This window comes from Mesoplodon bidens (assembly GCF_964165515.1).
Source record: "Mesoplodon bidens genome assembly, chromosome: 14".
In the NCBI taxonomy this organism is placed as follows: domain Eukaryota; kingdom Metazoa; phylum Chordata; class Mammalia; order Artiodactyla; family Ziphiidae; genus Mesoplodon; species Mesoplodon bidens.
The window spans coordinates 74726764-74798852 of NC_138170.1; positions in this window are offsets into that span (position 1 = coordinate 74726764).

A 72089-nucleotide genomic window follows, 5' to 3' on the forward strand; every position below is an offset into this window, starting at 1 on the left:
CTTACCTAGCTCTGCAGCAAATAACTCCTTTACAAATGAAATTTTACATAGAACCCCAGTACATGAAAAGAAAATGAAAGAAAACCCACCCTGTTTAAATTAGATGTAAGGACATGGCACTTTGTTCACTCAGCTTCCTTTTAAACCTGCTGAGAAAACGTCAAATTCTAGTCCGCAGTGGAATACTGTTTAAAAACTACTGACCTAGGTGATTTTCACCTTTTTTTTTAAAGCACTTATCTTCTCTGATTCTACGATAAAGTACAGCCATGTAGAGAATTGTATTGCAATGCCTTATTTCTTAAGTTCTAATATGCCATTCATCAAAATTAACATTTTCACTGGGTCCATAACAACTATTTTGAGAAAAATGAAACATTGACATGTTAAACATACAATTTTCATTTATATTTTCTCTGTCTTTTTAAAAAACTTATGTTCTGAAACTTTTCTTGAACTTTCAGCTGTGTGTTAAATAATGTGTTTTTATTTCCAAGAACTCATTCTTGTTGTCTGATGATGTCTTTTTTAAAAAATAATAACTGCTCTTGTTTTATGAATGCTCTCTTTTCTTAAGCCTCTCTGATTCGATTCATTAGAATTCTTTGGGCATCTGTTTCTCTTTTCTAGATTACCTTCTGTTTGTTTCTCAGTTTTTGCTTCCATTCTATTCCTTGTCTTTTGAAGAGCTGGATCTTTGCAAGTTTCCCAGAAGCCTTGACTGCAATTCATATTTAAGAAGGCATAACCGGGCTGGTTAATAAAAGCAGATCTGTGATTTCCTCTGTGGCTTTGGGCCCCCCTCCAGAAGGAGACGGCAATTCAAATTCTGGGGGTGTTGACTGTCAGGCTTCTTACCTCCACCTCTGCTGGACCTAGATGAAGGGAGTCAACTTTGGGGTACCCACTCTCATGTGGGCACACAAAGTCCTCCCAGGCAGATTGCTGAATTCCTTTGGGACCTTTCCTTAGGTCTTCATCCCAGGGGAAGACACTGTTGCCGTGTGGGGCAGGGTGATTGGAGAGGGGGTGGGATCAGACTGACTCAGCAGAATTCCTCAGGTTCTTCATTCACTGCCTTCTTCTCCCTCTTTCATTCCCTCTACACTTGCTCATTCCAGAACACTGCAGTGAAGAATTACCCATGCGGCAGCCTTCCTCTTATACATGCTCTGAGCTGTGGGCTCCTACATCCTAGTTTGTTGGGCAGTATGATCCTGTTGTCTAGGATTTTTTTTTTAATGACTGTTACTCCATTATCAGTGCTTTTAACGACTTTTTCCCTTTTGTAATTTACTGCAGTGGCACACTAAAGATGGGGCAGTTGGAAAGCTCCGTTCAGGGTGTAGGCAATAGTGGGTACATTGCCGTAGAGAATTTATAAACAGTAATAAATCCAACCAAAAGAAAGTCTGGTTTTTATTATCACCAAGATCAATGATAAAATGTTCTCCCTACCCCTGTCCCCCAAAAGTATCTTTTTAAAAAATATAAGTTCTAAACAATTGCTTTGGTTACTGTAGAGTTTTAATAAAATATATGTATGTTTCAAATAAGCACATTTTTACTACTATTGTCTAACAGACATTAGATTCTATGGGGAAGTTAATTTGGAAACCTCCCAATTATACAGTTGGTTCCAACACAAATGGACTTTGCTACACATGTTTGTTTCAAGACTAAGTTTGTAAAGTTTTGGAATCATTCAGGCTTGATTTTGGCGGCATTTGTGTTTCCAATTCCTGTGGTACTACATATTCCTGCATTTAAACAGTAGATTGGAAATAAGCATTGACAGGACAGTATTGTGAAGATAAAGAAACAGAACTTGAGTAACCTCCATTGTCTCATTCTATGTGACCATTCAGAGTTTTACTTGTGCTTAAATATAAAACAATGATACACAAACTGTGAGGCGTAACATCTTTTATGGTAAGTGCAAATTGTAGTTTATGCATGAAATCTTTTATGAAATTACAATAATATCTTGAAATGTTTATAAATTAGTTCTTTGTTTTAAGCTATGGAACAAGCCAAGGAAATAGTGATTGTTGCTGAAAGTAATTTTGTCATAAAGGAAAAGGGAGTATGAAAAGACAACCCATTCCAGGTGTCAAATAACACTATGCATGCCAGTGTTTTATGTCATCTCACGGGGTTAGAGGAAAGAAGGCAGTAAGCCCATGTGTTTAGGCTGCCATTTTGAACCGGAAGCATAGGTACTATGATCAAAAGTTTAAATCAAGAGGTTAAGTGACTTTTCAAAAGCAATGGATGTCAGTAGTGGAACCTGTCTCCCACTTCCATTACTTTTAGCCAAAATGGTCTTTGCACTTTGTGCAAGTACTTAGCCTGTGAAGAATATGCACACACGTCCAGCTCTACCAACTCCTCTGGGCTGAGCATAAGTCCCATTCTTTTTGTTACAACTTCTCAGACAGCTTCAGCACAGACTCATCCTGACTCACATACATCTTATTCTTCATCTAGCACTTTTCATATTGTACCTGGGTTTTGCTTCTACTTGGACTACAAGCTCTTTAAGAGTAGGGACTGTATCCTACAGATCACTACATCCCTGGCAGTGCAGAGCCTATTTACTGTAGGTTCCCAGGGATGGCTGCTGATGGACGTGGTGGTGGTAAGCTTGCTAAGAAGGGCTAGTCGTCAGTGGTGACCTACTCTGAAGATGGATTTAAAAAAAAATGTCCAATTCATTTGGAAACCAGATGAAAAATGAATTCTGAAATCTAAGTGCTTTCTACTTCTTAGTCAAAAGTGAAGTACAATGATGGGACAATGAGATTTCCTGCTAGCTTAATTTACACAATGGCTCTAAAGGGATTTCCAAAAGTGTGATTACAAATGTGTTCTGTACTAAGGCAAGGTCACTTGGCATAAGCATGTAGCCTCCTTCAGAGGGACTACTCTGAAAGGTAATACTCACTGGACCTGCTAGTTTTGTTACCTAAATATCCTGAGGTGATACTACTTTCTTAAAGCACTAGATCACACTGAAGGCATTGGTTCAATCTGAATCTCGTTATTAGAGATTAAAGGAGGATTTCATTTGATAAGAGAGTAACAGTCTTTCTCCCTCTCAGTTTAGGAGAAAGTCATTGTTGTAATCAGATACCTTCTGTTCTGAAGGTGAGCACAATTCAATTCCAGAGAGAAATAGAAAAGGGTTGGGTAGCTGTGGCTGTCAAGAGAATATTAGCTTATGCCATTAAAATCTACCCCCCCTCCTCTTTTTTTTTTTTATCCAGACAGACAGTTTAACAGGTCGAGGAAGTGGTGGGAGAAGAGATAGCTGTAAAAACTCAGTCTCAAACAAAAAGACCTTTCATTTGGAAAGGTAAGGCTGTGTTTGGATAAAATCACAGTTAAGTCGTGATGGGATAGAGAGGATAAGCTGAGGCTTGTTTAACAAACACAAACACTAGATATTCAAAAGTGGTACATTTAGAATAAATAAAAGGGAATTATAATTTCAACAGAGGGAAGTGAATACACTTCTGGAACCCATTAGCCTAAGAGGTGGTACTGGCAAAAATACAAGTAAGCTGCCAAGAGGTTCGGTTCATTCATGAATGACAGGTATAGTACAGTTATTCAGGGCGGCCAGGGTGACTGGTCCCTTCCCTGACCAACCAGGCTGTTGTCGAAAGTGACTCCCCAGCCCTCCAGGACTCACTCTTGGAGTCGTCATTACAGACACTCTCCCAGACTGCAGGAACCAAGGGACTGGCCCAGAGGCTCATTTCTGATGTTCTCAAGTTTCATCTTCCTGGGCTGAATATTAACTTTCGGCCTGAAGTGTCTGTCACCAAGTCATCTGTCTTGGTAAATGCTATTGGGGTCCCAGCATCGTGAGGAGGCAATGAATCTTCCCTGCTGACAGTGAGAATGTCCACACCCAGCTGCCATTGCGATTCCTGCTTCCCACAATGTTTATGACAGTAAATTAGGCTATGGAATGCACCAAAGATTGTTTACATAACCCCTGATACCTGGTATATTTGTCAGCCCCACGGCATGGTCTGTGACTTTTGTAGAGCCGGAGAGTGTTTAAAATATAAGGCTACAGATAATACATAAAATTATCAGTGCCTTGCAAGAACTCACACTAGTTTATTTGAACCTTTCCCTCAGATCTCATGTATTTCCTTTCTTCGTTTTTTCTTTTTAGTCTTCTCATTATCTTTCCATTTTCCTCCCCTTCTTTGTTAGTTTTGACTCCATACACAAACAGAGTAGTTGGGGCTCTCCCTTTAAGCTTTTCATTGGATCCTCTGCTTGCTTCCCTAAGCAGCCATTTTCTTAGGGAGGTCAGCTACACTGATTGGTTCTGGGTACAGGTGATTTCTGAATCTGTAGATCCCACCCTAACTTTTATCCTAACTCTTTGCCTTGTGTCCGGTTGCTTTCTTCTTAGCTTTATGGTTACAGTTACTTTGTAAGTTTAGTCTTTAGCAGAAATTCCTGTGTTATGAGACCTGGTTGCAAAATAGATTGTTCCATAAAACAGTCTCTGTAAAGTGTCATTCCAATCAAAATAGGAACTTTGGGGAAATACTCATTTTGCATGTATTTCTCAAAACACTTTTGGAACTTCTGTGTGTAGTCCTCATTGGTGGTAAATTTTTCCTTTGACTTTGGAATCTGATTTTTTAAAAGAGTCAAAGTTATCTGGTTTAGATTCAGTAAATCTGGTGGTAAATTAGCCCTTACAGATTTAGATAGTTCTAGCCCTTATACAAATCTTACTTCTGTCCAGCTAAAATTTATTTTCTTATGCAATTTGTTCCTTTGTATAATTGAGTGGCTACTTGGTTTTCAGAACTACAGAAGAGTTGCTGTTGAGATGAATGATACACAGATAATGTTATTGAAATAAATGCTTGGTGTGGAGGAAAGTTTTGATTCCTTGGTTCTAACAATCCATTATATCCATTTTTATGGTTTTTGTCAGGTCAGGACTAATTCATGGATTGTGAAATTTTAAATTTGGTGATCACTTTCTGTGATTGTTTGTTTTTAATGGCGTGGAATAAAATAGAAGAGAATGTATATAATATTTTTTCCAGCATTACTGAGACATAATTGAAATAGAAGAGAGTAGAATAGTATTGAATACAGTAGGATTCTGCTTCTGCTTAGGATGATGAAAGCTACAAGATAACATTGCTCCTACTCTATTAGTACTGAATAATCAACAAAGTAATAATTTTCTTAGATCCATAACAGAATTGAGGTAACAAAGGAACTAGGTAACCTGAATTTCAGAAGTGCTGGTCTCTCCAAGGAGAAGAAGAAGCACATGGACTGTTTAATCTGTGGCATAACATGGGAAGAAGTGGCTGCTGTAAAAGGCGAGAAGATGAAGGCAGCTAACATTTCAATGAATTCTTATAGGCTGAGCATGGACTCCTATGATAGCTTAGAATAGCTGGGAGCCCCGTACACAAGAGAATTTGCGCTCATTCACAAGCTCTTTTCTGCTGGTCTCCAGTGCGTCCCCAAAAGAAAGACTGGGGACAGGGCAGGAGCCAGGGGATGGGTGCTAAGTGGTAGGGATCAGCTGCTGCTGGTACACAGAAATAAAGCACCGCTAACTTCCCTAGATCTTTTTAAAATAAATTTATTTATTTTATTTATTTATTATTTTTGGCTGTGTTGGGTGTTTGTTGCTGCTCGTGGACTTTCTCTAGTTGCGCGAGCGGGGGCTACTCTTCCTTGCGGTGTGCGGGCTTCTCATTGCAGTGGCTTCTCTTGTGGCAGAGCACGAGCGCGGGCTTCAGTAGTTGTGGCTCGCGGGCTGTAGAGTGCAGGCTCAGTAGTTGTGGCACACGGGATTAGTTGCTCCGCGGCATGTGGGATCTTCCCAAACCAGGGCTTGAACCCGTGTCCCCTTCATTGGCAGGCGGATTCTTAACCACTGTGCCACCAGGGAAGCCCCCTAGATCTTCCTCATACCTAAGCAAAGGCCTCAAGACGTTGGACAAAGGGCTTGAAACCTTCTTGGATCCAGGATTCGGCACTGATACAAAGCAGATGTCTTCTATCACTGAGAGGGAGACAAGAAACTCTCTACCACCAATGCCCTGCCTCTCACCACCACTACATGGATACAAGGCAGAGTTTGGCTACCATGGTGAGGAGAAGGGAAGGAGCGCCAAAAATGCTCAATCCCCAAGGCTCTGGTGCACAGGACCTGTCTAAGACCGAGTCTGGATCAGGAGAACCAGGAACCCCCACTATGAGTCTAGCCCCAAATAAGAAGCAATAGCTGTCTTCTGCTGGAGTTGGTCAGGAGCATGAAGACAGATGCTTCTGTGGTGTAGAGTGGCAGGGGCTGCTGAAAGCTGAGAGTGGAGCAAGAACATTGAAGAAAACTCCTCAGTACTCCATACCCACACTAAGCACAAGGTAACAGCAGCCCATTGCCAGAGGAATTTGAGCCTGTGGTACACCAAAGGTAACTATGCAGTAAGATAACCCAAATCAATTAGATTGAATCAACTCCCCATCCTAACAGTCTGATGGAAGAAGAAACATGCCCACTTCTGCATGCAAATATTTTAAAACTCCACCTATACTGTTCTTCTAAATGATAAAAAATTTTGAAAACCCCAAAAAGCAGGGAAAAAAATAACTTGTGAGGAGATGGAACAATCAGTAGAGATGATTTAGATGTTGGAACCATCAAACGTGTATGTTAAAATAGCTGTGGTTAATATTTATTAATTATATTAGCCACTGGAGAATGTAGACAATGTGCAAGAATAGATTGAGACTTTGAGTAAAGTGTTGAAAACTATATACAAAAAAGGAGTTTATAAGCAGACTGGCTACAGCTAAAGAAATAAAATGAGTGAACTTGAGATTTGGACAATAGAAATCATCCAAACTGAAACACAAAGAAGGAAAACAAGCAGGGGCAGAAGTGGGAGGAGAACAGAGCATCTGAGAATCGTGGGATAGTATCAAAAATCTGACATATGTATAACTGGAGACCCAGATGGTGAAGAAATGAACAGAGCGGATGAAATATTTGAGGAGATCATGGCCCAAACTTTTAAAGATTAATGAAAATGTAATAAACCAAAGATCCCAATAGCTTAATTAGCAAATCCCTAAGCAGGATTAATCCCTCCCTAACACACCTAGACACATCATATTCAAATTGCCGAAAACAAAAGATGAAGAGCATATCGTGAAGGCAGGTAGAGAAAGAATACACTTTTATAAGTTGAAGATGTCATAAGCCATAAAACAACCACTAAAAGTAAAATTAAAACAGAGGTATAACTAATGACTCAGTAGTGGAGATAAAATGAGCACAAAAATAATTAATCAAAAAGGAACCAAGAAAAGAGCGGGAAAAGCGAATAAGAACAGAGGAGACTGGGAATTCCCTGGTGGTCCAGTGGTTAGGACTCCACGCTTTCACTGCCAAGGGCCTGGGTTCAATCCCTGGTTGGGGAACTAGTATCCCACAAGCTGTGCAGCACAGGCCCCCCTCCCCGCACACAAAAAAAAGAACAGAGGAGACAAATAGGAAACAACTAGCATGATGATAGATTTGTGTCCAACCATGAGAATAATTAGATCAAATGTAAATGGTCTTCACACTCCAAGGGAAAAGCAATGGTTCAATATATATGTATGCCAAATCATCATGTTGTATACCGTAAACTTACACAATGTTCTATATCAATTATATTTCAGTAACGCTGGGGGAATAAAAAGAAAAGCAGCGATTGTCAGTTTGGATAAAAAGCAAGATAAATCTATATACCGTTTATAAGAAATCTACTTTAAATAGAGATATAGTTAGGTAAGAGTGTAAGGGTGGAAAAAGATATACTACTCAAACTTTAATCAAAAGAAAGACAGAGTAGCTTTATTTATATCAGATAAAATTGACTTCAGAGGGACATTACATTATTATAAGGTAGTCAATTTATCAAAAAGATGTAATAGTTCATAATGTGTATACACTTAGCAGAATTTTGAAGTACGTGAAGCAAGAACTTATGGAACTTAATGGAGAAATAAACAAGTCCACAATTATAGGTGGAGAACTTAATACTCTCAATTAGTGAGGATATAGAAGACCTGAACTATATCATCAACCAGCTTCAGCAGACTGATGCTTACAACACTTCACCCACCAGTAACAGAATACACATTCTTTTCAAGTGCACGTGGAACATTCACTAAGATGCACTACCTTCTGGGCCATAAAACAAAACTCAACAAATTTCAAAGAATTGAAATTATTCAGGATATGTTCTTTTGATAAGAATGGATTTAAACTAGAATCAATAACAGAAAGTTATTGGAGAGAGTATTGTAAAATACTCAAATATTCTAAAATTAAATAACATACCTCCAAGCAATCAGTGTGTCAAGGTATCACAAGGGAAATTAGAAAATATTTTGAATTAAATGAAAATGAAAACAGTATATAAAAATGTGTCTGATGCAGGTATGGCAGTACTTACAGGGAAATGTATAACCGAAAAGAATAAGATAGAAAATATGAGTGCACTGCAAGGATTCTAAGTAGGAACTGCACATATAGCAAAGAATATTAAGCCAGCTACTATGAGCCGTGTGGGAGACACATTTGTTTGAAGGAGACATGACAAATATACACATTGGGTAGAAATGAGTTTTAAATTTATTGCTTACTGTTTTCTCATTTGATTTTGTAATATAAGACAGCCAGTTTGATTATCAATGTAACAGGAAGGTTAAGGTGTATTGTTTAATCTTTTTATTACTATAGTCCATAGTTTTGAAGCAAAATGAGAAATTTTTTTCTCTGCTCTTAGCAAGAGTGTGGGACTTACTGCCAAATTTCAGTTATGAACTTTCAGTGCATTTTTCAGAAAGGAAGTTTAGAATATGACAGTTTCTGAGTTTGCAACAATTGTGGTATTTAATTCCAACTAGTGTAGATTGCTCAATAAAATATATTGGTTTATCATCAGGAGAAAAAAATAATATGCATGTGCAGTTTTAACTCCTGGTTGTAAATTGTAATGATTTTGAGAAAATCATTCACCCTATTCTAAAGAAATACCTTATAGTGAAGTTTATTGAAAATATAGTTTTATCAAATGCTGAAAATACCATGAGAATAACAGAATCTGGTGGGGGTTTTTTGTTGTTGTTGTTGTTTTGGGTTTTTTTTTTGAGGTATGCGGGCCTCTCACTGTTGTGGCCCCTCCTGTTGCGGAGCACAGGCTCCGGATGCGCAGGCTCAGCGGCCATGGCTCACGGGCCCAGCCGCTCCACGGCATGTGGGATCTTCGCGGACCAGGGCACAAACCTGCATCCCCTGCATCGGCAGGTGGACTCTCAACCACTGCGCCACCAGGGAAGCCCCGGTGTATTTTTTAAATGAAATTTCAAACCTTCAAAATTAAGAGATAAAAGTCTACTTGGCAACATAGTATGCCTGCCAAATTTGTTGATAAAAATTCTCGAATATTTTCATTGGAAAAAGAAAAAGAAACAAAGTTATTGCAACATTTTCTACAACATTCTGCAACCATTGAGTAAGCCTTGTTATTATTACATTTAATAGTCTATAGTATTGATATATACTGTGGCAAAGAGAAAATTGCTCATATAGTTGCTAGAAAAATAGTTTTTTCCATTATATATTGATAATGTGTGTACCTTTATTTTATCTTATATAAACTTTATTGTTGACAAATATTCTACAGCAATGTTTATTACATTATTATACTCAAGTTTGGATTCTGCAATCCAATCTGATGAATGTCCTGATATTTGGAACACTTACAATTTATGTGAGATAATTGTGGCAAGACAATTTTACAGAGGATTTGTTCAGTTGTATTCATTTTACCTAGATTAGATTAATTTAACCTAGATTTTAATTTCTTTCTAGACTCTCAGGAAGAAAAGTTGTTAGTCAACGTAAATTAATATGAAAAAGTTATAAAAAATAATTGCAGGTGATAAAGCTGAAAATGTATTGGAAAGTATATAGGAGTTAATAAAATGGTTACAGTCTATTAATAATGGTTCCATTTCAAAACACTTAAAATGCATAAGTCTTGGGAATCTCAATAATTTCTGCTAACTATCATGAATATATTTTAAAATACTTTGAATTATTTTTAATTTATTGAAATAATTTTACTAGGCAACTGGTTTTGGGAAATATTTTGTTCAGAGATTGTAGTTAACCATTGACATTTATATCATTCTGAAATTCCTAGATTTTGTAATAGAAAGTACTTAGCAGGGCAGAGAAACTCACAAATGAGATTCACATTTTCAGTTATAAAAGAATCTCTCTTGGAAAATATTTCTACAGATGTCATATGGGTAACAAGTTTGGCTACTTAACTGATATTTTTAGCATTCTTAACAAATTTAATTTAAAACTGCATGGAAAACCAATGCTGTATTTCAACATGTCAAATGTATCTGAGACATTCCAAAAGATGTTGTTATGGCAAGCAAAACTCAAAAATAGTCACTGTAGTTGCTATGTTTTCCCAACATTGCTGTAACATATTGAAAAGAAGCCAATATGAATGAAATAAAGTTAGAGGTATTGTTACTTTTCACTTCTGTGTCTCAAACTTTTAATCATTACTTTCCAGAAGAGGAATTTAAAACATTAAAGAAAAATGTTTTCTTTGCAAATCTTGAATTGATGATTTATTTAAACTTGGTCAACCAAAAACTTTTATTGTACCTCAACTCTTCATTTATACCAAAGACTATTTATAACATAGAATTTACCATTATTGTTGGTTACAATTACAGGAGAATTTCTATTGCTTAATAGAAAAAGTATATATTTATAATTATCATTCACAATTGCAGTGACATACAGTGTATAAACTAGGATTTTCAATGCTGAATTGATCCAAAACAAAGGAAAGGAATAGACTTAAACATCTACCAAATGTCATCTGTTTCTGGGTAAGGTGCAAAAACAAGGAGCGGATTTGCCATTCCACTTGAACAACCAAAAAATTTTTTAAAAAATTTAAAAAGCAGACAAAATAAAGGAACCAACAATTTTCAAGAAATTAGGTACCAGGTAATGAAAGGCAGTGATCTCTTAGATATGGGAAACAAGTGGGGTAAGCCTTATGATTAGCCACAGTGAAGGGAGGCAGGACCCAGGCAGAGTTTGTTGGTCTCCCCGAGTTGAAGAGACAGAGGTGAGACACCAGTGCAGTTAGAGATCACAGAGCAGAGTACCAAGGAAAGGAGAACTGCGTGGAGAGAGAACCGACCGATTTGCAGAGGGTCCTCCTTGAATATTAAGCAGAGTACTCAGCCTGTTCTCATCAGCAAGACTGGAAAAACCTCATAATTCATAGGAGATTAACTAAAATTCACAGAAGAGTCTTGCCTCAGAAGTGGGGATTAATTAGCCTTAAGTTAGATGCAGCTGTGGTCCCACCTAACAACCTCAAAAGCAGACCTAGAAGACTCATGGTGTTTACAAATAATCAACTGAATCTCAGAACAATGAACAAAATATTTATAGGAGTAATCCAGCACCTAACAAAGTAAAAGTCACAATGTGTGTCATCTAATAAAAAACACAGTGAGACAAACAGAAAAAACCAAAACCATATAAATAACACTCATAATGAGGAGAAAAATAAATCAATTGAAATTGACCCAGACTGACACAGATGTTAGAATCACCAAACACATTAAAAAGTTATTATAGTTGTATTTCATGTGCTCAAAAAAGCTAGAGGATAGAGTACTCATGTTATTTGGACATGAAAATTATTTAAAAAAATTAGACTTTTAGAAATTAAAACTGTAATATCTGTGATAAAAATACACTGTATTTAGTTAATGTCAGATTAGAATTGCAGAAAAATAGATTGATGAACTCAAAGACATAGTAATAGATATGATCCAAAATCAAACACACAGGAAACAAACAGCAAAAAAAAGGATTATCAGTGAGCTGTGAGACAACTTAAAGCAACTTAACGTAATAAATGTAGTAGGAGCTCTGAGGTAGAAGGGAGCATACACATATTTGAAAAAATAATGGCTAAATAATTCCCAAATTTGATGCGAACTTTAAAGCTATAGATCTAAGAAGCTCAAAAAACTCCAAGCATGAGAAGCATAAAGAAAACTATAGGAAGGCACACTCTAATAGTATTTTTCAAAAGCAATGATAAAGAAAAAATTTAAAAGTCATCCAGAGAAAAGGAGAAACATAAGAACAAAGTCAAAGATGGCAGCAGATTTCTCATCAGAAACTATACAAGAAAGAAGTCAATGGAGAGACATACTGAAAGCAATACAGAAGGAAAAAAAGACTCTCAACCTAGAATTTTATATCTAGTAAAAATATCTTTAAAAATAAAGGCAAAAACACCCTTTTTCAAATATACAAAAACCAAAACACTTAATTATCAGAAGATTTGCACTGCAAGAAATGTTGAACAAAATAATTCAGACCTAAGGAAAGTGGTACTGGATAGAAGTAGGAGACTGCACAAAGGAATGAAAAGCCTATAAAAGAATAACTAAAAATGTTCCTATTATTTAAATATCTTTAAATGATAACTAACTGTTAAAAAAATAATAAAAATTTAATGTGGCATTGATAATATGTGTAAAAGTAAAATGCATGACAACAATAGCACAAAGACCAGGAAGGCAGAAATGGAAGAATACTATCATAAGCTTCTTATAGTATATGTGAAATGGTATAATAACTCTTGAAGATAAACTGTGATAAGATGATAGGCATGCTTTAAAACCTAAAGCAACCAACGAAATTAGAAAAAAAAAAGTTATAGCTAAGGAACTAACAAAGGAAATAGAATTGAATAATAAAAATATCTGAAAACTGGAAACATACCAAGTGTCCATCAATAGGTGATATGAGTAAATAAATTGTAGTATATCTATATAATGGAATACTATTTAACAATAATAATGAACCATTGAAACACACAACAATGTAAATGAAGCAGAACATAATTATGCAGAGTGAAATAGCTAAATATATAGTATTTTAAAAAGTATAACATTTACTAGGAGGTTTTTGTCCTATTATTTTTCCTTCAACATTTTCCACATTACATATGGAGAAATATGGTGCTGGACCCAAATATCCCAGGGTAGTGGGATAATCTTGGGCAGTGGTCATTTGAGGAGTGGTGAGGTTAGGAATTCCAATTTTTCCATTAACTAGTTGTGCGGCAGTGGGGAAAGTAATTATTATTTGCTATGCTTATGCAGTTTTAAAGTAAGGTGATTGGATGATAAGATCTTTAAGGCCTCTGTCAGCTGTGAGTCACTGAACCACATCAGGTCTTGAAAATCCAGGCATGGAAATGAACTACAGAAGGGCTGGGACCCCAAAGCAGAAAGACTCTTAGGCATTATAGGAGATGCTGGACTGATTTAAAATATGCAACATCTACCTCAGGTAGCTTTCTCTCTAGTGGACAAGGCAGGCATGAAAATAACCGTAGTGTGTAATAAATGCTGCAGAAGTGATACACGTTTTCTTCCAAGAGTGATTAGAGGCCAGTGCTTTAACATAATTGACAGAACGCCACACCATTTTTATGTTTTCTGCATACATTAATTGGGTTGGCACAATGCATGTCACATAAATGGATTCTGTCTTTCTTTAAGTTATTCCATGGCTCTGTATTCAAAAAGCCTTGTCATCATTCCCAGTCAGATCTCTCTCCTGGGCTTGTTTACTTTCTGTCTCCACTTGGAGACCTCAAATGCATCTCAAACTCAACATGCTCCAGACTAATGAAGTCTTCCTTCAGTGTTCTCTGCCTCGGGGATTGTCTTCAACAGCCATCTAGTTACACTCACTTTACTGAGTGAATGTAATAAGAGTTGTAGTTAGTGACCTGTATAAAGTGATCTATATATAGTGAGCTTTTGATGGAAACTTATCAAAAGCTCACTGTATATATAGTGAGTGAGTGAATATAAAAAAAACCATCCTTAATGGCACCCTCACCTCACCCCCCGGATATATTGTAAAACTCTGTTGAGCATACACCCTAAATCTCTCCAATTCATCCACCTGTTTTCCTATCTCCCTCCACCACTCCAGTCTAGTTTCCTATTAACTCTTGACTAGATTATGCAATAAACTCCAAACTGTACTCCCCACATCCACACCTGCCTCTTTCTAATCTGTTCTACATATTTTAGCCACTGTGGGGTCTAATCTGGGGACAATTCTAGGTCTACTCTTGCCACTCTGCCCACCCTTTTAAAACCCCTCATACTGATCTGCACAAGTCTATCAGCCTCTTCTCTCATACATTGCCTTGCACTTGCTGCCTTGTTTTCTCTGCCTCTAATGTCTTCCCATATCCTTCCCTTCCCTTCACCTGATTTAATTTAATTCAACTCAACATGCAGGTCACAACTTCATATTACCCTGAACCCATGACTAGTTTGAATATCCCTGTTTTACTTTTTTATAGCAATAAGCACCCCTCCTTTACAGACTTTATTATAATTGTGATTTGGTGTTTACTGGGAAGAAGCTATTTAGGTCACATCTATCTCTTTCACCAGACTGTAAGCTTCATGTAGGTACCTGATTGTGTCGTTTTTTGTTCATTACTAGATTCCTATCACTTAACCCCATGACTGACACATATTGAGCAATCAATTAAATATTTGAGAAGTGAATGAATGAATGAATGAGTGGCTGTAAAATGTATAGTATAAGAGGAAATTCAGGAATACTAAGACATTCTTATACAACCACAGTTGAATCTGGTCTTGAACCTCTCTAGGTAATGAAGTCAGCCACATCAGTAAAGGACCAGTGTGATTCCTCCTCCTAGATGAAGTCATCTCTGTTGATAACCAGAGTGTAAGGCTCTTATTCTCCTCTAAGCTCCTAGGACCTTCACTGATGGTCAGCTCTCTGGTCTTGCCTTGGTAATCCCTGCTCCAGTTTACTACACATGCCGTGAGTGCATGAACTGTATCTTAGCTGACTAGTGCCTTGAAGGCAAGCCAAGTGGTGGCAATGAACTGTCAGCTTTAGAGCCCTTGTCCTCTGAAAGCGTTTCATACTCTGCTGGAAGAATGTAATCTCCCTTTGCTCTGTGCTCCCTAAGGCTTTGACTTCTACCTATACTTTATCCATATGTCCATTTATTTATACAAACACACACACACGACATTCAGGTGTTTTTATGGCTCTTGCATCATTTTTCCCTTCCTTGTAGCTAATTGTATGCCTGCCTCTTACTAGACAGGTGTTTCTGAGAGGTTGGGTGGTCTTGCTCTTGCCCTCTTCCGGCACCCAGCACAGTGCCTTGTGGTGGCCCAGTCTAATGTAATGTTTGCTGACTTCAACTGACTCATGAAAAGTAGGGGCAAAGTAAGGGCTGGAGTTTTCCTCTTCTTCTGGTCTGTACACGTGTCCTGCAGTGCAGTGTATTTGCCAGAGCAATACTTGCCAGGGTATTTGCTGGACCATGGGTCAGCAAACTTGGGTTTTAGTCTGAGTCACCTAGTTTCAGTTTGCTCATTTATAAAACATAGAAAATAATCCCTGTTTATCCATTGCAATGAGTTGTAGCTAAAATCAAACAGGCGTGGAAGTATTTGGTATAATGTAAGGTATTCTACAGATGTCTAAATATGAATATGCAAAGAAACACGGGCTGAAGTAGCTAAGATTTTAACTTGCAGCTCCTCTGAGCTGGACCTGTAACTCACAGTGGGTGCCAGAGGCAACTTTGGCTTTGCTCTTTGTGTAGCCAAATGGAATGATTCATGAGTTGTAGCTATGAGGCCTATATATGTAGCACCACCTGGCTGTGTGGTCAGCGATGCCAAAGTTATTTGGTCACAGGAATTTCAGAGAAATGCCTGGAGCATATCACTAGTGCTTGGTGGATGGTGACAGTAAACTTCCTTCTGAAGGACTAGGAGGGTAGATTTGATGCTAATATCTATCAGAGAACCTACTGAAAGTAATGAGTGAAAATTACAGCATGCATTCAACAGCCGTGGAGAAGAACGACTCACTGCCTGCAGCGAAGGGTCTACTCCACTCCCAAAGCACCCATGCAGGCCTGACTTTGCCATTCTTTATTGTGATGGTTGGCTTCCTTTTCTGCTCCTCCTAATTGGCTGTAAATTCCTTGAGGGCAGGGATGACTTTTAGTCATCTTTTAATTTCCAGCTCTTGAGACCTGCAAGTGCAGAGTATGTGCTCAGAAAAGAAAAAAAAAAAAAAGCTTTTGTGACTATTCGGAGGACTAAAAAGAAAAAGAAAAGAAAATGATGGCTAAGACAAGGTTTGTGGTTTTGCAGAGTGACAGAGCTGTGACCAGATCATTACTAAGTGATGTGCTACATGTGAGAATAGAGGCTTCAGAGAAGGCTTCTTTGGGAAGATGACACTTGAACTGCATCTTGAAGGAGAATGAGGCCAGGGGAAGAGCAGAGGAAATGGTGGTTTGCAAGACTCTGTAGTGTTACATGCTGAAGATGCTTAAATATTTCAAGGTGCTTTGGCATCCATTGTCTCAATTCTCACAGAAATTCAGCTGTGAACAGGGTAATCCTTAGGGCCACATTCATATATCAGGAAACCAAACCCCAAATGACTAAAAGGACTTGACTAAAGTCACACACAGGTTGGAGGGAAAGGCAGAATTAGAATTCTCTTAACTTTTTTTTTTTTTTTTGCTCCTTACACTAGAACACACTGCTTTATGTGCTAGTGGAATAACTTCAACTCTGCATCCCAAATGGTTCCTTTGAGTGCACCTAACAGTGAATCTGAAGGAGTTTCCGGAAGTCATTATAAACTGGGTAGAAAAATGAACTGTTTATCAAAGTTTGGAATGGAGAGATTTATTTGGTAGCTGGTGTTTTATTTACAAACAAAAGGAATCCATTGCTTACAGTGTAGACCTCAAGGGTAGTAAAGACAAAAGAGTCCAGTTCACAGTGACATTAACAAGCTGAATGGGTATAGAGAGCAGATGTGAATCTACCAATTGTTGTCCAATATTTGACACTTAAGAAAAAGAAATCCCTGGGCTTCCCTGGTGGTGCAGTGGTTGAGAGTCCGCCTGCCGATGCAGGGGACACGGGTTCGTGCCCGGTCCGGGAGGATCCCACATGCTGCGGAGCAGGTGGGCCCGTGAGCTATGGCCGCTGGGCCTGCGCGTCCGGAGCCTGTGCTCCACACCGGGAGAGGCCACAACAGTGAGAGGCCCGTGTACCGCAAAAAAAAAAAAAAAAAAAAATTGATGGTTAGTAAGAACCTACTGTATAAAAAAGTAAATAAAATAAAATTCAAAAAAAAAAAAAAGAAATCTTTTTGGATTTCCAAAAACCTCAAACTTCCTTCTGCAGGATTCTTCTCTATTCCTTTCATTTCTAAACTTATGAACATTTAAAGAAAAATCTAATCTATATGCTTTGAGATTAACAACGTTTAAATCAGAAAACAGCATTGCATACGAGTTGCTTGATGTCCAAGTGTCTGCATGCCTTTGGTCTTCTAAATGAAAGTTCACTTGTAAGACACAACTCCAAAATGCTCAAGCACTATGTAAATTCTTAATGATCATGGACTTTCTCAAATTAAATGTGTGATCTGGAAGCAAGTTGTTTTAATTCTCTGGGCCTCAGTGTTCTCATCTATAGACTGGGGTTTACTAGATCATCTCTGTGTTCCTTCCTCACCATGACATTATGTGGTTCTGGCCTTGTGGCTATTTCTGGCACACAAGCACAATGAGACTGCCTGGTTTCCGGCTCTGGCTCTGGCACCTATGAGCTCTAAATGATTTAGTCTCATTAGCCTCAGTTTCTTTACATATAAAAATGCAATAATAGAACCTACCTCATAGAGTTATGAGCTTAAGTAAGTTAACACAGACGAAACACTGAGATCCGGGTGTGGGACGTAGAAAGCATTAAATATGAAAGCTAGTATTGCATATCAGCCTTCTCTTCACTTTGACAACAACAGCTAAAGTTTACTGAGTGCCCCTCCATCTAGGCAGGTACTACATGCTTTACCTGCATCATCTCAGTCAACCCTTACAACCCTGCATGGGAGGTAATATTTTTATCTCTTTTGTAGACAAGGAGACCAAGGCTTAAGAAACTTGCTCCAAAGCATATGGCCAGTAAGTGGCAGATCTGGAAACTAAGGCCACTCTCTGGACATCAGAGTAGGAGTTTTCAACCTCCATCAACTGCTCCCTCCTTCCAACTGCCATATCAAGGTAGAACACAGGGCTATATCCAGGGTTGGAGAAGGAGACTGCTGTAATTTGAAATCTGCCCCCTGAACTAGGGCTGGAAAATGCGATTTAGAAAGTAGCAAACACCAATCTGTAGTACAGACACACATTATTCATAAATCCTTAATTGTTCTAATTCGTTCATCTCATAAGGTACTTTCCCCCTTTACCATCAGCTTATTGTTTATTTCTATGTTATGCTGATTTCTTTACCCCAGTGATTTGCTACCCTCCAGTTAAATTCAGCCAACAACTCAAGGATATACCACAGTTGATAAAGAAGAGCATTACAGCATTTTAAAAAAATAATAGCAAAACCAAAACCAACCAAACAAAACCCATTACCTAATCTTAAATAAATAAAAGTATATGCACATTATGTCTACTATACTCCTGTTGAAAATAAAGACATAGCTTTATGTATCTGTGTATTTCTTAACTAGACATAAAGAAAACCATTCTGTGGGTGTCTTAAAGCAGTGGGGATAGGAGGCCTGAGCATAGAATCCTCAGCACTTCTCCCCAGCCTCATCGCATGCCATTCTCTTCCCCTCTCTTTGGACTTCAGTCACACTGACATTCTTCCAGTCCCTCAAACATGTCACACTCCTTCCTGCCCCAGGGCTCTTGCACATGCTTCTTCCTCCCCTCTCTCCCTAAATTCTCTCTCACCTTTGCTCTTTGTCTTACTAATTTCTATTAATTTTGTAAAGTTCAGCTCTAACTGCCCTTATTCCCCCACTGCACACTCTCATAGCACCTGTGTAATTAATGGTTTAATGTTTGCCAACCTGCTGGAAGGTATGCTCCTTGAAGGCTGGAAGTTTCTTTTCTGTCATTTTCACCATTGTATCCCCTGTGACAAATGCTATGATTTGTATACTCCATAGTGAATGAAAAGCTCATAGGTTTCTTAAATAGTATATTTTACTCCTGGAACCTGGAGCAACTCAAATATTAGTGCTCAGAGAGATGACTGGGAGAGAGTTTGAGTTTGGAGTCTAGGAATCTGCTTTTTTAACATTACATTTTGGACCATGCTGGCAGACAGTACCTTGGGTGCCATGGTAAAGTGGAGAGAACGTGTGTCTTGGAGTCAAGACCTGACTTTAAATCCCATTCATTTATTCATTCAAAAAGTATTTTGAGTGCCAGACACTATACTGGATGCTGAAGAGACAGTAACCAACTGTCTCAAATTGTTTCTGTCTTCAAGAACTTGATATTCTGGTGAGGGAGGAACAGGTGAGCTGGCAGTTGTGAAACACTGGACATGTGCTGAGAAGGGTAAGCAAGGGGTGTTCCGGGGATACAGTGTTGGGAGGATACCTAACCTCATCTGGGTGGTCCGGAAGGCTTCCTGGGGAAGTGAGGGTTAAACTGAGACCCAGTGAAGCTGGTCAGTTGAAGAGCAGTTCAGTGGGGCTGGGGTGCATCGGGAGGCATGGCTGATGGTGCCAGTTGGGGGGATAGAACGGGCAGGGCAGGGGAGCTCACTGTGGCGCCAAGACTAGGGAGAGGACATTTGGGAGGGGCATCTCTGAAGGTAGGGAACCTCCTTCATGGTGGGCATTCTAGATGGTTCACAAAATTCCCAAACAATTCTATATTCTCTCTCTCTTCACTGCATGGAGAGTGGGTGATGGTGCCCTCTTTCCTGCCTCCTTAAGACTCATCCTGAAGTTTGAAGCACATATTCCCACCGCCACCTGCCACCGCCTCATGTTATTTTAATGAAATTGCAAAGATCAAAGATTAGTCCCTCCTGATATGGAAAGGGCTCAGCAAACACCAAAGCAATAAAGTTGAGAAAGTGGGTGACAGCACAGAATTTCATAAGTATTAAGAGTTAATTTAGGACTTTTATATGAAACCCCCCAAAGGTCCTGATAATAAATTCTCATTCTCTTTTCCACGGTCATCCCCTTTCCCCATCCCAAACTCCTCTGGACTTCAAAGTCTCCCTCGGCCCCCAGAGGAGTTCTCTGGCCGTGAGCAGGGAAGTGAGTCTGGGAACTGGCCGACTCAGGGTCCTGTCCTCTCCCCTTTCAGAATGAGACCGCCTGTCAACTTGGGTCACTGTCCTCTGGATGAAGGTGCATTTTAGAAACACTCCGAGCCAATGACTCTAGAGGATTTGGTCTCTTGTTCATATAGGTTAATAAATTTCTAAATTCAGCAATGACAAATAACCCTGTGCAAGTTATTAATACTTCATAAAACAAATATTCCAACTTTTGTTTAAGTTCCTGGCTCTCTCTTACTCTCTTCCCTTCTCTTTTTCTTTCTCCTAATTTTTCTTTCTCCTCTTCTTGGAGCTGTCTTTTCTCAAACTCCCTGCATAGTTCTAAGTTTGGTTTTGATTTTTAAAATGTTGTTCCAAGTATACAGTTTGCTAATTTCTACTTTGATAACCTCTTTGAATTTCCAAATGGGATTTTTAAAAAAAATGATTTGTCTTGGTTGCAACTGTTGTGGCTTTGCTTCAGGATTTCTTTTATCATCGAGTTAAAGGGGATTTTATACTTAATAATTTCTTTCTTTAAGGCTGTTTTTAAAATCCATTTGCTCCTTCTTATTCATCCTTTTTTCCTTTCCTAAGCTGTCTTATCACTTCTCTCACCCCTTTCTCTGTACTACATCTCATTTATCCAGCAGCTTCCCCTGCCCTCCCCTTTCTCTTCTGTTTCTCTCCAATTTCCCTTCCTCTCTCTCTGGTGTTGATTTCTCATTGGTGAGTTTTAATATTATGGGAGGAAAAAAAGGTTCTGATATTTCATTGGAACCTCCATTAGACCAGCTATTTCTAGAAGCAATAAGGGTTTCTATGAAGCTTCTTTTAAAATTCATTTAATATGACTTAAAAAAAACCCTTTACAATAAAAGAGTCTGAAATTCTTAACAGAAGCATGTAAAAATTGCTTATGCAAATGAAAGTTTCCATTACACAACTAATTTCAGTGTAATACATGTTACTTCTCTCTGTTGTCGATTCAAGTTCTGTGTAAATGTGAATTCAAGCACATGTGCTAAATTTAAACACCAGTCTCCCCTTTGCAAACTATGTATCCCAACACTTGCTCTTGTAAGCAGGCGTCACTAGCACTTTCCCGCCACTTCTCAGCTCTCCATGTTTTATAGCCTTCCAGGGAGAAAGGAGCCTGACTGCTTAAGTATCCCTCAAGGCAGGATGGACAGCGTCTCCAAATATCTAACAGATGTCGTGCTGTATCTCAGGACGAATCCATTATTGATTCGGAACTCTCGCTATGGTAACTTTTGCCAGGTTTCCTTTCACACTTGCGATGAGGAAATGGATTGAGCATCAGTAATGGGACAAGACAATAACAATAAACAGACATGGGTTGAAAGCGAGGCAGTAATAACAAAAACAATCCCGGCCCCCTTGACAGTTGCTCTCCTTCCAGAGCCAGGTTGCAAATCACTTTCTGTTTCCTTCTCCCTGAGCTCACACACATTCAGAGACACAGGATCTGAAAACGTGCCCATGTGAGTTCTTGTTCAAGGAAATAGTTGGATAAGAGAGACAGGAGTGAAGAAATTCAGATCATCTTGGAGGAAGTTATCAAAAGAGATGGTAGTGTTAGGCTTGGGAAGTGAACAGAATGACTTAATTCTCTGTTCCTGTCTAATCAGGATCACTCGCTGCCTCAAAAGCAGGTCCTGATTGCGGCGGATGCCAAAGGCATATTTTCCATGTTCAAAGAAGAATCCATCATCTTCTCCCCGTCCTTCCAAACCTGTAGTCTCTCATCCAATTTACCTAATCCATCACCGTCATAGTCATTCTTCTAAAGCTCTTTACTCTTGACTGCCTTAGATATTTTTAGGAAGTTGGTGTGATAAAAATATATGAATTGAATGCCTGCCTTAAGGCTGCAGAGAGCAATAAGAAATGGTGGTGCCCGGTGTAGCGGAAAGATGGTCATGTAAGTGAATACAGTGAAATGTGAGAAGTGGAGTCACAGAGCTCTTACGTGGTGCTATGGAGAAGAAGAAAAGAAGGGGTGAGGCTGGGGATTATCAGGGAAGGCTTCTTGGAGGAGGTAACATCTGAGCTGAATTTCCAAGGATCAGTAGTATTTTCCCAGACAGACAGGGAGTTTACTCACACAGAGGTATGGAGGTGTGAGAAGTCATGGTGTTTAATGGAACAGTGACAAATTCCAGGCCAAAGCATGGGGGGCATAGAACATGTGTGTTTGAGGGGGTTACTAGATAGACAGGTAGGTGAAGGTTAGAGGACGACAGGCCTTGTATACCATGCTGAAGGTTTGGATGTCATCCTCCAGGAAAGAGGAGCCTACTGATAGATTGTAAGCTGGGGGATGATGCAGTCATACTTCTACTTAGGATGGATGACTTGAGGGTAGGAGAGGAGATGGGGAGCATGATGGGGGCTGTCCTGGAATGGATAGACAGTAACATGGACTCTGGGAAGAGAGTGCTGCAGTGAGACTACAAGGTAGAGCTGATGGGGATTGGGGAGCCATGGATGTGAGAGGATGAATAACGATAAACAATAAATTAATGTAGGCCATTAACTTGCTTTAAAAAAAACAACACTACAGTGGTCTCTCATGACTTACCAAATTAAGCTGAACATTTTCAGTCTGATATTCAATACCCTCAAGAATTTGGGTCCAATCTGTCTTTCTGACTTGATTTCCCAGTATTCCTCTGCTGGGAGAAAAAGTAGAGGAATGCTAATTGCTTTCCCTCTGTCTTCTTGATTCCCTGTCATTGCTCAAGCTTTTCTCTCTGTGCTGACAACCCTTTGAACTCTCCTGGTCCAAAGCCAATGGGCCAACGAATCCATGCTCCTTTGTCATCTCCCCGATTGAATCGAGTCTCTCCCCTCTCAGAGATTTCAAAGGACCCTCAGTTTATTTATTTCATTTCCCTTATTTCTATAGTCCTTTGTATTTGTTTGGTAGTCTTCCCTCCCTTCCACTTCCTTTATCGACTAAGATATAATCTGAGATTCTCTTATTCATGTTTTTTTTTTTTTTTTTAAACAAAGGCCCAGTGAGATGTGGGCATATTTTTTTTTTTTAGATGTTGGGGGTAGGAGTTTATTAATTAATTAATTTATTTTTGCTGTGTTGGGTCTTCGTTTCTGTGCGAGGGCTTTCTCTAGTTGTGGCAAGCGGGGGCCACTCTTCATCGCGGTGCGCGGGCCTCTCACTATCGCGGCCTCTCTTGTTGTGGAGCACAGGCTCCAGACACGCAGGCTCAGTAGTTGTGGCTCACGGGCCCAGTTGCTCTGCAGCATGTGGGATCCTCCCAGACCAGGGCTCGAACCTGTGTCCCCTGCATTAGCAGGCAGACTCTCCACCACTGCGCCACCGGGGAAGCCCCTTATTCATGTTTTTAATCCCCTTTCATACCTCACATATCATTGTCTGTTGTAGTTACAAAGTAAATTTTTTCAAGTTAAAGATTTTTACTTTGGCTGAATTTCCCTAATTACATGAAGTAAAGTGAAGAATTAGAACATTTAGGCAGATAATCCAAATGAAAATATCTACTTTGAGCATGATATTTGGCCATGGCTCAGTGAAATCTCATGACAATATTAACTTAGACGAGATTTACTAATTGAGCAAAGGAAAACACATATAAAGTTTTGTGCCCTCAAACATCGATTCCATCAATAAACCTTGGTTATGTTTGGCACATCTCAAAGAGACCAACAGATTGTAAAGATATTATTGATAAGATCCTATAAGCTTATATCCTGTTATTAATTTTTATAACAAATTCCTATTGGCTTTAATGAGAACTCTGATTTTTTTTTTAAGGACTATGATTCCATAAAAGTTCTAAGTGAATTTGTTTTTAGTTCTATAGTGACGTATATGTGGATACAAGTAGAAAAAAGTGCTTTTGGACATCTTTATGGACCATATGTATTTATTCATTTAGGGATATTTGAGTAAAAACTCCCCTCAAAGACCACAGACATGAAACATTACATGAATATTTGCATCATTACTATTTTACTTCTCAGTATGATTATCATTATAATATTTATATGGTGTTTGTCTTTGAGGAGCAATGAGTATATTTATTAGAAAAATAAAAAAGAAGCCTTTCATCTCTGCATGGTTCTTGAGGATGGATGTTATTGCCACTTAACTTATATGATACCAAAGGATGAAGAGGTGAAGCTAATTGCTTCAGGTAGTCTGGGGACTGTCTTTGTAAAGATTGTAACACAGCCTTCAAAGCCTACTTCAGCCTCCCAATGTGTTAGTCTGGCCATTCTGAGCCACGCTGATCCTCTAAACTGTATTGCATCTATGGCTCTGTGTCACTGTCTGTTCTGTGGGTGTTCGTCTTGCCTATCTATCTAGACTGCAAGTTCTTTAGGGGTATGAAAACTCACGTTTATTGAGCACTTAGTATGTGCCAGGTACCAGGGATAGAGAAAGGAATAACCCAGTACAGTACCTTCTCAAAGTCTGTGGCCAACACAGGAAGGTAAATCCATACCTGCAGTCTGGGGGTGGGGTGGGAAGAGTGCTTTTATGGAAAAAAGCATAGCATGTCTTTGGCTTGCAGAAAGGAGGCCGCTAAAACAGGCTGACTGTTTATAGTTGGTGGAACAGAGCCTCACAGAGTAACTTGCCCCATGTAATGGCACAGTAAATGGCCATTGCAGGAATTGAACCCCAATTCTAAAACCTCAGGTCCCAGGCTTCTTTCTTTATATCAGCTTACCCCCTTTACACATCTGTGTCTTACATGTTTGTGTACTGTGCCCATACTGTGCCCATATAAGATAGTCATCAGCACATAGGAAATGGTTGTTCTGTGGTGTTACTGAATAGGAGGTGATGTTGTTTCTCACTGTATTTCATGCCAAATATTAAATTAATGCTAAATGACTCACTAAAGCATTTGCATGTTTTCAAAAGGTAAAAATCACCCCGGAGGCATGCTTTTCTGGGAGGAGGGAGGTTGGGAGAAGGTCAAGACAGACTATTGCTCTATTTTTCTTGTGCCAGTGAAATTGAAAGGGGAAAAAAAAAAACCCAAAAGCAAGGCCACTGTTTAACCCATAAGGATGGAAAGGGGTCAGAACTGGTGTCTTGCCATGAGCGACAGGGAGAAGGCCGTTGCCCAATTAGTGAGAAGACTTTGAAAGCGATGGGGTTGGCTCCTTATACCTTCTGTCAGTTTCAGCTCTGTTTTTGTGGGTATTGGACAGGGAAGATTCAAGTGCAGGGTGAATTTTGGACATAAGTGGCCGACTTTTAATGCCCACTGCTCCATCATTAACCCTCCCGCTCAGTCCTGGAAACGCAAAGCCCAGCATCTTCCATCTGCTCCACGTTATTTATGATGATGCCTCTAATTATGTCCAGTTGAATTGCTGTCGATGATTAAAGGTAATAGGTAATAATAACTTGGCCTCATCATTACCACCATTATTATTAGCTCATTGATTGCAATAATTTCTAAAATTACCCCTTGGAATAAAATATGTTAAGCACCTGGTTTATCCTTTTTAGGAACATCTGCTCTAAATGTGTGATAGTGTAGGACTGAACGTGTCTTGCTCTGAAAGGAAAGCAAACAATGTTGACATTGGGAGTCCTGTCTGTGCTGGTATGAATATATTGTGAGATGATGAGAGGAGGAAATAATGATCAGTCTCAAGTTCAATGCTGGAATTAGAGTTGTTAAAAAAAGGGGGGGGGAAGAAACACACACACACACACACAACCCAGAATATTCTGCAGCTACTGCAATTTCTGCTCCTTCTTGGGAGAAATCCACATCTTCAAAGTGGCCCAGATCTCTGCCACGGCGGTGCCTCTCCTGCCCTGTGTAAGCAGGACATTGGGTATGTGGTGAGGGGGAGGGGTGGGAGGTAGGAGGATGTTAGAGCCATGAAGGCAGGTGGAGAGGGCAGTGGTCTGTAGGGAATCCTTTGAGGAGGATCCTTTTGCTAATACCATGTTCTTGCCTCAGTTCTGGAATTCCCACCACTGGCCTCATTCTTTTTGATGAAAGTTGCCTTCTCAAGGCTCCTCTCTGGGAGTGAGAGGCTGCCATGCGGGGCTGCACTGGATGTTTGTGATGTCTCAGTGTTCTTTAGATCATTACACACTTCCCTCCTTTATAGGGTTGGAAGTCACTGTGGAGACAGACACTGCATGTTCCTGCTGCCGTGAGGTACTTAGGGAAATATAAGCTCTAAAATACAGCTCTTCCAAACTTCTAGCCTGCCTGCTGGCACTGTTCAGTGTGGTAGCCACTGCCCACATGTGGCTATTTAAATCTGAATTAATTAAGATGAAATAAAATTGAAAATTCATTTGTTAGTTGCACCAATCTCATTTCAAAAGCTCAATAGACCCTTGTGTCTAGTGGCTACCATTTTGGTGAGTGAAAAATAGAGAACCTTTCCATCATCACAGAAAGTGCTAAGGAACAGTGCTGCTGGACCATTAGAAATGTGTATTAAGTAAGGATTGAATGTGGTGAACTTCTGCCAGGTGCTAGTTGCTGATTTTCCATAGGAGCCCCCAAAAGTTTGAGTAACTAAACCACATAGAATCCATCCCAGCTCTGAAGGACTCAGATTCTTTAAAAAAATTTTTAAAAAAGGCAAATAAGCAGGATATATGCCTCTGTGTTATCAATATATAAAATAAATAAGTGTGTAAGAATGAACTGCTCTCATATTTTCTGTATCATTTACTGCTTATCATTATACTGAGAGAGTGGAGTATGCCTATTTAATACATTTATAAAGTGAGGCCCAGAGAGGCTGGATAATTTATCCAAAGCCACACAGACTACCAGTGGCAGCTAGCATGCCATCATAAGTGGTAGAGCCAGCCAGGCCTATAGAATTCTATTTCAATGTCTTCTCCAAAATATTCTACAGATACACATGGAAATACAGACATATTTACTGTTTCTGTTTAGAGTGTTATGCCCCAAATGAATGCAGTTATATCATGATCAGACCAAATGTGAATTAAATCTGGAAAATGAAGAGAAAATATTTGTAATTTTCACAATTCTGAATTAAGTTACTTTGGCAGATCTCTTACACTGGGTCAAGAAGGTACAATTCATTTTTAAAAATAGCTGTTGATCAATGGTGAATTAAAAATATTCCTTGAGAGCAACACAAAATAGATTTTTAAATTTCATAAATTGTGCCGCATTTTGGAATCACAGTGGTAGAAGTTTAACTTCCCTTCTCATTTTAAGTCTTTCCTTTTTCTCTCTTCTTTGACCGGGTCATCAGTTCCCTGCAGTCAAGTGTGGCTCTGGATTGCTCTGCCCGGATCTGGGTGGCTCCCAGACCCTGTGCCATGGTACCTCTGGTTTTTCAGAGGCTTTGCGTATAAACCTTCTGATTGAATTCACAGAAACCCAGGAATATAGATATCATGGTACATAAGTGCTTGTGGAACTTCTGTGTGACTCCAGGGGTATGATTTGGCTCTGGCATCCAGTCCCTTTCATACTGTCAGGGTCCCTGAAGAATGTCCTATTTCAGGAGAGAGCTCTAGTCACGTTGTATCATTAACTTATGGAGTGTTGTGGAATAACATTTAGTTTGATTCTCATGGAATAAAGGTGAAAATCCACATGCATAATTTAAAAATAAAAATTCCTTCTCTGGTACCATATAAATACATGCCAGGTGTGAAAGGAGAGCTAAAATGGTCTCCAAGGATGTTCTCAGGAAGGAGGCTGAGCTTTCTTCATCAGCAACTCTCAGCCCCTGGGGCACTCATGTCAGTCGCTGCCCATTCTCACCACTGCATCTGCTGTTGCTTCTAGGGCTTTTTCAGGGATCCCCTTCACTATCCCCACCCTCTCTTTCTCCACCATAAGTAAAAAAAAAAAAAGTGAATTTCTGGAGGCTGAGACTGGGATACGTGGGCTCCTTTATTGGGTTGTGATGCAGAAAATATCAGAAGAGATAGTTATGAGAGTTCTGTGTTAGCTTCTGTGCTGCACTGGTGTAAGGGCGTCGGTTCCTTATTTGCAGAAGAGTTTAAGTTTCAGCTAAAGAGCTGAAAGCTAGGAAACTCAATGTAAGATGGAGATTGCTGGGCTATCATTTCAAAACAATGGATGTGTAGCTTGGATGACTTGGAACCATGGAAAGCCAGTGTATCAGAAAGCATTTATGTCGGCATTCCCCTCCCTCTGTCCTCTGTCAGGCATCCTTGTCTGTGACATGGATTTCCATTTCTTTCAGCAGCATGGGAAGATCGTTCACTGCACACTTGGGCCTCCCTCAAGAAATATGATGGGAAAAATTTTCTTCAGCTCCTCCAAACTCCCCCTTCTGGACCCTCTTTCCTCCTTTTAGGGTCCTCACCTTCTTTCTTACCTCGCTGTTTTTCAGCCTCTCAAGGTCACCCATGTCGTAGAGGGAAAGAATACAATAATGTCTTCATAGTGAAGTGTTAGGGGCTTACCAGGGTCCTTACCCAGAAACATCGGCATTAAAGGAATAAACCAGTGAGGGAAATGTTTTGTTCAAAGGAGTAAATAAAATCAGGGTTTTAGGCGCTGCAGCCCATGAACCTGAGAAAAGCTGCAGGTGAAGATGTTTACCAACGTTGGGACTCGCTCATCCGTTTGATCATCGTCCTGTAAGCCATTGCTTGGCTGAGAGAAGAGGGAGGAAGCTTCTATGGGGCCTGAGCATCCGTCAGGAGGGCCTATTTGAAACGTCTGGAATGGGGGAGGCCCGCAGCCACAGAGCACTTGGAAGAAGAATAAGAACATGTGGTCCACTTGTGATCTGTGTTTACTCGTCTGCCTGGTGTGTCTGAGAAGAGGGCGCAGGCCAGCCAGAGGTCGGCGAGTCAAAACCCTTTGAAGACAGACCCAGCTTCTGAAATGGATCTGGCATCCCCTTGCTGGCTCGGTGTCCTACAGTAGTATGCGTGCTTCTCAGCCCATCACCTTTTGCATGTGTATTGTCTACAGCTTTCACTTGGAGAAACGCAGGTATGCAAAGCTGTGATGTTCTCTAGTTTTCTATAACTACACACTTACTCCCTTGAGCCCCTTTCTGCCTGATAGTGGGAACTTTAGCTACTTCTAGGCAGGCTTAAATGGAAACCCAGTCGATCAGTGTTCTTCCCCTCACCCTTCTTCAGCCCAGAGTGGCATCTAAATGTTTTTTAGTGGGGGGGTGGTATGCATGTGATGGCTTTAGGGCAAGGGACTGGTGTCGATGTCCTTGCCCCCAATGGGGTTTACCTCATTCACAGTGACACTGACCTGTGTCTCTCCTGCTGGTGTCCAGGTCCATTCATGGCCTCAGGTTAGTCCCACCTGTACTGTCACTGCTGATAGTAGCCTCTTGTCAGGCGTCTTCTGATCCAAAACCTCCCTCAAGGCTGTAGGGTATGTTTGGATGTGCTCCTGTATCCCTAGGGCTGTAGGACACTCAGAAGATTGTCTCAGTCTCTTTCTTCCTAATCAGTCCCAGCTTTCTCTCCCAGTTCACTGTGCTGAGGTGCAGAGCATATCTGAGAGGCTCTTGACTCGCCTGCCGGACAGGAAGTGGGATGCCACCCCTCTTTCTTCCAGGAACCGATTCCCCCCACTACAGTCTGTGTCACCTTCCTCTCGGGCTGGGCCTGACTGTAGATGAAGGGAAGATGGGGGCATGAGGTCCCTTCTCTGGGACCTATGTAGCAACTACTAAATCTTGCCCCCTTTTCCATCTCAGCTCTCTTCTTTCTCCAGCAGATTGAATTTGTGTAATTTTTGGAGGAAAATCTGCCTTCTGCCTAACACTACTATTTATAGTATAAGATTTGTGTCCTGATTCCATCCAAGTTGTTGGAGACTCAAAAATCCTTTTCTCTATAATAAAAGTCTGGCTCTCACCATGAAAGCCTTGGCTCTTGAAGGTATGCTCTGCATTTCTAGAGTATATTTTAGAAATAAAAAGTCAAGATTTGATTCTTCTATTTTCTGCATTCTATCATTTCCCTAAAGTGGTAAGCCCAGTCCAAAAACAAAAATATAGGTTTTTAGGCAACAGTGCTATGAAGAAACATAAAACAGCGTATTAATTATTATTTCAGAGAATTACCCTGCTATACACAGAATTATTACAATTTGCTTTGCCCATTTTGCAATGACCAGATTCACATGACCGTCAGGGGAAAGAAGGTAGAGCCCATTAGGAGTACCAAGGACACAGAAAAGGAATGTTCCAGAAAATGAAAAGTGAGAAGACATTGAATTTATCTTTACCACTATGCACCTTTGTAAAAGGCATTATGAAAAAAATGGGAGGAAAACTAAAAAATAAATTCCTTTTAGTCTGAACTCTACCATTTAGTAGCCATATAACATTTGACAAGACGAACTTACTGGTTTCTTCATCCATGAAATAAGTATAATAATACCTGCCTTGTCTACTTTAGAGGTATGTGTCCACATAGAAATCTGAAGAGACATTATTTTTTCCCCGTTTTTTAAATTAATTTTTTTAACAAGAGATTATTTTTAATAAGCTTTATTCTCTGTAGAGCAGACATAACTATGCCTAACAATGGTTGTATAAAACATGATGATTAAGGAAGACCCACGTTCCTTAAGTGATAGGTGTTCTCATTTTCAAATTTAAGGATAGTTATATTCTTTCCAAACTTAATAATAGATCTTTTCCTTTCTCTTTCTTCCTTTCCTTCTTTTCCCAGGAAGAATTTAGGCAGTGCCTACTGTAGCATAGTCATTTCACTGTATTTGCCTCCAAATTCAACACAGAACTGTAGTCTGTGGTTGGACTTTGGGGTGACTTACCAGTCACTGGGCATTGGAGAAGTGTGAGTACTTGGTAAATAGTATGTACCCCACAGTGGTTTGTGGCGAGTGAAAAAAATGGATAATAATATAGTCCCTGCCCTTGAGAGATTCCAAGTTCTACTGGAGAAACATTGTTCAATTTTGTTGAACATTGTTCAATGTTTATTCATCTAACAAATATTGATCCAGTCCTCTCATGTGCCAGGCACTATCCTAAGTGCAAAGATTATAGCATTGAACAAAAACAAAACAAAACAAAACAAAACCTGGGGCTTGCATTCTAGTGAAACTTTACCAAAATGCATAAAACAAGAGTATTTTGTAATATAATTAATTGCTAGGTCATGTGGTCCAGAGGATTAATGCTGTAGGAATGAATGTCGGGGTGTTGTTTGCAGAATGCAAACATCAAGGAATTACATTTTGAGCTGAAGTTTGAAGTTTGGAAGAAATCCATCAAATGGTAGGCAAGGAAGAAATAAAAGGAAAAGACTCAAGAGTAAACATGGTTATTTTGTAGACACGGAGGGGTCTTGCTTGACTTGAATGGCACGTGTATTTTGGAGAGAACTGGGGAATTTGACTAGAGCAGAAATGTGGAAGACTGTGATGACTAGACAAAGGAGTTTAGTTTCAATCGGATTGGGATTCAAGGGCCATGGGAAATTTTGGGTGGGGCAGCAGTAGGGGTTGGGGATGTAAGGGTGTGTGATATGATGAACATTGTCTTTAAAGGGTGTGGGGTTGGTGCACTCAAGATTCAGACCACAGAAAGGATGGAGCATGAGTTTTCATTTCCAAAGATCAACACACCATGAGGAGGATTGGAAATTACCAGGACAGTTATTTATTTGTATAATGGTGATAAGTCTGGATTTAAAAAAAATCCCCTAAAATCCAGATTATTTAATTAAGTCGCACATCATATTGTGTTGTTCTCTCTCTAGTTTGTACATGTACAAGTAGCTTTGTACATCCACCTGCATGACATTTATATATGGGACAATTGATGTGGATTTAATGAAACGATTTATGATTTGTTTTCTTGGAGTTACCAAGTCATGTTTCTATGAAACATCAGGAACTGACAATAGGAATTTCAACTTCTTAGGAACAGTCCTACCACACAGAGAGAAAAAGGGCTTATGGTATTGATTAGGAACACTTCTTTTTCTTGATCCAGTGACCAAGGGCAAATTGGTGACCAGACATTATTTTCCAGAGATGATTAAGAAACTTATCGTTGAAAATCTAATCAGCCTTCTATTGAGAATTTAGACCACAGCAGCCACGTGTTTTATAAGCCTTTACTTTATTCAGGAGGGAGATTTCCTTATGCCACTAAGGGTAGGACTTGGTTAGGGATAATGCAGTTCAGGTTTTCCCATAATTGTATGAAAATGCCCTGGGTGAAATGTATGGGTCTGGAAAAGATCAGAACTGACAATGCTCAATGACTTCTAATTTTCTAACCCATCAGAATGTCCAGTGGTCTGTGCTGGATAGCTCTTCATCAAGCTTTAAGTTGGTAAAGTTCTTAGTAGATAAATCAATGCTTCTCACTATGCGCTGTCATTGAAATCTGAAAGGAATAGAATGTGTATTTGGTCAATGGAACTGGCAAACAGAGCAGGCTTCTGGGGCATCTGGACATCGTTCATACTGAAACGTTTTATTTGTTCATTAGAAATGAACAATCAGGAAAGCTTCTGCATTTGGGGGATATTTGCAAAACAAGTTCTTTCAGGTTGGGTTTGGCTACGGTCCCGTGTGAAGCAGTCACACTTCTTACTCAAAAGATTTTGAGTAAACCAAGAGAGCTGAGCTCCTCAAACTGTTTGATCTTTGTTGCATTGCCCAGTTCTGCAGATTCTGACATCTGGAAGGTAAATTAGAATTACACATTTAATATTTCTGTTTAACGTTCATTATCGGTCTTCCCTGAAAATTGTTATTCAGAATTGGCCGCCCAGAGTCTGCTATTCTATTTGACAGAGTTCTAATCCAACATTCTGGTTATTCCTCTCTCTCCCTAAGTAGACCAAGAAAGGGATAATGCACTTCTTCAATTTTTATTGAAAACAGTAAATCATCAGAGCTGTGTAAGTTGATATTTGTGCTGAGCAGTTCATAAATGTTTGTTGAATGAGCCATTCTAGAGGCTTCTAGAACATATCTTTGTAGAAAAATTCTTATTACACTCTAGGAATTTTGGAGAATCAAACACTCTAAACCCCAAACACATCATGTTATGCACCTTGTTGCACTCAATTCTGTGAAGTTTAATCAACCAATACTACATATGTCTCCAGATGCTATTGAGAATACAAAGAAAAAGAAGGAATACCTTCTACTTGGGTAATTGTAGCATTTGCTAGGGCTGCCATAAGAAAATACCACAGATTGGGTGGCTTAAACAACAGAAATTTATTTTCTTGCAGTTTTGGAGGCTACAAGTCTAAGATCAAGGTGTTGGCTGGGTTGCTTAGTTTTTTCTAAGCCTCTTTCCTTGGCTTGCAGATCACTTCTCGCTGTGTCCTCTGGTCTTTCCTTTGTGCGGGCATGTCTCTGGTGTCCCTCTGTTTGTCCCCATCACCTCCTCTTATAAAGACACCGATCACGTTGGATTAGGGCCCACCCAGTGGACTGACTTGCCTCTTTAAAGGCCCTATCTCCAAATACAGTCACATTCTGAGGTACTGGGGGTCAGGCTTCAACATATGGCTTTTGGGAGAGGACACAATTTAGCCTATAACAGTACTTTTCAATAGTAGAGGAGAAGCTATACACATAATGACTATTATACAAACATAGAATCAGCCAAATGTAGGAGCAAAGTTCCATGAATCAGGTTTGAGAGAAGAGAGTAGTATTTACGTCTGTTTGCAAGAACTGGGGGAACCTTTATGATGAAATGGTTTTGAGATGGATATTGAAGACTTCAAAGAATGAACTATTTAAATTGAATTATGAAATTGTGATTTTTAAAATCAGAACAGTCAAATATCAGCAATTTCATGTTGTATAACAACCTATTTCTTTTCCTACTTCTGGTATAGGGCAGGGGCTGGCAGATTTTTCTATAAAGAGCCAGGTGGTAAATGTTTTAGGCTTTGTGGGCTATGCGGTCTCCTTTATAGCTACTCAACTCTGCTATTGTAGTGGGAAAACATTTATAGAAAATATGTAAACAAATGAGTGTTTAAATAAAACTTTATTTACAAAAACAGGCAGCAGACATGTTAGTAGCAGACTCAGGGCAATAATTCAAGTACCCTGACTTCCAAACTAATGTCCTTTCCTCTTTGCCGTGCTAATTTTATTTCCTAGTCACTGGGAAGTCTCTAAGTACATAGTAGAAGTTTTTTTCTTTCTTTTTTTTTTAATTAGAAAAAAAGCCCGTTTAGGAAAATAAAAACTTTAAAAACTGCTCCCCACCCTCACCCCTCAAAAAAGACCACAGGCTGGATTTAGCCCTGGGCCATAATTTGCTTACCTTTACATAGAGGAAACTTTAAATTTTCTAAAACTTATCTTCCCTGGTACTTTCACACCCGTGCGCCGGGCACAGAGTTCCTCTTCTCTGACACGCAGGTCCCCTCTGTTCCAAAGTAGAGCCTTCCAGCATCCAGAGACTGGAGAGAAGAGAAAATGCCTTGGCTTCAACTTAGTGTTGTCATGTGGTAACAGACCACAAACCTAAGCCACTTCCGCCTTGTTGTTTGGCTCTTGGCACATGTGTGTCTTGTTTCTATTTTATTGGCTCTTTAGTGGAACTGCAAAAGGACTCGTGTCCCCCTTTCATCCAACGAGGGCAAGCAGCCACCTCTCTTTCCACAACCTTCTCGGTATCCCTGTTCCGGAGAAAGCGCTCTTTCACAATATCAGATCTTTCTAGATGACCTAGAGTTTCCAGCAAATACAAACAATCCATGGTGGGTAGGAGATACACTAAAGGTATGTAATCACTCCTGTCTTTCTTTCATAGGGAGGAAACTGACGATACTGCAACTTCCTAGTGAGGATTCAATGGTATCACTGGGGACCCCTTTCCTGTTAGTTCCTTCTTTTTTCTTTTTTTAAAAAATTTTTATTTTATACTGTAGTACAGTTGATTAACAATATTGTGTTAGTTTCAGGCGTACAGCAAAGTGATTCAGTTATACATATACACGTATCTATTCTTTTTCAAATTCTTTTCCCACTTAGGTGATTACAGATTATTGAGCAGAGTTCCCTGTGCTCTGCAGTAGTATTTATAGAGTGGCTGTTTTGCACCTTTCAAGGACTGAAGGTAGAATGGTAACCAGGCAAGGCAAGATTCCTTTTCTCATGGAGCTTTCATTTAAGGGGGAGAAGACAGAAAATAAACAAGTAGAAAGGTACATAAATCATATCGTCTCAAATAGTAATTATCATTTATAAAGAAAATAAAACAGGGTAATGGGATGCAGATTGAGGGTGGCTATTTAAGAAATGGAGAAGGGATTTGAACAGAGAAGGGGTGCGTGATGAGCTGCCTTGGAGTATTACAGGCAGAGGCTAGAGCGAGGCAGAAGCTCTGCGGTGAGAACAGACTTGGTATGGTCACACTACAGCAAGGCCAGTGGGGCCGGAGTGGAATGAACTGGGGTGGGGAGCAGTAGAAAATGAGGTTGGAAATCCTCTAGGAGACAGTGAGGGCCTGGGACACACTGAGGAGTATAAGACTCTTTGTCCCAGATCCAAATAGCTTCACACTGCTGCACTCTTTAAAGTTCTTATGTCTTTTTTTTTTTTAAGTTGGAGTATAATTGCTTTACAATGTTGTGTTAGTTTCTGCTGTACAACGAAGTGAATCAGCTATATGTATATATATATCCCTTCCCTATTTGACCTCCCTCCCACCCCCCTTCCCCATCCCACACATCTAGGTCATCACAGAGCACCGAGCTGAGCTCCCTGTGCTATACAGCAGGTTCCCACTAGCTATCTATTTTGTACACGGTAGTGTATTTATGTCAAATCTAATCTCGCAATTCATCCCACCCTCCCCTTCCCACACTGTGTCCACATGTCCGTTCTCTATGTCTGCGTCTCTATTCCTGCCCTGAAAAATAGGTTCAGCTGCACTTTTTTTTTTTTTTTTTTTTTGCGGTACACAGGCCTCTCACTGTTGTGGCCTCTCCTGTTGCGGAGCACAGGCTCCGGATGCGCAGGCTCAGCGGCCATGACTCACGGGCCCAGCCGCTCCGCGGCATGTGGGATCTTCCCGGACCGGGGCACGAACCCGTGTCCCCTGCATTGGCAGGCGGACTCTCAACCACTGCGCCACCAGGGAAGCCCCACATGTGTCTTTTTGAATTATGGTTTTCTCAGGGTATATGCCCAGTAGTGGGATTGCTGGGTCATATGGTAATTCTATTTTTAGTTTTTTAAGGAACCTCCATACTGTTCTCCATAGTGGCTGTATCAATTTACATTCCCACCAATAGTGCAATAGGGTTCCCTTTTCTCCACACCCTCGCCAGCATTTATTGTTTGTAGATTTTTTGATGATGGCCATTCTGACTGGTGTGAGGTGATATCTCATTGTAGTTTTGATTTGCAGTTCTCTAATGATTAATGATGTTGAGCATCCTTTCATGTGTTTGTTGGCAATCTGTATATCTTCTTGGGAGAAATGTCTATTTAGGTCTTCTGCCCATTTTTGGATTGGGTTGTTTGTTTTTTTGATATTGAGCTGCATGAGCTGCTTGTAAATTTTGGAGATTAATCCTTTGTAAGTTGCTTCATTTGCAAATATTTTCTCCCATTCTGAGGGTTGTCTTTTCGTCTTGTTTATGGTTTCCTTTGCTGTGCAAAAGCTTTTAAGTTTAACTAGGTCCCATTTTAACATAATTTTTGTCCTTTCCTTTTCTCTCAAGTTTTCTTAGCTTTTGCCCACTCTTTTAATGCTCTGCTTCTAATCTCTAGGATGAGAAACCAGATAATTACTCTTACTAAAATTTAATGTAGGGAATTCCCTGGTGGTCCAGTAGTTAGGACCCTGTGCTTTTACTGCGGGGGCTCGGGTTCAATCCTTGGTTGGGGAACTAAGATCCCGCAAGCTGGGCAGCATGGCCAAAAAAAAAGCATCAATTAGAAAGGCATCTGTGTTCATGGACTGGAAGACTTAGCATTGTAAAAAAAGAAAAAAAAAACTTAACGTATACGATCAAGCTGAATGCCAAATGAGGACACAAAAGACTCTTCTGTGATAAAATGCATGGGCTGTTTTATAGCCTTTTAAAAGCTCACATGCCTTTTTCATACTGAACTCTCAGCTGTGTCTTGCTAGTGGAGGCGGCTTCATGGCCGACTTCTGGAAGAGAGTGGAGATGCTCTAGGAAGAGTCTCCTTCCTTTATCATCTTATCTCCACATCCTGTATCTTTAGAAAGAAATCTAGTAGATTTCACTTTCTAATAATTTTGCCTTTCCAGAATTCCAAATCAGCAGGAAAGACGGTGGTGACCGAATGCAGAATTTAATGTCCATTTCACTCTTCCTTTGCTATGTCCCAGCACTGGCCTGTCCATGTTTTTTGACTTGCTTCTCCCCTTTTTCTCCGTGAGTTCATATGAGAATTAGTTATAGATCGCATCTTTTCTCCCTACTCCTTCTACTGTTGTTGGTGGCAAGAAGACGAACAAAATCATTTCCGCTCCTATCTCTATGGAAGAAGTTAACATTTGAACAGGGCAGGTTTTCAATCAGGATGATGAGGAAGGTGTTAAAGGCTAAAGGCACACAACCCCTAGTCTGATCCTGAATGTTTCTGGGCCTTGGTTACTTCTTTGTCGTGCTTTTCTCCCTCATATTCTTGTACTATGTTGTCATACTATGGGGTCCTTTGGCCAGAGCTTGTCAATACTGGGTTTTTTTTTTCCTGGGCAAACCTAGTTTTTAAAGCTGTGTTTCCACTGATTTTATTTTTTTGGAAACACCAGATCAGAATACTGTTTGTCAGGACCGACATTGATTTTACCACCAGGTACAGGAGACGGCCACCACGAGTGACCTCTGGGACACGTCATAACCCTGCTGCAGCCTCCCCAAACCCTTCCTTGAAATTCCACCACAGCAGTTACAATACTTAGATTTAACATTTTTGTCTCCCATTAAAATGTAAATGCCCAGAGGAAGAGTAGTGCCCTAAACTCTAAGTATTTGTCCCTTAGCGGGGAGATAGACACTTAACTGACCTGAGGTTTGTGTAGGAAGGAGAGAGAGTGAGAACACTGGGATGCCCGAAACTCAGGAAGCTAGGGTTGATGTTGCAGCTAGTTTTTGGTGGCGGGGAAGGGAAGATTTGAGGGAGAAGACTCAAAAAAGAAGGGCTAGAAACACCAAAGACATGATTGGCTGACTTCACAATCATCTATAGCTCTGGCCTCAGGAAGTATCACTGGGCTACCTGTTCCATTCTTTGGTTTATTAATCCTGGTCTCTTCGGTTTGTATTATTGGTTTCCATCTCTCTGCTCAATCCACCATGTCATAGCCAAGCACGTCTACCCCCTGGGCAATATGATTTGCTAGGATTGCTGGGTCCAAGTTTCTGAATCATCTCAAGACTTGGTGCCTTTGTTCTGTTGTTTGGCTCCACTTCAGTGCTTATTATTTAAAAAAAAAAAACTATCCCAAAGCTGGCTGACCATTTTCTCTTACTACTGTCCCCTCGTCCACTCAGGTAATCCCTTTCCAAGTCGCAAATCCCTTCCCTGCCTTTCAACCATCTCCCTTTCTCGAGCCAGTTTTTTTCTCTTCTGTGCTACATCACCCACGTTCAATGGCTCTTCTCCTTGACCATTAATCTCGGATGCGGAATCTTGTCAAATCTTATTTAAAATCAAAGTCCTCTTTGTACAGCCACTAAATCTCCTTCATCTTTCATGACAGGGATATCTTCAAGAACTCCATCCGATTTGTTGAACATGACTTCCTCGGCCTGGGTCCTTGCAGCCTTCCTTCAATAAAGTGGGCTTTCCCAGGTGTTCTCCTACCAAATCTTTTTAAGAATGTTTCCCAGAACTCCTCTACTATACACCCCTTCTATCCCTAAACAAACCAGATGTTACCCATGCTGATCTCCTATCTCCCTGCTTGTCTTAAGAGGGATCTTAAAAGAAATATGAAGGATGGCTCTGGCTCTTTTCAAATCCTTGGGAATTACTTCCTAATACATGAATTGCAGTTACTGCCTCTTTACCTCATCTGCTCTTCCCACGATTGCAAATTAAAAAAAAAAAAAGGTAAAATGAATAGCCATGTGTTTTCTACTGCTTTATATGATATACTTATATCCTATTTTTTTGAAGCTTGCCTCTAAGTCAGTTATCCTTAAATATAAACTTGGGATTTGAGGTGACTCAATATATAATATTCCTTTCAATATGTAACATGCCTGAATTTAGAACCAATTGAGAAAGGGCATAAGTACATAAGAATAAACCGTCACCTTTAACCCTTTGAGTAAGGGGGGTTTTCTGTTGCTTTAATCCTATACTAGATACTCTTTCCATCCAGTCTCTGGAAGAGTTGGATAATCACAAGCTTCCTTCCTCAGGGTAGAGCCCACTGGACAGAGTCAAATGTACTCTCTTGGCAGGCAGGCAGTTCCCAAAGAGAGGAGAGAGATGCAGGGTCTGAGGCAAACACACCTATTTTACTTTTCCAAGTCCATCACTCAGGAAAGTCATTCCTCCTTACAGAGTAAATGTATAAGGCATGGGAGGATGGACCAAGAGAAGATTTCCTCTATATGGAAGTTCAAATTGTGAGGAATAGGCTCTCCAGTAATGTTAGGTTGCATAAGAATTAGTTGTTTGTTTTAAAATGCAGATTCCCAAGGCTCAATCTGATTCAAGATCTGGGATTGGGTCAAAGGTATCCAAATACATAAAAGAACCCCAGATGACTCTGGCGCAGGCTGTTCATGAACCCCACTTTGAGTAATAACACTGTACTAAAGTCTTGTAAGATGTTCTCCAAAAAAGGCATTAAGTAGTCAAATGTTTTGGAAAAACTGGGTTTTAAAAATGAAGCACATTTCATTTTTGATTTATAGCAGTATAAATGTTTGAGAGGAGGATACGTGGTATTTTCCAACTATTTTTTCAGTATATCTATTGATCACCTGAGGGACAGTACTCCCTGTCTAACCCCATTTGGAAAGTGCTGAGTAGAGTGTCTAAAAAAACAAAGTAACAATTATAATCTGTACTGATTAGAACACACCTGAAATTCAGCTTGAGGTGCTATTACACTTCAAGAGAGTTGCTGAAAAACCTAGAGCATGTTGAAAGAAAAGCAGATAGGGTCTTTATGGGTTTGCAATCATCTCACCTGAACAATGGTTGAAAGAGACTAGAGATTCTCCCAGGCTAAGATGGCAGCTCAAATACACACATCTCAACTCACTCCCTGTCAAAGCCCCATGAAAACCACGGGAAAGAGTTTCAAAGGACCGGGAAATAAAGAGAGAAGACAGAAGTCCTATTGCGAAGCTGGAAAGCCTGCAGACCAACGGTAAATGAGTTGGTGGAAACCAAACAGCTGACTCCAAAACCAAAGGGGAGCAAGAAAGCTGGGTGTCAACATGTTACCCATCGCAGACTCCTCAGAACGCACAGATGGACAGAGCTAGTTTCCCTCAAAACTGGTCACAGAGGTGGCAACAAAAATAAATAGGGCAAAAGCTGGGTAAAAGCTGCTGGCAAAGCAGTCAGATCTCTGGATCTTCCAGAATCTATGCCACTGGGTAACTGACCCTCCCAACTCCACATAAGACTACAGGTTTATTCTCTAAAGAGAGTAAAACAGAACTTTGGGTGGGGTGTTGGCTGGCACAGATGTTGGTGTAGTTGAAGATGAAGGTATCCTACTGAAAACAAGGAGATAATCAAACTCTGTATGTATTAAGTGTCCAGTGCTGGGTTCTCCAGTCCTATTAACCTCCAGACCTATTTCCTTCTAATACAATTGTCCCAAACAGGAAATCCAAAGAATATACATTAAGGAATCTGATTATCCCAAATGGAAGGAGCAAAACCAAGGCTTCCCCACACTACATCCAAGCCGATCACCCTACATGGAAGCTCAAAGTCATAAAGCCTCTTCACAAATGGCTACAACAAGATTCCCAGTCCCACAGGCAATTCCAGAACCTTGCAACTCCCCACTAACAGGCAGTATCTATTTCTCCTCTTCTTGAGGCTGGGTGAGATTTTGCGACCCGGTCAATAAATGGACTGTGTTGTATGATTTTTTAGGCTAAGTCGTAAAAGGTGATACAGCTTCTGCCTGGCCCTTTCTCTGGGTTCTTGCCCTGAGAACCTTGCCATCATGCTGTGAGGAAGATCAAACTAGCCTATGTGGAGAGGCCCACTGAAGAGGATGAGGCCCTCAGCCAAAAGCTAACATCAACCACAAGACTCGTGAGTGATAGATTCCAGCCCCCAGCCTTGGAACCTTTCCGCTGAGGCCTCTGTCAGTGTAAAGCAGAAAGGCCAACCTTGCTCTGCTCTGTCTGAATTCCTGACCCGCAGAATCCATGAACATAACAAATGGTTGTTTTAGATCACTACGCTTTGGACTAATTTGTTATAAAGTCATTAGTAACTGGAATAAGCATTAACTCAACAGTTTAAACTTTAATTAGTTTGGCGGTCGTCTTCCCTAAACATTTCAAGATCCTTAGAAGAAGCAATTTTGCCATCTTGGAATTTAAAAGAATTGTGTTTGTGTGTGTATGTGAGGGGCAGGGAGATAGATTATGATGGACAGTAGTTGGGTACAGTGCTCTGTGTGATCTGTAATTCTCTTAAAAGCCTTTGTGGAATTTTAAACTATTTTCTTTTCTCTTTGATTAAAAAAAATCATAGAGGATGAGACATGAACTCATTACAAGACTAATAAGTTTCAGGATTTTGTAAAAGGAAGAGAAAGTTTTGAATAGGCTGAATAGGAATTCAAAGACTACTTATAATACATTCCAGAGCTCAGCAACTTTATTCATATTGCCTGCTGTTTAGGATTATATTCATCACTGCTGCATTCAGTTACAGGTGGGGACATTATTTTGGAAACCTCTCTTTGTATTGTCTTTGTAACCTAGATCTATTACCCATGACATTTTAGCTATTTAATAACTCTGCTGTTCCAACAAAACCTCCCCAAGGAGCACTTCAAGCTCCCAGTGTCCACCAACCTAAGCTCTCCATAGGAGCAATGAAAAACCACAGGTGCGAGAAATCTGAGGATTCCTTCTCTGAGGGGTCGCTCTTCAGTCAGCTCTGTTTTTGTCTTAAAATAGATCTTAGGCTCTATGGAGTAGTTAATCTTAGAAATTCAGAAATGGAAGATTAACCCCCAAAGATTAAGTGATTTTCTAAAATATGTTAATTCCATGTGATTGTTAATTTATTACCTTCTATCTTTATGATGAATGACAGCGTATCCTGCAACCATCATATCGATTATTTTCATCAGGTGAGAACAAAAATTTCCTTGTGAGTAAGGAAAATAGATTTCTTTCCTCGAAATGAATGGCAGAAAGGTAAAACCATGCTTATGTAGCTTATAAAAGGTATGAAAGAGATTCTGAAGTTCCATGGCTCACTTGTCTGATGTGACATTTTTCATTTGAAAGAATACTGTTTCCAGTTTGTGATTGTTATAAAAATAGGATTCCAAATATTTATAGGAATAAAAAATCCTTATCAGCGTCTCTCCTTCCAAAGAGATTTAGGGTTACCAAATCACTGGCAAAACCCTATTGATTCAGAAAATACTTACTGTATGTCATTTTTTGCTAGGCTTTTGATTGGTTCTGGAGAGACAAAGTCAAGTTAATTAGACATGGAATGTGCCTTCCAAAAGCTTACAGTCTAATAGGGAGGTGGCTGTTTATAAAAAATAATTAAAATATAAGGTAGAAAGTGAGATGGACCATATGGAAGGCAGAGACATACTGAGAGATAGGAAGAGGGAGAGAAGTTTTGCGGTTGGTGGTGAGGAAGCAGGATGGTGGGGTAAAGAAAAGAGGAGTCAGAGAAAGGTGGTTTCATGGTGGAGGTGGGCTTTAAAAGCCCACAAAGGATTTGTTCGAGTGAACAATGAAGCTTCAGTTTGGCTGGAACATCCAAACTAGACATATACCAGTTGATCTTCTAGAAGAGGAGATCCCTGGACCTTTCACCAGACTTAGAGACCCAGCCTCCATCGGGGCAGACCTGGGCAGTCATGTTTTTAACAGGCTCCTCTTGGGACTCTCCTTGTGGCTGGATTTGGGGATCTCTGGGCTGAAGCGTAGGGTTCACAGTGGGGAATGTTGGAGATGAAGTTGGGAAGGTTGGTTGGTGCCAAATACCGAAGGGCATTGACTTCCAGAATGCATGTGGGCTGTATTCATTAGTTAGTGGGATGCCAGGAGAGACCCTTGAGTAATGAAGTAACAGATCATTGTGGTGCTTCAAGAACAGTGATCTGTGGTGTGTAGAAGATGGATTGGGAAGGAAAAGATCAGAGGCAGAGAAAATAATTAGGTGCTACCTATAATTTCCCATTTCTGTAATTTAATTACAAAGTAATTAAAGCATAAACTTTAGGAGTAGCTATGGCAGGGCTGGAAAGGAAAGCATGGGTGAACGTCTAGTTTCACTCACTCTTGTCTTTTTTACTTTAGTTCTTGTAACGTGTCTTACTTTGATCTTGCCTCCCACTGAAGACAGTCTCAGTAAACCCTTAAACACTCCTGACCCAAGTTTTTGCCTTTTGGTTAAAATACATTGTGTTTCAATGTATGGGATAGTATTTGCTGCCATTATTATTATTATTATTATTATTATTATTATTATTATTTTTGCGGTACGCGGGCCTCTCACTGTTGTGGCCTCTCCCGTTGTGGAGCACAGGCTCTGGACGCGCAGGCTCAGCGGCCATGGCTCACGGGCCCAGCCGCTCCGCGGCATGTGGGATCTTCCCGGACCGGGGCACGAACCCGTGTCCCCTGCATAGGCAGGCGGACTCTCAACCACTGCGCCACCAGGGAAGCTCTGCTACCATTATTTTAAGAAAAAAAGTATGTTAGGACCGTTGAATCCTCTGGACTGCAGGATGCTTAAGAATGTCTCAACTCTGGATGCAGCTGATTCTTTGCCAGGAATGGTGGAAGCTGTTGAATTTTTGTATCTGCCCAGTACACTGCATGAAAGCAGGCATATAGGAATTACTTTAAAATTTTTGATTATTGATTTGAGCTCCAATTCCAATTTCTGAAACTTTGGATTCTGTTCCTTGATTCTCTTGAGAAGTCAGGGAATGTTTTTCTGATACATTTCCTCTCTGATAATCTTTTCTGTGCAGACCCCTCCCACTGCCCCACAGCCTATTCTCATAGACTTAATGGACTCTGATTATCCAGGTCTCCAGATCTCACAAAGGAGTCCCTTTAGAGGAGCAAGAAGAAGCCTCGTGACTTCTCATTGGAATCACCTCGCTTTTGAACACATTGCCCCTATTTGGGAAAAGGCTCAAATGTTTGGCATGTTACTGGCCTTTCATGTGAATCCTTGCATAGGTAGAAACAGGTATTCTTAGCTCTTCTGTATAAAGGGACATACATTAAAGAAGAGAAAGGAAATGATGTGTCCTTTTAAATGAAAAACATCAGAGGAAGAAAAATGATTATCTGTCTCAAAAATGTATTGGTTTAATAAATTCACATTAAACTTAACCAAAGAAAGAAAAAAAAGACTAAAATGCAAATTAATCTTGAGAAGAACTTAAATTTACCTACTGTGATCTCTACGGTGCCTGTTATGGGCTGAACTGTGTTTCCCCAAAATTCATATGTTGAAACTCTCGCCCCCAGTACCTCAGAGTATGACTGTATATGGGAGGTAGGACCTTTACAGAGGTGATTAAAGTGAGTCTGTTAGGGTGGGTTATAATCCAATATAATAGGAGAAGAATGTATAAGGAGAAGAAATGTAGACACACAGAGAAACACCAGGGATGCATGCAGAGAGAGGAATGACCATGAGAGGACACAAGGAGAAGGTGGCCGTCTGCAGGCCAAGGAGAGAGATCTCAGGGGAAATCAAAGCTGCTGACACCTTGGTCTTGGACTTCCAGCCTCCAGAATTGTGATAATTGTGATTTCTGTTGTGTAAGCCACCCATTCTGTGGTACTTTATTAGGGCAGCCCTAGCAGTCTAGTCCAGTGCCCCAGGCCAAGAGGAAGTCTAAGGGCTCAGGCAGGTCTCATACCACCATCTGCAGCACAAGACCTAAGTAGTAGTACTTGTGGTGTGAATGGAGCCACCACCTTCATTGCTGACAGCATCCCAGACCCACCAGCGAAAACCTACAGGCATAGGGATTTCCAGGGTCTATCTCACTTTTATCAGAGGGGTCACTGGTGATACACTAGAGATAGAAAAGACCAAAAGGAGAAAATGTCTTCAGTCTCTTTCCATTTGAACACTCATATCAAAGTTGAGATGAAATGGAGATCGTTAAAAAGGAGCACTCATCCAGGTCATAGCAGACTGTGGCTCCTCCCCCTTTGCTTGCATTCTGGGGGGTCTCCCTCAATCAGTGTTCTTGCTCTTACGCCCCACCACTTGACCTTAGATGTGGTCCCTTCATCCTGCATGTAGCTTTTATCACTCTGCCCTGTTCAATCACTGCCTGTTTCCACCTCCACCATATCTTGTGTTTCAGAATGTCCCTTTGGTCCCCAAGCCGACCTTTCCCTGACACCATAGCTGTGAGCCAATTCCAGCTGCTCCCACAGCCAACGCGGACTTACTGAACCCCAGGCTAGGCCAGAGCTCTGGGTCTGCCTGAGTGGGGGAGAGGAAACTGGGGTGAGCCCCAGTGTAGACACTGCCCCATTGGTTCAATTCACCAGGATTTCATTGCAAAGGGGAGCAGCGCTCTAGTTAGTTACCTTGCACCAGTAATACCATATTCCATCAAATCTAGGACACCATCAATTGGAACACACAATATTATTTTATATACCAATAAAAAAGATTAAATACTGACGAACTCTAACACACGATCAACGGTAAGATGCCTTAACTTACAGAGTAGTTCAAAAGTCAAAAACATGTTTTGTCTTAAAGTGAATGACATGAGATACATAAGCACGAAAATGACATCACTTAAGATAATGATCGAACGTTTACGAAAAACATATTGCAAAGCGTGGTAGCTACCTGAGGTCTGCTGAAATCACGCTGCCCTTTAAGTGTATAATACATTCACTCATACTCCAAATATGGGGGTATGGATAAGAGCCAGGATGTTTAATGTTCTCCTCCAAATTTCTGGGACTTCAGGGGTGCTTCCATCCCCATGCTGACTGCCCACCCTGTTTTTCTGCTTGCCATTTGCATCTCATGCCCCATAGCTATTCTCTTTTCTGTGTCCCAAACTGACCATGGCCTCTTTTCCTCCATATTTTAAAATATTTCTTGCATTTTATCTGTGTGTATCCAATTTTATTGGAGGTTTGTGGCAACAGAGGTGGTGAATATTGCAGAACTGCAAAGTCTTTTGTCTCGTAACACAAAGAATTTCCTTCCAGCTGATATTTCCTTATTATATCCCTCATCCATTAGTTCCATTTTCTCTTCAACTCCTCTCCTCTCCTCTGTTCTTATACACCCTCCAATCTTGCTCTCTCTTTAACTCCCTGTCTGCTTCAGGGAGTTCATGCTTTTTTAAAATCTAAAGCAGTTGGGCTTCCCTGGTGGCGCAGTGGTTGAGGGTCCGCCTGCCGATGCAGGGGACACAGGTTCGTGCCCCGGTCCGGGAAGATCCCACATGCCGCAGCGCAGCTGGGCCCGTGAGCCATGGCCACTGGGCCTGCGTGTCTGGAGCCTGTGCTCCGCAGCGGGAGAGGCCACAACAGTGAGAGGCCCGTGTACCGCAAAAAAAAAAAAAAAAAAAAAATCTAAAGCAGCTTGTCAATATATTTGCTCCAAAAAGAAATTATGGTACTCCCCCTTGGAGGCAAAAGGAGGCACATTCCCTTGTGTTTGTTGTTGTTTGTTTGTTTGGTATAATAGACAGTAAAAGGCACAAATCTTAAGTTTTTGACAATTGTGTATAGTCATGTAACAACCACATTAAACAAATTTTAGAGTAGTTCCATCACTCAGAAAGTCCCCTGTGTCCCTTTCCAATTAATTAACAGCCTTCCTCCCTGCCAGTAACCACTTCCTGATTTCTATCACCATAGATTAATTTTGTCTAATACTGAACTTCACATAAGTGGAATCATTGTGTGGTCTTTTGTGTCTGAACCCTTTTGCTTAACGTGCTTTTGAAATGCATTCCTGTCTGGCACATATTAGTAGTTCATTCATGTTTATTGCTGAGTATGATTCTGTTCCATGAATATAGTGCTATTTGTTTCTCTTTTCTCCTATTGATGAACGTTTGGGTTGTTTTCTCTCTTGCTATCATGAATAAGGCCACAATGAATATTCTCATCCAAATCTTTTTGCAGACATATGATTTTCTGCTGTGATTTTTAATTTGCAGTATTTTTTCTCTACTCCTCAAGAAATAAGTAAATTTTCCTAAGCTAGCATTGAAATCTACAACTAATTACCACATGTAGTTTCCCAGGATGTGGTAATGAAGGCATGAATTTAACGGTGATTTCTGTCCCAGGGATTTTCATGAATATTTAAACTTGTAATTATTGTGTATGAGACTGTTTACAGAGACTCTACTTTTTTCCTGAATGATATTTTCTTTTTTAAAGTATTTATTTATTTTATTTATTTTTTATTTTTGGCTGTGTTGGGTCTTAGTTGCGGCACGTGGGATCTTCATTGTGGCATGAGGGCTTCTCTCTAGTTGTGGCATGCGGGTTTTTGTCTCTCTAGTTTTGGCGTGCGGGTTTTTCTCTCTCTAGTTGTGGTGTGCAGGCTCCAGAGCTCATGGGCTCTGTAGTTGCGGCACGTGGCCTCTTTAGTTGAGGCGCCTGAGCTTGGGCTCAGTAGTTGTGGTGCAGCATGTGGGATCTTAGTTCCCAGACCAGGGATCGAACCTGTGTCCTCTGCATTGGAAGGTGGATTCTTTACCACTGGACCACCAGGGAAGTCCCTGAATGATATTTCTTTGTTTTAGGTTGTCTGATGGCCTTTGCTGCCCAAATTCTCATTATCTGAACTCTTGCTGTCTAAACACAGGGACTAGATAGATGCATATACTTCTTTTTTTTTTTTGAGATGGTTCGACATCTCTTAATATCTCAGCTCTCATTCCTGTCTATCAGAGACGCAAGAACACTCTGATTTAGATACTGAGTTTCACAATGAGATTAAAAATTTCCAAACCTAAATGGAACTTTCCAGTGACAAAATTGCCAAGCTTCTGTTTAGGACTGTGCTTATTTAAGCTCTACCCATCACCTTCCAATAAAGGAGACTGGCAGTTCTGTCACTGGAAAGCTCCGTGGTCTAACCACGCGACTTTGAGTAAGTTACTGTGCTTTCCCAACCCTTACTTGCCCTTTCTGTAGGATGGAATTATAGCTGCGTGCATCAGAGTTGTGAGGTATGCACGTGATTGACTGTATGTGAAAGCTCAAGTGTCCTCAGGACTTCGGGTGGGCCGCACTCTTGTTTCTGGCTTGTCTCTGTTTCCTGCTCTAGACCCTCCCCCCTTCTCCACCCACTGCGCCTCCCAGAAGTTTTGACTTCTTCGTTCTGCATCACCCAGGCTGTCTTCCTCGACCTCTAGCTGCAGGTTGGTTTCAGCCAATGGGAGGCATAAGTGAGGGATTGGGGTCAGGGAGGAAACGGAAGTTTGGGTTCTTATTCCCGTGGAATCCTTCCCCTTCAGCTATGGCTGGATCCCTTCTGGTCTAGAAATCATAATGGCTTCCTACTACATTTAGTCCCTGAGAGCTCCCATTCTTGGCGGGTTTCTTTACCTCTGCTTATACTGTGTTCAAAGGTATAAGAACACAGTCCTTTTGTTACAGTCTTCTGAGCTACTCCTTTAAGTGTGCCATTGGTTTTCTTCCAGGGCCCTGAGTGGTGCCCTCTCCCAGGCCTGCAGGTGGTGGTGTTTGCCCCCTGATGTAGTTTGCTGCTTAAGAGACTGTGTCTCCATGCAGCAGCACCAAGTCTGAGCCAGAAGAATCCACCTTTTGGAACCTGGCTCTGTGCAGGCTTAAACAGTTTGTTTATGTGATGAAAATAAGGAGAACGTCATTCTTGAAAAGGGATTTCTTTTTTTACTTTGGGCCAAGCATTCCTTCCCTCCCTCCCCTCCAATACACACACCTAAAAAAAAAAAAAAGAAGATGACGCTCTGGCTTGTATTTATGAGGGAGTTAGGCATGCTGTTCTCCTTTCAAAGCTCTTCACATGGAGAGGAAACTGGCCTTGACATTTACACAATCCAGGAGAATTCCGAATAGAATTTGGACAGATTGGGAAGTTACCATCTTGGAGTGTGTGGGGAAAACAATCCTGGTGGGAAGATGTGGTGACATATATGAGACAATCCATAGATGTTAGGAATGTGCTGCTTTGTATGTGCCTCTCCACTTTGCGATCCGATGGGATTGCCAAAAATATGCATATGTTCTTTATGATATCACATGAGGAGACCATCCAATTAAAGCACTCGACAATAAATGCAAGGAGTATAATTTCTGAGTATATTTATGATTACTTAATGTCAACAAAAGGGTCTTTTAAACACAGCACATTCCTTCCCCTGCACTTGCAGATCAGGCTAAACACATCCAAATGCACGAACTATCAAAGAAGGAAGAGGCAGTGCCGGCACCGAGCTCTTTGGTTTCTGCATCTGGCCAGCGTCCACTGGGAGAAATGTAAGTCATAGTTTACCACATGGATTACAAATGTGCTGAATTGCAAGAATGATTATTAAATGAAAATATCCATAGCACCTGCAGCTTGTCCCGGAAAATTCCCCCAGGGCATTGTGGATGCTTTTTTATTTATTTATTTTTTTTTTGAGGGGAAAAAAAGTAAGACAGGGTGAGATGCAAATGGCAACTCCAGCTGCTTATAGTAGCAACTCCATCAATGTTCCTGAAGGGTTTGCAGAGGCCACTCAATCAATCTGAGCTGCTTCCATTCCCAGCATGAGTGTGGTGAGGGAGAGGCTTGGGGAATATCATTAGCCTCTTTCCTTTGAGGTTTGGATGATCAAGAAAATGAAAATAATAGTAATGTAAATGGCAAGTGCTTTTGAAAACAAAGCACATCAGTGCAGGAGGAAGCATGAAACTGGCTCCATAGCTCTGGCCCAGCAGTAGTGTTTATTCTGTTACAAGGTCAGGGCTTCTTCTGGAAACAGAAACTGAGTGGCTATGTGGATTTTGTTGATTTAATACGATTGTATATATATATATAGAACATTCTGCACATATGTAATATTTGGCCATGTTTCAATTAGCTTCCGTGTGTATGTATTTGTGCATGCACATGCATGTGAAAACAAACAAAAAAATAAAGTTAGGAAAAGTTCAATGAGGTGGAATTTGAAATCACAGAACCTAGACTCAGTTACCACCCTAACCCTGTAAGTACCTGGGCAAGTCACTTCACCTTTCTGAGCTTCTGTTCCCTCATGTGTAAAACAGGGATGATGCTTAAAGCCATACTTATCCCACAGGTAGCTGTCAGGATCAAATGAGGTACTTTGTGTGAAAAAGCCTTGAATATGGTATATCGCTAACTAAATATTGGTCATTATTATTAGAAAGAATTTCTTGCTGCTAAAAATCTCACACGTAAGTATAACTCTATCAGATGTGTCAACATAAATATGGTTCACACATATCTGGAGATCGGAACCTGAGCAGAACACTTCACCTTGAGGTAACCTCTTTGGGGTTTTCTCCTAGTAAAGACACTGCAGACATTTACATTTCTTTTGAGGGTTGGAGAATCAAAGGTCAATGGATGGAATGTGTGCTTGTACCTTTTTTTTTAAACTTAGCTTTCGTAGTACAGATATGACATATTATCTTTAAAGAGTTTTTAAATATTGGCGTTTGCACCCCTTTTCTGCCTCCACCCCCCTTTCCACTGCTGCTGACAAGTGCAGACTTCTAAAGGGGGGTTCTATGGTCTCCCCTGGGCCCTGGGGTTCATGGTGCTGATTGGGATAACTGGTGAGAAGAGGACCGAAATGAGCCACAAAGCTGACTTGACTTGCCTTATAGAAAAGCCAGAGGACAGGCAGAGGTCTGGAAACGTGGGAGGAAGGTGACAATAGAAAAAGGTGAGAGCCTTTGGGAGTTGAGTTTTGGAACCCTTGGGGCAGTTTTGAGATAGTAAGAAAAGAGATTTCGTGAAGACTGCCTGCCGTGCTGTGATGGGTGATATTTTGGAAAAATAACGGTTTAAAGAAACGGTTTTGAAGATGTTTTTTCCTGTACATTATGCATTGCCACCCCCCACTTTGCCCTTTTCTCAGACTTCAGGAAATACAGTTCTTTGCAATTTCTCTTGAATGCCAGTCTTAGATCTCTTCTGAATTCAATTGTATGTTGAGCTGGAATACTAGGTAGCTCAGCTTTATGTGGGTTACATAAGGATAATTTAAAAATGACCATTATAAGAATTTTAACATTTATTTTGATCCTGAATACATTATAAGTTATATTTTCAGTTATGAAAAGATGCTGGCATATTTTGTTGAGGAATATGTGGTAAAGTGAGGAAAAACAAATGCACAAGACATGTATGAATCTATCTGTATCTTCATAGCAAAATGTGGAATGACAGAAGACTGAGAGAAAGCCAAAAACTCTATTGAGAAGTTCTTTTTTTAATTTCTTACCCTTGTGCCTCATATACTGGATGGTAATAGACTTTAAAAAAATTTTTTTTAGATGGATACATACAGCTTTATTTTTTTTAATATCTTTATTGGAGTATAATTGCTTTACAATGCTGTGTTAGCTCCTGCTGTACAACAAAGTGAGTCAGCTATACGTATACATATATCCCCATATCTCCTCCCTCTTGCGTCTCCCTCCCACCCTCCCTATCCCACCCCTCTAGGTGGTCACAAAGCACCAAGTTGATCTCCCTGTGCTAAGCGGCTGCTTCCCACTAGCTGTCTATTTTACGTTTGGTAGGGTATATATGTCCATGCCACTCTCTCACTTCGTCCCAGCTTACCCTTCCCCCTCCCCGTGTCCTCAAGTCCATTCTCTACCTCCGCATCTTTATTCCTGCCCTGCCCCTAGGTTCATCAGTACCGTTTTTTTTTTTTCGTTTTTTGGTTCCATATATCTGTGTTAGCATACAATATTTGTTTTTCTCTTTCTGACTTCCTTCACTAAGTTCCTCATCACAGTGCAGACCCTCTACACAAGTAATCAGACACCTTTGCTGCTGCGCTGCATCTTTAACTGTCTACAGGGAGTCCTGAACCCCTGGTCTCTTCCAGCTGGACGAGATGGTTGGCATCATCTACTCCTAGCCCCTCATTTCCTATAGAGAACATTCAGGCATAAACTGGCTTTGAAGGACTGACCCAAGGACAAATAATTAGCTAGAGGCATCTGATCCCACAGTTCAGTGTTCTTGGGACCACATCATGCTTTCCCTCAAAGGATCCTCATAAAGATACACAAGCTCAGGACTCTTCTAAAAGAGATGCCCCAGAGAGCTGGGCGATGGGGAGAAAATAGTCTTGCCACACACTGGAACCACGTGACAGAAGTGCCTGTTCTGTTTGTCCACCGGCACCCTCCCCCACGCCAACAGCAGTAAGCTGCTGCAGGCAGGGAGCAAGCTGCTGCAGGATGCAGTGTGTGGGCCTCCTGCTGGGAAGGCTTCCTCCACTTGATGAATCCATCTTTAGGAAATGGCCATCCCTGTCTGTCTTACAAGGGGCCTGCAAAATTATGTTCATAATCTCCCTGGCTGTTAAACTGAGATTTCACACCTGTAACATTCACTTCTGCTTAATATGCACACTCAGCATTAGGCAGGAAGTAAGCTTAAGGCTCTTTCAGTGACTACATGTGATGATACATAGGATTCCATTTTCCTTCTTATAACAGATTGGCAAAGGCTTGAGATGACATGAATGTAATGTGGCTGGAAAACCGTAGCTCGAAATTCTTGGACTGCGTGAAATCTTTTTAAAATCTTCTTCCTATTCCTAAAAATTTGCTTTCTCGGTTCAATGAGAAGAGCTTCACTCGTGGAATTTGAAAGAAAAAGTACAAATGTACTATATTTCCTGACTATAATCAAACGGGTAGCATCATGTAAACATGTAGCTCTCATATTTTAGTTCTCCTGGTTTAAATTTCAATCTTCCATCTCTGAGTTATGTGTAAACCAAAGTGAGGACTGTGGGAAGAAAATGCATGGCTTTGTTCAAGTTCTGAGTGTTTGAGTATTGGCAGGAATTAGAGATTGAGGGAGTCACAGGAAATCATGAAAAGTCATTTTGTATAATTGCCTCTCCTCCTGCACCCCCTCCCTGTTATGCCTCTTTAATTATTGAAGTTCCTTGGAAATTTCTTCTGGCTTTTACAGGGGACAGGAGACGACTCTTTTTTTTTTTTTTGCGGTAGGCGGGCCTCTCACTGTTGTGGCCTCTCCCCTTGCAGAGCACAGGCTCCGGATGCGCAGGCTCAGCAGCCATGGCTCACGGGCCTAGCCGCTCTGCGGCATGTGGGATCTTCCCAGACCGGGGCACGAACCCGTGTCCCCTGCATCGGCAGGCGGACTCTCAACCACTGCGCCACCAGGGAAGCCCGAGACGACTCTTGCTTTTGATAATCCAGTAGAGAATCCAATAATACAGAAAGATACAGAAGTATTTTCCTTATGTCTAACCTAATTTCTAAGTCCAGATTCCTGCTTCTGGCTGTGATGCTGTAGCTTGTGATGGACTTAACCTCCTGTGAGAACAACTAGAAGCTTGATTTTAAAAACGTCTCCAAAGGCATGAGGTAGCTTCTGACACAACAAGGAGTTGAGGGAACAGATCCTCGAGGGGAAGGAAGCTCAGTGCGGTGAACACACTGATTTCCTACTCGGGGCACTTGGCAGTCTTGGCTGTGGGGTAAGAGCTTGAGAAGCCAGTCAGAGAACCAGTTCTCGTGGATAGGGAGGCGATAGAGTGTTGGGGAGTATTAAGGTATAGAGAGCGACAAGTTGGAACTCTGGACCTTCAGCGCAGCTGCAGCTTGAGGGCCAAGGAGAGAAGTGAGCCTGATGTCTGACTCACTGCAAAACTTCCAGTCTTTCCTCCAGGCATTTGACAGTTAAGCCGCGTGAGGCAAGAGGCAAGAGGCTAAACAGAAAGCAACTGAAAAGAAGAGCAGATTATGTGATGCCAAGAAAGAAAAAAAATAGAGTTTAGAACTTGGAAGAGAGGAGGGACCCATTGCAGACACCCAGGCTCTCAGTCGGGACCACCGGAGGGTGATACTCTCCAAGTGGAGGCCAACCAGAGATAGACCAAGCCTTTCAATGATACAATCCAGTCTCAAATCATTTCAGTCTCAGATTGGATTGAGGCCATCTGTCTCCTGCTTTCCAAAGGAGAGGTTGAATCCTCTCTGAAAGATGACATCGGCCAAAGCATGAACATTTTTAATACACAATACCTGACATTCAGTTAAAAATGATCAAGCATGTAGAGAAACAGAATCAATCAATAAATAGACAAGAGAAACAGGTAACCCAGATATTAGAATTATTAGATGTGGTTTTAAAATAATTGTGATTAATATGTTCAGAACAATAGATGGCAGGGTAGAGAATTTTATCCTAGAACTTGGATCCATATACAATGATCAAATGGAAAATCTAGAACTGGAAATTCTAATATCTGATATTAAAAAGTAAATAGACGAATTTAGCAGCAGACTAGACAGAGCTGAAGAAGAGCTCAGTAAGCCTGAAGGTAGGTTAGTAAAAAAATATTTAGAGTGAGGCATGGAGACAAAAAGAGGTAAGAATTATAGGGAAGAATATAGAAGACACAGATACGGTAAAAAGTCTAATACAGGGTTTCTAGACTTCTGCACGATTGACATTTTGAGTCAAATAATTACTTGTTGTGGGGCGTATTTGCCTTGGGGCAAATAAGTAAATCATCCCCAGTTGAGAGTCACTGGTCTAACATAAGCATAACGTCAGAGAGAGAATGAGGCAGAGGCAATACTTGGAGAGAAATGGCAGAGAATTAATTGAAGAAGCGCTACAAATCAAACACCTAGGCAATATCACAATAAAACTGCTCACAACCAAAAATAAGGAGGAAATCATAAAAATAGCCAGAGGCAAACAGATCCGTTACTTTTGAAAGAGTAACTTTAACACTATCAGCTCACTGCTCAAAAGAAATGAACGGGGCTTCCCTGGTGGCGCAGTGGTTGAGAGTCCGCCTGCCGATGCAGGGGACGCGGGTTCGTGCCCCGGGCCGGGAGGATCCCACATGCCGCGGAGCGGCTGGGCCCGTGAGCCATGGCCGCTGAGCCTGCGCGTCCGGAGCCTGTGCTCCGCAACGGGAGAGGCCCCAACAGTGAGAGGCCCCGCAAAAAAAAAAAAAAAAAAAAAAAAGTGATACAGTTCACACAATCAAAAAACGGACATCTTTTTAAGGAACTGCCTTCTCCACTCTTTGGTACAAATCCTCTATTACAGCTAAGTCAGCGCCTGCACTGGACTCCTACTAGCCACGCACAATCCTTCCTCTACGTCAGTGGTTCTCAAAGTGTGGTCCGTGGACCAGCAGGATGTATATCAACTGGGAGCTTGTCAGAGATGCAAATTCTTGGAACCTCATCCCAGACTCATTGAATTAGCATCCCTGGCAGCCCAGGAATCAGTTTTAACCAGCCCTGCAGGTCACTGGTGTACACTCAAACTGGGGAACCACTGCTCTATCCCTTCACTAATGCAATTTCCCCAGCTTGAGATGCTCCACTGGCTTCTCTCTCCATATGCAATGTCTGAAGCCAGCCTCTCACTCTGCTTTCTCTAGGAAGTCATCCTAAACTTCCCAAAGGCCAAGGAAGTTGTGCTGTCTTGTGGAAATATCAACACACCGAAGCTAATTCATATCCAGTTTTAAGTTGTTCTCTAAATGGTTTCATGCACGTGAGACAATGAGCGGGAATGTCCCTTGAGGGTAGGACTTTTGAAACCTTGCTTCCACCCCTCTAGTAAATGTACAGTAATTTTCTGCACTGAATTGAAATCACACAAAACTCTGTTATCTTTGCATGGAAAACAACGACAATCCCCTTTAATGTCAGGAGTAACATCCCAAGACAGACTGGCCTTTCGTCTTCTTCCTGCCTGAGATGTGGACATCTAAGCCCTTAGTGAATGGACCTTGGAGGCCTCTCTCCCAACACTTGAAAATTCTCTCCTTCCCTGGCAAACATGCCGGGGAAGCCAGCTTTCCTTTTCCTCTTAAGACATTGGGGTATTATTGCAGTTTTGGAAGTGTGGCTGAATTTTTAAGAGAACATCTGAGAAGAGATAAGGCTTAAAAGTCTCCACCAATTTACCTGCTCCCTTTAAGACCTTAAGAAACTCTTCGGGTCCATTAAAATGTTTTCCTTTAATTTTTAATTTTTGTTTTACGATAAGCCTAATTAAAGCAACACCTGTTTGGAATGATATAGTTGGTGCTGGGTCAACATTTCCATTGGTTTATAATCCAGCTGTGAAAACTCAATTTGAACTAAAACTTGGGTGTATAATATCCAAACCCAGGGGGGATTCAAAGGAAACACTGATATACCAGTGTGCATGTTAGGGGGCAAAACAAATAGAAGCAAAGTGGTTTCAGGTGCTCTTTAGCACTTGCATAGTGTGCAAACAGTTTTACGACCATGGTTTGTAGACCTTCAGCTCCTCGTGTAGGTAGGATACCTTTGGGTATTTAAAAGGAATGACAACAGGCCAGTTAGTCCACGTGAAATACTAGCTACCGTGCACGCGTGGTAACGAGGCTTCTCTCGTCAGAGGGGTCTTAAGAACTGAAATGACTGCTCTCTTGTTTCTCTGGATTTAAGACCACCTGGAGGTGTCCTCATGTGACAGATGACGGTGCGTCTTGAAGACCAATGGGCTGCTTTCTGTTCCTCTTCTTCTATTGGGAGGCTGAAGCAGAGATTTATTTGCGTGTCCTGGAAAGAAACTGGAACTTGGCTTCAGGCTGGAAATGACACTACAGACTAGAACTTGCCCTACAATGGTTCCCAAACACTTTTTAATACCGACAGAGAGACCAATAAATAAAGCAGATAAAAGTGGAGCTGCTCAGATTGAATTAGTGGGAGAGCCTAGAGCACCCACCTGACTCAGCTCAAAGACACTCAGAAGCCTGGGAGAGGCCCGGTGGGATCTCGAAGGCTGTGAGAAGCATAGTTGGAAAACTACTGTCCTGCCAATGATAATAGCAGGTAACCTAACTCTAAGCTTTATTTTGATATGTTCATTTTGGAGCAGAAGTTTGGCCAGTTGATCACAGGAGGTAAAATAAGTGCGTAGCAGGCTTTGCTTGAAGATACCTTCAGGAAAGCTTTAAGCTCCAAAGAACTGGTGGAGACCAGGGTTCTGGTCCCAGCTGACCCTGTAAAGGTTTTTGTGTGTGAACCTTTTGTAAGTTCCTGAGCCCCAGGATTTTTTCCTGGGAAATAGGGATGGGAATTCCTGCCAGGTTCATAGTTGGTTTTTTTGTTTTGTTTTGTTTTGTTTTGTTGATGGAAGTGGGGAATCAAATAAAATGATGAATTTTAAAGTATTCTTCTATTAAATTAAAGCCATTCAGAGGGTCTAAGATGAAGTAAAACATGAGCTACTGTATCAGAAGTATAAGGCCCAGAGGAAAGAGATTTTTCCTGAAACCATTTCGAGAAGTTGTACGGATCGCATATGGATAGTCTCACCAGCCCTACATGTCTTCGATTCCTTTTTTCTCCTCATTTTTCTCACATCCCAGACACTCATGCTACCATGTCTGTCCTATGTTTCCTGTCACTCTGGAGAAATACTTGCCTAATCTAAACTAACCTTCAAGCTGGGCAGGGTGTTAGAGATGATGCTCTCTGCTTTCTAATGTTACTTTGGGAAATTCCAAGCTTAGAACTCAGATCCCTGGATTCCCAGGCCAGGATCTTCTGAATAATGGTGGAGGTGCCCAATTCCTCCCACTGCTGTGGACAAGGATGCTGCCACCCTGACACTGGCCATGTTCCCCTCGTGCCTCTTGCTCTCTGTCTGGGATCATGGGAAGCCAGAGGCTCTTACATTCCAAGGCTCCACTAGGGAGCAGCTGGCCATTTCTTAAAGAACGTGTGGCAGGCAGCAAGCAAGGGTCCTATGCCCACTCTCTCATCTCAGATGCATGATGATTTGCCACCTTCCAGCAAGCTCTCTCCTGACATCAAACCCTTCTCCTAAAGGTGTCAATGATTGAAAACAATGATTGTGTCTAGACACTCTTGGGGATTTCCTTTAATTATGGATATACATTTGAGTCAAAGTTACGAATTTCTGCTGGCTGGATTTTAAGTATCAGGAGATATAACACTGTAGGAATGATAATATCTTAGCACCAAAACTGCATTTCCTGAACTGTCTTTACAGTCAGGAATAGCAAAAATACTCTATGTCAGGTTATGTGCCCTGATTGTTTTGGTTTCCGAAAAATATGATTCCCATACATAGGCAGGGAGTGGGGAGCCCTCAGTTGCTTAAGGGCACGTCTTGTGCCTTGGAGGTTATGAAGCCAGGAAAAATTCAGGAGAGGAGGTGAGGACAATGAATGGCTTCTGTTTGCAGTTGACAGCCCAGTGACGGCTGGAGAGTCCTCTGGAGGCCCAAAGAGCCATCTGCCATGTGAGCTCAACAGCAAGCTAACTCCACTTGCTAGGATGGGGCTGGAGGCCGCTGAGGGCTGCCAAGCCTCCAGTCACCCGGGGAGAAAGTATGCAGCGTCTCTAGAGAGGTTGGGAGCCTCTTCTTTCCACTGGGCTTCCCCACAGTTATCTCACACTACTCACCAAGCTAGAATTTGACCTGTGCTGTCCTAATTCCTTTTCCATGTGACTCTTCAGAGATAGGGCTCCCACATAACATTCCCAAAGCCAGTCACACTGTCCTGGGACTGTAACAGAGAAGCCCCAGAAATGAGATCAAGTGGTAGCTGCTTCCCAGGGCAGCTGGGGTTGAACCGAATCCATCCTCATCAGCCCAAGCCCTTCATTTCACCAACGTGAGCTCAGGGTGTGGAAGTCAGAACGCTTCACTCTGTGAGTGGTGGAGCAGACCCCAAAGTCCAGCTCTCTTGCTTGCCCTTTCCTGAGACTGGACCCATCCTGCAAGCATCCTACAAGCAGTGTCATAGAGGAAAGAGAGGATTCTTGTTTGAACACATCTTCCTGGGGAGTTTCTGGATAAATGCCAGGAAAGGGACATTTTTTTTTTTTTCTCTCCTGTCACGGAGCACAGGCTCCGGACGCGCAGGCTCAGAGGCCATGGCTCACGGGCCCAGTCGCTCTGCGGCATGTGGGATCTTCCCGGACTGAGGCACGAACCCGTGTCCCCTGCATCGGCAGGCGGACTCTCAACCACTGCGCCACCAGGGAAGCCCAGGAAAGGGACTTTTTATGAGCCGTTTCTTCAGGCTGAACTCTAAGCTTTCAAGCCAAAGCAGAGGCTTCTGGGCCCCAGGGTTGAACAGCAGTTGAGGAAGGCATACCGTAGGTCCACGTGCTGCATTGTGCTTTCACCCTACATTCTTGTTTACCACTCTAGAATCTGGCAGTGGTACAGAGAAAGTTTTGTTCCCTTTGCTGCCCTCCTGTTTATATCAGGTGTCAGGGATGAGGATAGGTTTCTACCTGGAGGGAAAGACACGGAACTTAGGAGTCAGTTGATCTGACAAAGTTTTGTCAGTGATCACCTGTGACCGAATTTAAGAGATGTTTAGTAGGTAAAAATGACAGGACATAGTAATTGAGTGAGTTGAGGAAAGGGAGAAGTACAGGGTGCATCCCAGATTAGACACTGAGCCCTTTTGCCTAAATCTTGAATAAGACGTCTGAAATAACAAGTGAACAAAATAAAATCTCATAGGATTAAGTGCTCTATTGTGTGCCAGAGACTAGAAATGTTGTAGTTTTAAGATAAAGGAGATAATAAGGATTAGAGGCTGAACTGGGAAGGTCTTTCTCACTGTAAAAGGAAAACAAGAGATGGGGCTTAATTCCCACCCTACACTCCCACCCTCACACCCTAGTGTGGGCTGGACTTAGTGAGTCACTTCCAAAGAATAGAGTCAGGTAAGGGAAAAGCGGAAGCTTTGCAGTGGAGACACTACACTAACCAGGTGATCAAAGTTAATATCATCAGGGTTGCCATATGGGTTTCATGTACCCCCTGATATGAAGTGATGAGGAGAGTACCTCTGTGGTATTATTTCCCCAAATTACATAACCCCAGTCTAAGCATGAGAAAAACTCAGACCGGCAGACATTCTACAGGTCACCTGGCCTACTCCTCAACAGTGTCGAGGTCATTAAAAAAAACAAAGACTGGGACTTCCCTGGTGGCGCAGTGGTTGAGCGTCCGCCTGCCGATGCAGGGGACACGGGTTCGTGCCCCGGTCCGGGAGGATCCCACATGCCGTGGAGCGGCTGGGCCCGTGAGCCATGGCCGCTGAGCCTGCGTGTCCGGAGCCTGTGCTCCGCAACGGGAGAGGCCACAGCAGTGAGAGGCCCACGTACCACAAAAACAAACAAACAAACAAAAAAAACCCCACAAAAACAAAGACTGACCAGAATATATCGGGAAGATACGGCAACTAAATGCAATGTGTTACCCTGGGTTGAATCTTGGGGTTGAAAAGGACTTTGGTGGAAAAGCTGATGAAGTCCACATAAATTCCGGAAGCTAGGTCATAGTAATACACCCATGTTGGTTTCTGAGTTTTGAGGAACGTACCGTGGTAATGGGGGATGCTAGCAATGTGGAGAACCGGACTGGTTTTGCAACTTCTCTGTAAATCTAAGATTATTGCAAAACAATAAGGTTATTGAAAATAAAACAATAACCCACCCACCAGCCAATAATGTCTTTTGGCCCTCTCTCTCTCCTTTCCTAGCTGAGCCTCATGAAATACCACATTCACGTGTACTGTCCCTCCCCAGCCCTCTTCTTCCTGGTTCTCTCTACAGGATCCACTCTCTGTGGCATAGCCGACACAGCTGAATACTTTCTCCCCATGAAGCTCTGTCCTCCTTTGGTTGGTGAGCCCATAGGGTCTCACGGCCGACCCTGCTGTCTGCTCATCCTACCCCTGCTCCCTGCATGATCTTACCTTCCCTGTGTCTTCAGTTTCCACACACTGTGTATACCAGTGGCTCTTCTTTTCCCTGAAAATTCTCCTGCCTACTAGAAACTCCTACTACTGTCCCACAGGTACTCACTCAAAGTATCCCCAGGCTAAATTCTTTTCTCTCATTCTACTTCTCTGTAAAACTCCCTCTAGTCCCTACCTTGGTGAACAGGATTGCCATTCATCCAGTTGTCTGAGCCAGAATCTTGAGGGTTTACTCTGGTCATTGCTTCCCTCACACCCTGTGACAGCGTTAAAAATCCCTTAATCTATCCTCTCCTCTCCTCTCTTCTCTCCACTTTGCTGCCTCAGCATACATTCTTAGCTGCCCTAAGGATGCAGTCCCCAACTGGATTCGTTCTCTTTATTTCTGCATCTCTTCAAACCAATCTCCACATTTCTGACAATGATGTCTCTAAAAACAAGACCTAAACACGTGACTTCCCTTCTGAAAACCTTCAATGACTTCCTATTACTTTGAAGAAAGTATCCAAACTCCTTTTACACGGTATTTACAGGCTCTGGTCATCTGACTCTTTGTGCCTGTTCAGTCTCATCCTTTGCTGCTCCTCCACGTGTTCCCTAGATTTTATCCACAGGCAGATTCCTTATAGTTCTTCTCTGACACATCATACCTCTCCCTCTCTTTTTTTTTTTTTTTTTGGTGGTAGGTGGGCCTCTCACTGCTGTGGCCTCTCCCGTTGCGGAGCACAAGCTCCGGTCGCGCAGGCTCAGTGGCCATGGCTCACGGGCCCAGCCGCTCCGCGGCATGTGGGATCCTCCCGGACCAGGGCACGAACCCGCGCCCCCCGCATCGGCAGGTGGACTCCCAACCACTGCCCCACCAGGGAAGCCCTCTCCCTCTCTTTTGATCTTTGTACACCTAGAGGGTCCTTTCTTTGCGACAGCCCAATGTCGCCCAGTCCATGTTTTATGGCTGAACTTCTTCATGCCTCATCCTCTGATAAACTGAGGCACAGAGAGATTCAGTAGCATGCTCACTCTTAACTGATGGGAGGTGGTCTTTCTCACTGAAGACCTTGAGCTGTTGGGAGTTTTCCAGTGTTGGTTGGTTGGTTTGGCGATGACTTCCCAGAGAAATAAAAGGGGTTAGAGCATGTGGTCTGTTGGTTACCAGAATTCTTTACAAAAGGAGGAAGGAAAAACTGGGGAGGAATGAGTGGGCTCTTTGGACATTTGAGGCATGTGAGATTAAGAGAAAAAAAAGGCAAAACGCTCTGCAAAATGGCGGACTAGACCCCCAAATTTAAAACGTTAATTTATAATGATAATCCCCAAAGAAAAACATCCACTTTGGCAAGTGATTCCCAAATTGAAATGGCTGATGGATGGTGAGGGAGCGACTGCTGAGATGAGGTATGATGCTGTCCATGGAGAAGAGGGCCGGACGTGCCTGAGTTATGGGCTCTAAGTCCACCTGGGACTGTGAGTAAATAACAAAGTGCCAGAGTGAGGCTCCAGGTGGTTTGCATAGTGAGTGTGACCAGAACTCCACAGAGGAATCGGAGCCTGGTAATTCAAACCGGGCCTGCCTTTTTATGTTGTAGCAATTCCTGAACTTGCCAGAGAGTGTCTACTGGGTGTACCAGTGGCTCCTTGACAAAAACAGACTTCCTCGGAAACGGCTGATACAGAATTTGGAGGCCATGTCACATCTGGCTAGAGCCCACTGCTTTCTGGAAGGTGATTATTGATCATTTCAGAGAAACCTCAGGCTCAGATCCCCAAGCTTATATACATGTCAGCCTATCCTGTCTATTGCAGAGTGAATGTTCTGGGTCAGAGGAGGCGAAACTGGAATAAGACAGTGAAGTAACAATTCTTTTTAAACCCCACCGTCAGACCTCGTTTTCTCCCCCTCACTGCTGGGGCTGCCTTGATCAGAGTAACGAGGACGGTTTTCACAGAACTGTGTGAAAACCATGCAGGGCCTCCAGAGGCCTACACTTTCTGTCCGTGGGTCGCGGGTGCAGCTGTCCAGCTGAAAGCGTAAGCAAGTGCCCCCAATCTGTAGGTCCCGGGGAGGAGAGGCGTGTCAAGCACTTGGAGCGAACAAGATGGGACGGATGGAGGAGGTGGAACAGGTGGCATCAGTGCCTTAGGCCAGGAGGGAGGGGACGCAAGTAGCAGATGCCACCTGGGGCCGTAGGGCATGATGAACGACTTAAAGACCAAAGCCCAGGTTGACATCATTGTCCTTCAGATGCACATATGTCTGAGGAAAAAGTACAGCTTCTGTGAGTTGGGGAAATACAGCTTTTTAAATTTATTCTTTTCTTCACAAACTGCTTTTGAGCATCTATTACCTGGAGGATTGAAAAAAAGAATACAGCATATTTCCTGCCCGTAAGAACCATTGAATCAATTGAATACATTGCGTCACTGAACACATTCTATTCACTAGGTGCAGGGTGGTGGGACTCAGATTGGAAAGTTACTGTTCCCGATAAACTGCTCACTAACTAGCCGGAGAGACAGATTAAAAAAAAAAAAAAAAAGTATGTTGATAGAGGTCATTTTAAGAACCCAGTGGATCTTCCATGGAAGGACATTCAATACTCAGGGTTTGGAGGGGCCTAGGAGGGTTTTCTGAAGGACATAGCATTTCTGCTGAGACGTAGGCTATTTGAAAGGGGGAAGAGGTTTTCTGAGAACAGGGAAATGCGTGTTCAATAATGCAGGGGTGAGAGAGAACCTGGGTTGTGCATGGCTTTGCACGGCTGAAGCAGAGGATGGAGTGGGGAAGGTGCAGGAAGAAACGGGTGGGGCCTTCTGAAAGTCTGTAGGGACCTTTATGCTGAAGATTCCCAGGAGCCCTGGATAATTCTTTGCAAGGGCATGATAGGCTCAGAGACATGTTTTATATCACTTGTCAGTCAAGTGGAGGATGGGTGAAGGAGGCTAGCCCAAAAAACCAGGGGGAACCAGAGGATGAAGAAAATATGGGAACCAGAGGATGAAGAAAATATGCCCCAGTGTTTCCTTAGCTTGTGTTCTAGACATCCCACCTCTAGCAATGACATAGATACCAGAATAAATTATGTTAATTTCCAACAACTGCCATAAACAGCTTAAAAGTAAAATTGCTTATCCATCCTCATAGATTTTCCAGGCTCATTTCGGCAGGATTGGAGGCCCATCTGCTTCTTTGACTTAAAGAGAAGAGAGCAATGCACGACGAACCTTCCTGCGTTCTCCTACAGGCAATTTGTGGCCGGCTTCTTAGGTCCAGGGGAATGGCCTGGGTCACCAAGTCCACTCCAAGGAGTCATGGAACCAGGGGGCTGGCTGCTCCTGAGCTGATGCAAGCTCTTATTTTTCTCATGCTGAATTGCTGGGAAAATGATTGAAATCAGAAGCAAAATGCCACATTGTACGCCCACTGAAGTCTGGGCTCAAGGAAAAGGAGAATGATTGCCAGAGTGTTAGCTGTTCCCAATCCACTCCTGGACCTTAAGCTGTCTTCAACAGAGTTGCCAAACAGCTTGGGAGAGACTGGCCTTTGGGTGGGTGTGGGCAGGGGAGGGGGAAGGGACGGGAGCAGTTGGCTCATCTTAAGGACTGGTTCGGAAGCGGCTCCCTTCCCGCGAGGCTCCGTTACCGCTGGTCTACATATAGCAGGGTGAGTCTTTGACTTTGTATGAGAACTTGCTGTCAGATATGCCGATTTGACTGCGTATGCAGGTAAAGGCTGTTTAAACTGATTTGGAGCTTTTCATCTTCCATTTGTTATTTTAGTTGGGAATTTCTTGGTAAGATGAATATCCAGCGCTAAAGCCTTGGAAGGGAATGACCATATTGTGAAAGAATGACGCTGTCTTCCTGTGGATTTCTGGATGGTGTTCTGGGGCTTCACGTGGAGGAATCTGTGACTGGGAGGTGATAATTTAGACAGCTGGCAGTGATCAGGCACCGTGCAAAGAGCAACGTCGCGGGCTCGGTAGGTTGGGGTTCGAGCCCCTGTTCTAATTCAGTGTGTTACCTCGTTCAGATCCCTTCACTTCCTCGGGCCTTGCTCACCCTGGGTGAGATGAGGGCGCTGATCCTTCCAGGCGTTCTGACTCTCAGATTTTACAACGCGAGGCCTGGAGAACTGACAATACAGGTCTCACGGTCAATAGATGTCAGAGCTGTGAGCAAGCTCATTCCCCACATTTTGTAATGAAAGCACTTCAGTCCACCACGGCATGCAGGTGCGCTCTGCCGTGGGGCAGTGGGAGTGGTCACACCCAGGGCACAGGTCACCATGGTTTCCCCTCTCATGAGGATGCTGAGTTGAGGCCGGGCTGTAGCTGAACAGGACAGAGGAGTACTGGGGACTAAAGCAGCAGCCTTCTAGCATTTCCACCATGTACTGTATCACAGGGTTATGGTCAGAAGGCACGGGGCAGAGTAGAGGGGACCGTAAGAGGGAGTCTTCTTTTGCCCTTGAAGAGCCAGTGAAGTGTTGATTCCTAGAATGTGTCTGCATGCTTCTTTCATTCACTTTTGAATCACAGAGAGCTCTGTCTGGGACCCTGGCAGGACAGCAGGTCTTTTCACAATAACCACAGTGATCTAGGATGCTTTACGACTTGTTGCCTTGAAAAGCACACGCACAGAGTCAGGCTGGGTGCATTCTGGACTCTGAGAGCGTGGTCTTCATCCTAGGGAAGGCTTAAGCGATGGCGTAGACCAGGGGTCCCAGGGGTCCCCAGGCACCTGTTAGGAAGCGGGCCGCACAGCAGGGGGTGAGCGGCAGACAGGGAGCAAAGCTTCATCTGCCGCTGCCCGATGCTCGCATCACCCCCTGAACCATCCCCCCCGGCCGTGGAAAAATTGTCTTCCCTGAAACCGCTCCCTGGTGCCAAAAAGGCTGGGGACCGCTGGTGTAGACCACCCCCTAGACACCCACGCGTGGGCATGGGGAGGAGTGCTGAGGTCGCGCGCCCTCTCAGGAGTTCCTGTGTTCACTGACATTTTCTGTAGGGAAAGGAGGGGACAGAGATTGGTATATTTAGGGCAAAGCTGAATATAAAATGCTGACCATTACTGTCTATGAAGAAAGAAAGGACACAGCCTTCAGAAGCAGAGCTTAAGGCGTAATTGCATACTCCTTCCTTTTTTCTATTTTAATTTTACTTAAAAAAATAATATATATGTGTAATCTAGTAATAACAGTAATAGTAAATGGTTGAAAACACTAAGTACTACTTTTCTAAGTGCTTTATGAACTGACTCAAGCCTTGCAATAACATGAGGCAAGCATTATTATTCCAATTTGAAAGGGGACATCGAGGCACAGAGAGCTTAAGGATCTTGTCCAGGTTTACACAGCAAGTGTCAGAGCTGAAATCCAAACCCAGGTCTGGGCTTGTGAGCACTGTATCACACTGCTTCTCTGAAAAGCCAAAGTCAAATGACATCATAAATCTTATGATATAAAACAGCAGTTTCTTGTTCCACCCTCTTCTATCCCTGATTTGTATTCTTCAGAAGCAGCCGCTTTTAATCCTCACTGTTGTTTCCTCTGGCATTTACTCCTATCTTTCTAAATATCATGTTTATACTTTTTCTCCACTTCTCAATTTTAGACATTATCTACTGACTTTCTTCTATGGAAGATGTGGATTTCATTCTCTTTATATACCACCCCTCTGCCCCTGCTCCAAACACATACACATCTCGTCTCCCCATCCCCACTTTATAGTTACAGTGCCATTTGTACTCAAATCAATATTTAGTGTCAGGCATTGTATAATGATGTAAATATTATTCAAGGATGAGCCATGCAATTATACCATTACTCTCTTTCTCTACAACTTTTTATAGTCAATATTCCTTCTTTTGTTTCATATTGTTATTTGTATAACTAATTCTTCGCCAGCTTTTCTAACAGAGCTATAAAGCACTTCTCAATATGAACGGAAACTTCAGGCAATCTTTCAGGTTTTGTTTTTTTCTTAGAGTTATTCCTCCTAGAGCCATCTGTCCTGTCCTTCTCTGCCAGTCAAGATTGTTGATGATCTCGGGCTGACGCATCCTGGTATCCTAGGATTTGTCTTGATCATCATCCTGGGAATTTCCTTCATCTGTCTCCTAAGTTAGATCCCTGGTTTCCTGGACCTCACGTCTTCTTTCTGAGTTTAGACCCTCATATTGGGAGATCATATTTTCCAAAAAGCTTCCTAAGAAAAAAATACAAGGAAGAAAAAGTTTGTAAGACCTAGCATGTCTGAAAATATCTTTATTCTACTCTCATATTTGATAGTAGTTTGATAGATTTGTAGTCTGGATATAGTTTTCTGTTAGAATTTTAAGGCATTTCTCTATTGTCAAGTGGCTCCCAGTGCTACTTTTTGAAGAGGATGAAGCAATTCTTTATATTCCTGATTCTTTTCATGAGAAAAATGTGATGATTTTTCTCTCGGGAAACTTTTAGGAGCTTCTCTTTATCCCAGGTTTCACGATGATAAGCCTTGATGGGTCTTCTTTGAATTCAGCATGCTGGGCAGGCAATATTCTCTTTTGATCTAGAAAGCCATATCCCTTGGCTCAAAAATATTTTCTTATATTATTATTATTATTTTTTTACAGTTTCTTTCTTTGATCATTTCTTCAGGTCATCTCATCAGTTGAATGCCAGTTTTCATGAATTTATCTTTTAATTTTCTAATTTTATTGTTTTCCCTTTCTATCCATTTTTTTGTTATACTTTACAGGAGAGTTCCTTAGTCATCTACTGAATTTTTAAATGCTAATTTTAAGTGCTGTAATATTTTCAGTGTTTAAGGGTTTTTCTTGTTCACTGTTCTTTTATTAGCACTTATTCTTTTCTGCATAGGTTTGATATCTCTCTTTTTTAAAATTAATTTATTTATTAATTTATTAATTTTTTGGCTGCATTGGGTCTTCGTTGCTGTGTGCGGGCTTTCTCTAGTTGCGGCAAGCGGGGGCTTGCGGAGCACAGGCTCTAGGCGCACGGGCTTCAGTAGTTGCAGCACATGGGCTCAGTAGTTGTGGCACATGGGCTTAGTTGCTCCGTGGCATATGGGATCTTCCTGGACCAGGGCTCGAACCTGTGTCTCCTGCATTGGCAGGCAGATTCTTAACCGCTGCTCCGCCAGGGAAGACCCTAGATTTGATATCTCTTAATATCTTTTCTTATATCTGAGAGCATTCATTCTTTAAAATAATATTTTCTGATGCTTCAATTCTTCTGCTTCCTCTCAGTTACTTTTTCCTTTGTTTGTTTAGGCTGATATTAGAAACAGTGCAAATGTCTTAGTGCAACTCAATGGCATGGAGATTCATTTTTAAGTTGAGACCCTAAAATGCTGATTTGAAACTGTATTTATGTTTGGTAGCTGTGGTGGCAGTGAGGAAAGGGATTATTGGGCAAAGGCTTGGCTTTTCACTGGGTTCCCAAGATAAGTAAGTCTCTCTCCCCTGGGGGCTGATTAGTGTCCCTGGAGAGGAGTTCTCCACTCTGCCTCCTCCACATCTGGGAGCGCACGTGGCTCCTGGTAGTGTGGCTGCTGCTGATCAGGGAGAGATGGTGTTCCACCATTTCTCGTGCAGTTGCTTACTTACATTCCCCTCCTTCTCTTTTTGTGCCTCACCCCTACCTTCAACTAGGCCTGGCGTCCTCAAGTCCAGAGTCTGTCCAGAGAGTACACCTAGTCATTGTGCCTGGGTGGAAGAAGGGCAAATGTTTGGTTGCATGGGCTGAGGGAAGGTTCTGGGGTCTACTTCTTATATAAGCTGAACCACTCCTCCTGCTTTCAGGCTCAAGCCATACTCTGGCCTTTACAGATACCTGACAGCAGCCAATCTCTGTGCCTTTGCAGAGTTGTACTGGGTGAAGTGATTGTATCTCTTTGGCTCCTCAGTCCCTTTAGCATCAGTTAGATCTTCATTACCACTTGTTTGTCTGCTTTTTGTTTCCTAAATTTTCTTGAGCATCTCTCATCTGCTGTAATCCTCTCCTTGGCATTTGGGGTTCATATCTTTTATAGTCCTTTATTTTAATGACGTTGGATGAGGGAATGAAGATAAGTACCCACTTGACCTTTAGCAAATCTCTTCATCTACTTGTTGCTACGTCTAAAATGGCTGAAAATGTCAGCCCCATTTCCCGTGGGGGATCATTTCTATGCTTCACTGTGGTGACTCATGCACGTGTTCATTGGAAAACAATCCCTGATGTTCAGAGCTTTGGGTGTTGTAAAGGATCTATAGGACCCAGTTTCTGCCCTCGGTGGAGGAAGATCAGACCTGCAGGACCACTCTTGCGGAACAGAAGAATAGAAGACACACCACATGGGCAGGAAAGGGGAAAGTTCTCGGATGAGAGGTGATGAGGGGTCACAGAGTAGATAGATTTTGAGACCTAGCCTGAAGTTAAAGATGGGGTTTGTAGGTGAAGAGGTGAGTAGAGTATGGTAAGGGGTAGGAGAGCTCAGCAAACGCTTGGGGCAAGAATTCACAGGACAATAGGGAAGAAGTAGGAAGGAGGTCAGCCTGGCTAGAGCCGAGGTCTCTTGTGAGCCTGCTTGGGAAGATAAGACAAGAAGAAAAGCAATTTGAAACAGATGACAAAGAAGCTTTTATGCCAGAAGAGCAAGTATAGACTTAAGGTTAGAGGCGTGGTCTTTTCAGTTTGGTAAGGAGGTGAAGGAGCTACTTACATTGTCTCACTGCTTCAACTCCAGAAGTTGGGAGATTTCAGTAATTCCGTCAGAAGGCTGGAGTCAAGAAGAAGCAGTTGCCCCAGCTGCTGTTACTTCCTGCTGGCCTTTCTGGATGGACCGAGGTGGGCTCCTTGTCATGGGCTTATCCCAGGAGAGGAAGGTCACTTGTCAGCAAAATCCAGTGACGTGTGGGGGACTCCTACTGGAGGTGAGCAGAGGGGCCCTTTGTGGGCTCCGGGGAGACTGAGTGAAGGGAAGCCTAGTAGGACTGAAAGAAGATCAATGAGCAGTACAGGTGTCGGTCAGAGAAGAGGAGATGCTCTTCTGTGCCCTCACTGACTTGTCGGTATGATGATAGTTTGGCAATATATGCCTTAAGAGTTTTTTAAATTTTTTAATTAATTAATTAATTTTGGGCTGCTTTGGGTCTTTGTTGCTGCACGTGGGCTTTCTCTAGTTGCGGCGAGCAGGGGCTACTCTTCGTTGCGGTGCGCGGGCCTCTCATTGCGGTGGCTTCTCTTGTTGCAGAGCACAGGCTCTAGGCACGTGGGCTTCAGTAGTTGTGGCACGCGGGCTCAGTAGTTGTGGCTTGTGGGCTCTAGAGAGCAGGCTCAATAGTTGTGGCACACAGTCTTAGCTGCTTTGCGGCATGTGGGATCTCTCCGGGCCAGGGATCGAACCCGTGTCCCCTGTGCTGGCAGGCAGACTCTTAACCACTGTGCCACCAGGGAAGTCCCAAGAGTTGTATTAGTTTTCATCTTCTCAGACTACAACTTTGCGCAAGTTGCTTTCTTTGCAGAGGTTTGCTGAAAATCAAGGAAGAAACTTCTGGTTGCACTTGGTAGACCAGATACCTGCATTTATCTGTGATCCCTCTCAAAACTCATCCTGAAACCCTAGAACTTATCCTGCCCAACATCTCAGATTTCACCACGTCAGTGACAGGACTCCCCTTGTAATCATGAGTTAGTAACAATTTAAATATTCCACATACTTTGGAGGAGGGTGTAATTAATGTTTTATTATCAATGGCAAAAGGAGAGAGAACTGGGTGCTCTTTTCTTGTTAAAGGCATCCCAAGAACATTTGTGAGGTGGAGTGGACTGGGTGGAGAGGATCATTTTCTGAATGTCTAATTTTCTAGCATGTCCAGATTCTCCTGGATTTCCAAATAACTGCTTGTAATGGCAGGCATTAGTGCCCCTATTTAACTGCTCCCTCCCACCCAAATCAGTTTTGAAGCGTGGAAATGATGTCAGCTATGTTCTTGGCAATCACAAGTATCTCTACACCATAGTTCATGCAGCAAGAGCTCAATTAAAAAATAACATTCTAAGTACATAATTATACAACCATGGTTTCAGAATTACGGTTTAAAGGAATGGAAGATTGCCCAGATAAGTAAAAAAAGCAAGTCACAATAATGTAGTATTAGATTCTAATGCAAAGTATAAAATAAATATCCATGAGTTTATACAGATAGAAATTAATGATTGAGTAAAGCACATAGGGGAGAGTAGCCAAACCTCCCATGAAGAATTCCAAATAATTTATGTAGATACTCTGCCCTCAAGGGGGTATGTATAGTAACTTCCTTTCAAAGAGCATAGAATAGAAAGGAGGGAAAAGGGTAACTTTATAGTGGAGAGACCTGACAAACACTGCCTCAGCCAGGTGGTCAAGGTCAACATCGACAGTGATAAAGCATGTGATAGTATATACCCTTGATATGACGTGGTGCAATTGGCACTTTACTTCTGTGATCTTCCTCCCAACAACCCAGAACTCAGTTTAATCTTGAAAAAG